Source organism: Primulina huaijiensis, chromosome 7 (assembly GCF_012295235.1).
Source record: "Primulina huaijiensis isolate GDHJ02 chromosome 7, ASM1229523v2, whole genome shotgun sequence".
NCBI classification, from domain to species: Eukaryota; Viridiplantae; Streptophyta; class Magnoliopsida; order Lamiales; family Gesneriaceae; genus Primulina; species Primulina huaijiensis.
The window spans coordinates 22042228-22108017 of NC_133312.1; the positions used below are offsets into that span (position 1 = coordinate 22042228).

Genomic DNA, 65790 nt, shown 5'->3' on the forward strand with positions numbered 1-65790 from the left:
ACTATCGAGAGTCGGAGTCATCCCCAGATGACTGGATATCGTTCCGTACCGTATCGAAAATCATATATCGTATATCATACTGAAAATTACAGTATAAAAAAATTCATATCGATATCGTACCGAAAATTTCAATACATATAACTAGCATATCGGTTATAACGAAATTGTATGGTATACCGAAATTTCGGTACGGTATCGGTATATACCGAAAAAAAACCTTATATTTTAAAATTTTTATAAATTTATTGTTTTAAAATATTATATATTTTAAAATTTTTGTATATTTTTTTGGTATTTTGATATTTCGGTATATACCGAATTTTTAAAATTGCATACCGTTACCGTATCGAAAATTTCGGTATTATTATCGTACCGTAATCTTCGGTATAACGAAAATTCGATAAATTCGAAATTTTTCGTCACGATAATTTTGATATACCGAAAATTCGATATTTTTTCTCACCCCTAACCGCAATTTAAACAAAACAACTTACCTTCCCAGCTTGTATTTCGTACATTAGGTCCGAGTGGATGGGGGGGAGTTGCTCAAGGGCCAACGCCTGGTACAGATAAACTTCATGGGGGCCAAATATCATTTTTTTAAAACAAAATAATTATTTTTTTGATAAATTTGTAAAAAATACATCTGTCAATATTTAAATTAAAATTCAATATATGATTACAATTTTTTAAGAATAAGTACCTAACAGTGCTACAATTGTAGTTTAACTCCCTTCAAACTGAAGTTTACATTTTTTCTTTTTATTATTTAAATAAATATATTATTTTATCCACAAAAATTGTACATGTCTTCTCCTTCTAAAATATAATTTTTGGAAAAATATTGTTTCTCAATTATCATGAAATAAGCGTAAATACTTATTTTGACATATAAAGTATCAATTATGAGGTTTCAAATATTTGATTTCGCTCTTTCAATACTCCAAATTTATTAAAAAAAAAATTCTATATTTTTAAGTAATCAACTCAAAGTCAATCATTGTGTCTTTTCATGAAAAATGTATTAGGATGACTTATTCATGTCATTTTATTTTTTAAAAAATAGTTCACACTCATCATGTAATAATCAAAATTGAGTTTTAAACTTAATTGAATTTTAGTATTTAGAGAGTAAATTCAAGTATTTATAGACTCGAATTAGATGCTTTTATATCAATTTAGGTATCACATTTTAACTTCAGAAATGACACATCAAAAGTTACTCAATATTACTTGAAACTATATTTTTTTATATCCCAAAATAATCAAAATTGAATCTTAAAAGGGTAAAATCAAGTATATGTTGGATCGAATTAGATACTATTTGTACTAATTTAGGTACCACATTTTTATTCACAAAGCTCATCATCAAATGTCACTCAATATTAACTTCAAATTATATATTTTGACATCCTCAAATAATCAAATTTGAGCATTTAAAGTGTAAAATCAAGTATTTGTGGAGTCGAATTATGTCTTATATGTAATAATTTAGGTATCACATTTTTACTTCACGAATGTCATCATCATTGCAACTCAATATTAACTTCAAACTATATTTTGACATCCCTAAATAATTGGATATGAGTATTTACAGAGTAAAATCATGTATTAGTATACTCTAGTTAGATAATATTTCTACCAATTTAAGTATCACATTTTATCTTCACAAATGACATTATCAAAAGTCGCTTGATATTACTTGAAACTCAAGTATTTTATTACACATTTGAAGTATTTAAATAGCCAAATCAAATATTTAAAACCTCAAAATATGTACTTTGTCGGTCAAAATAAGCATTTTTTTAATTCCATGATGAGCGAAAAAATGTGTTTTCTCAAAAATTAGATGACATGAATAAGTTGTCTTAACACATTTTAAATGAAAAGACCAACAATTACTGAATTTATAGCGATCGCTCAAAAATCCAGTATTTTCTTACCTATTTGAAGTATTCAAAGAGTCAAATCAAGTATTTGAAAATCCAAAATGGGTACTTTGTATGTCAAAATAAATACTGAATATTATTTCATGATGAGTGTCAACTATGTTTTTTTTTAATAAAATGATATTAAATAAGTCATCCTAATGCATTTTTCATGAAAAGACCTTACTGAATTTGTGGTGATTACTCAAAAATATAGTATTTTCTTATATATTTGGAGTATTGAAAGAGCGAAATCAAGTATCTGAAACCTCATAATCGGTACTTTGTATATCAAAATAAGTATTTACGCTTATTCCATGATAATTGAGAAAAAATATATTTTTAAAATTATATTTTAAACGGAAAAGACATGTGTATTATTTGTGGATAAAATAATATATTTATTTAAATAATAATAAAGCAAAATTGTAAATTTAGATTTGTTTAGAGTTAAAACTACAATTGTAGACTGTAGTATTGTCATGTATTATTTCTTAAAAAATTGTGATTATATACTGAATTTTAATTCAAATATTGACAAATGTATTTTTTTTAATTTACTGTTTTTTTAAAAAAAATAATTTGTTGCTTAAAAGCAGCAACCTCGACTATTTTTGGTACATGTCACTCGCTTTGCTATCATTTTTTTTTTTGCATGAAATAGATATGCTCTGTATAGTTTATCTCTTATTTAATTTATTTTCTTTATTGTATTGCTTTCACTGTTTTTTTTTGCGAGAGAACATTTCTTTCACTGTTTTGTACAGTGAAAAGTATGTACATAGCATTTGCAATCCCTAGAAAAAAGAGAATATTGGTCGAGTTTTGTTTGAATTAATTGATAGGCAACTACAAATATATTTTATTGACAAATATTATAAATTTGAGAGAAAATTTAAAGTACTTAGTTTATTTTGAATTTGATTTTTGTAACATGTTATATTACATCCAATATATTAATAATTTTTTTGGTTTATATCTTTTTTTTTCTGAAGCCACAAGATCTAACAAATATTAGATATTTGATATTGATGTTCTCAGTGACTAATGTGGAAAAACAAAGATCATGTTGCTCATGTTAAAATTCATATAAGAAAATATATAACGGAAAAATAAAGCAAAAATTCAAATAATATTTCAAAATATGAGGAAAAACTTGTTGTACCTCTTTTTTATTTGGGTCGTATAGATTTTAATATATGTAACATATGATTTATTTAGTCGCATGCGGAAAATATACCGAAACCAAAAAAAATCTTCAAATTATTGGATGAAAAACAAATTTTAACAATTCACAAAACTCAAAATAAAAAACATACTAACTTCTATTTATAAAGGAAATGGTAAATTTAATAATCTAAATTGACGTTTTTTGATTTATAATTGGTCAAAGTTGGGTTTTAGTCATGTAATTTTGTTTTTATTGGTTTTTAATCTTATTTCATTGGAGTGTTGATGATGCACAAAGAATTTTTCATTGTCACGTCAACGATCAAGTGAAATGAGACTCTCAACAAACGAATTGTTAAATTATATGATTAAAACTCAATTTTAAGAAGATAAATGACTAAAATAAAAAATAAAAACTTCCTTGAAGAACTTATATTTGAGGTTTTTTCTATNTATTTCATTGTAGTGTTGATGATGCACAAAGAATTTTTCAGTATCACGTCAACGATCAGGTGAAATGAGACTATCAACAAACGAAATGTTAAATTATATGATCAAAACTCAATTTTAATTTTAACAAGATAAATGACTAAAATAAAAAATAAAAACTTCCTTGAAGAACTTATATTTGAGGTTTTTTCTATTTATAATTATAATATAATTATTCAAAATAGTATATAATGAACAGTTGCACCTCTTGATTTCAACTTTAAAGTGACAAGAAATGTGTAGGTTGTTTCACAAAAAAAAAAAGTGTTTAGGTTGTTTTGTGGATGATTGTCTGCTTAATGGACTGATAACCTGTGAGACCCCGAAAATAAAATAGTTTTGATGGTATTTTGATAAATAAGTTGAAAAATATTCAATTTATTTTGATGGTATTTTCGTAAATAAGTTGAAAAATAATGAATTAATTTTAAGGATAAAATAGTAATTAGCGACATATATTGGTCATATGAAGTCCAAATGATTTGAAATTTGGATATACCGGAGAAAACTCAAAGATATAGAAGTTTCATGTTTTGAGTTTTGGAAAATGGGATCGTTTGACTGGTCCAAAAGAATATACCGATGTTAAAATGTTAAATAGTATATGTTATATTATATAAAATAATATAATATTAAAAAAAATTAAANTAAAATAGTAATTAGCGACATATCTTGGTCATATGAAGTCCAAATGATTTGAAATTTGGATATACCGGAGAAAACTCAAAGATATAGAAGTTTAATGTTTTGAGTTTTGGAAAATGTGATCGTTTGACTAGTCCAAAAGAATATACCGATGTTAAAATGTTAAATAATATATGTTATATTATATAAAATAATATAATATTAAAAAAAATTAAAAAAATGATAAATATGAAACGTACGTTTCATTCTTCAGAACGTCAGAAAAAATAACGGAGAGAGAGAAAAGAAGAATAGAAGATTTTGATTTTTTTTTCGATCGTGCGACTTATCGGTTTATCCAATCGACGAACAGACTTCAGTTCTGGGATCGTTGACACGAGGTCTTCGATTTGAGGTATAAAGTTTATATTTTTGATGATGTTTGAAATTCGTCGATTTTTAGAATAAATCCGATAAATTGTTAAATCATACAGAAATTGAAGATTGTTGAATAGTGTATGATTTTAACAAAAAAGATATGATTATAGTTATTTTATTTTGAATTATTCCTAATATATTATAATTAGGGAATTTTAATAGTTGGATTGAGATTGAAAAATTATTTCTCAGTTACTATTAATTCTGATAAATATATGCGGTAGAATAACCGACAAGAAAATAAGTTTTGAAGTCGGAATTGAATTATGCTATGATTTGAATTTGATATGAATTTTAAAGTTTCAAAAGATATTTGAAACTTTTATTGTTGATATTGAATGAAATTATGGATTGAAAAGAATGTGTTATTGATGTAGATAGAGTTTCTATACTGAAATCTTAAAGCTACATCGACTGGAACGAAGAATTGAGGTATGTTGCGACCGGGTAACATACGACAGGTATCTGTATTATATGATATATGTTTGATTGATTGGATTGAGATACATGTCTATATGCCTTATTTGTTGAGTTGATGTGGCATACATGACATGCACGTTGAGCTATGATCCTTGGATACCCTGATATGATTTGATTTGATTCTGGGGTTTGTGAACACAATGCTATGTTTGGTATTACATGACCCTTAAAGCATAGTCATTTGTGGCCCCGATGATTGATTGAGATTTGGGATTTGATGGCGCTTTGTCGACGCTATCATACGATTATCCCTGATTGAGGCCGGTGTGCCAGCTCGAGCATTGATTTGATAGCGATTCGATTGACTCTGACATGTGCTCAGTGGATGGGCATTTGACCTGATACCTCCACGACATACATGCATTGCATATCATATATCATTGTTTAGATATCTGTGGTATATATTGTGGTTGCTTCAGACTGAGCTTTGCTCACCCCATATGGGGTTGTTGTCGTCTTTGTACGTGGACAATGACAGGTACTCCAGGATATCAGGAGACCAGAGATGGTACTTCCAGCGGGAGTCACAGTTTGAGTTGAGGTTTCGTGGTCTTTCCCAGTATATATGTTATGTATCTATATACCGGGGTATGTCCCAAGGATATGATTTGTTGTTGTATGAGTTGTTTTGATTATGTGTGGGCATGTTTTATGATGTGAGATGAAATAATATTTTTAGTATTCAAATAGCATATTTTGGGCTCATTGTAAAGAAATTTTAAACTCGTTTTTCGCTGTAATTAATTAACCCTAATCAAATTGCATTGTAATAACGATTAGGAGCTAAGGACCCCACACAACACACAAGCGAAAAGCATGCAATATAAGTGTAATTTGCATTCATTTTATCTATCATTAATCTATTTGACATTATTTTTTATATTTGATAAGAGATGTAAATGTCAAATTTATAAAAATATGGGGAATTAAGTTGAATGTAAATAACTAGTTACAATAAACATTTGCATTAAGTTTATTTGAATATATAAACAGATTGCATATATTTTTTAGTTGCAGAATTTGAAAGTAGAGCAAAACTGAAGTAAATTTTTTCCTTTAAAAAAAAGGAGATTCATTGAAACAGTTGACACCCTCTTCATTTTCAAACGTAAAACATTTTTCTTAATTAATTATACTACTTTGTTTTAATTTTAATACAAATGAGTAAAGTCATGTATCATAAATGTTATCGCAGAATTCCTACAGTAGCTGACACAGTTGTGGGATCATAGGATTTAATCCCATGCCACGGCCTGGTACTCGGATGAAATCATATTGGCCAATGCTATTAAATGCATTTCATCTCCACGGAAAATTTCGTACAATAAATTCACTGTTTTCTCGATCACTGTGAAGATTTTATTACTATTTTATAGCAGTATATTTGAGAAAAAAATACAAAATTATTTATGCAAGTTGGTAGACCATAAGTTTAGTCATATAAGTCATCAAAATTTGATTTTTTTTTATTATCAAATAAGTCTTTTTTCACCGTGATGTTTTATATCAGATGTGACATCAGATAATATCTACGTTTAAAAGCCAAAAACATTCGACTAACTAGACAAAAATTGTAATTGTTTCATATATTTGACATTTGATATGGTATAAGAAGATTGGTTGTGACATGTTTCCAGAACTACATTTGGCTGCCGCTAATTGTTTCGAAGATTTAGTTGAATTTTTCTCTGATGATAAGTTCGTATTTATTTCTTTTAGAGTAATTAATGCATGGCAGATAGGAGGGTAGGGATGCATTTGAAGCTTTAATGGTATTTTTGATTTTCTATTTCATTTATAGAAATCAAATACTATATTTTTTTTATAAAATATATATATTTATAAACCCTATAGTACAAGTGTTTTAATATATCTATCCTCTTCATATATATATATATATATATGTGAAAAAGATAAATATATGAAAACACTTGTACTAGAGGATTTATATATATGAAAAAGATAGATATATTAAAACACTTGTACTATAGGGTTTATATATATATATATATATAAAATGAGAGTACCTTTGTGATCTTACAATAAAATAGAAATTAAAGTGATTTGACAGTATTTTTTATTTACGAACTAGAGTTATACAAAATATACCATAATTGATGGAATAGAAAATTGGATGTCTAACAAATTTAAAAAATTGAAACTTTATTTATAATATGAAATTTATATACTTTTGAATATTCGATTTCGAACTATATTCAACACAGGTTGGACATGTGATCTAACCAAAATAAAAAACCATCAGGAATCAAAATCAAACTTTTTCCATGGGATTTAATTCCGGCTCTCTTCACGAAAAAAAATAATTTTTGTATAAAATATATGAATATCAGAATATCTATTTAAGTATATTATTTTTATTTAATTATTTAAATCATATAAAATTTATCATATCATAATTTTTAAGTTCAGACATTTCAATAAAGAAACCATTTTTTGACAATTTTTTCGTTTTCCAACAAAATTTTTTTAAAATTATAAAACAGAAATTTATTCACTTTTTATTTAAAAATAAAAGATTTTCTTGAAAAAAAACAAAAACATGAAATAAAAATGAAAATCTTTAATATCATTAATCCTGAACCGACCCTTGGAAATGAGAACAGTAGATTATCAGGAAATATTTGATTTCTCAAATCTGAAGAATAATTCTATCAGCAAAAAGGTCATTGATTTTCAGAGTGACAATCAACATTCCACTAAAACATTCATTATATAAGGATAAATGATAATTTTCTATGTAAAACTTGTTTTTCCAATATTTTTTTAATATGTATAAAAACACAAAGTTAAGACATTTCCAATATTTTTTTTAATATATATGTGTTTCTTTGTAATATTAGTCATCTATGCTGTTCAATTTTAATTTTATTTTAAATATTTTCAATTTTTGACAATTTTAGTAACTTTTTCTCGAAAGTGTTGACGTAACACTGCACGCACCAACAATATTTCGGAGCCACATAGACGTCACATCAACGTCACGCCGGAAAAATGACTAGAATTGCAAATCTATCCAAGATACCGGAGCAAAACTGAAATTTGACAAAATATAAAAGACCAAAAATCGTAGAGTGATTATTTGACTAACAACTATTTATGAATATTTTTTTATAGCCATTTTGTGATTAGAACCACAATCACATCTACAACAATGTATAAAAACCGAAGCCCTTTCTACGCATTGTAGCCACTAGAAGTGCGTTCCAATGAAGAAAACGCACTTTTTGATGCTAGCAGAAAGGTAATGAGGTTCAACGATTGAAATGTCATCCAGGATCAAACCATGGTTGATATTCAAGGGCAATGCATGCTTGGCTTTTCAAATTAGCTTTTAGCTTGATTTATATCTGTTAGTTGAATGAGTAATGTAATTACGTACACAATCGCTCCCAGTTGGACGACAGAAACATTGAATTTTCTCAATTCTGGCAAGTAAAGTAAATGCCTGTGCCCCTGCTGGCTAATGTTGTAGTATTTAATGCACCAAAGAATCCAAAACCATTATGCAAATTAGTTTATAAGGCAAACGTATGATCGAACCCAGCGTACTTTCATTAAATATCGTGGGCCACCAAAAATTAGTGCTTATCTAATATATTTTTCATCAGGAGTATATAAATGTTTTATCAGTTTAAAATAATAATAAAAAGAATGCCCCGTTTGTCGTTTAACAATAGAAATAATTTTGGATGTGTTTGGGCAAAATGATTTCATCTAGAAGTAATGACTCGATTTGACAAGAGATTCGAACTTTGGATTCAAATGACAAATATTGGAGGATTTGAATAGGGACCCTCAAATCGTAATATCATTATTGTCATTTTAATTTATAATTGTGAAAACGTGTACAATTTTTTGTCTTTATAAAAAGATAATAAAATTCAATAGAAAAGTCAGAGTCTTGTTAAGCCAACATTTTCATTCTCGATCTTCATCATATTTGGAGTGTTGAAATCTTGTTAAGCCAATGTTAACTCATATTTTCGGATCGAAAATCACGCTGTTCAGATGAACAATATACCAAGTCTTAAATCCGTTATTCATTCACATTTTCGGGCCGAAGCCGCATTTGTTTAAAGGACTAGTAATCTGGTGGTACATAGATCGTTATCCAGTGCTCAAGTCATTCATTCAGTCAGTCTAGCCGAATGATAACCAGTCAAGAATCAATAAATTCATAAATCCAATATGCAGTACAATATGTGCAATAAAAATGATAAATGCATAATATAATGTAATATATGAATAAATCATTAGTTTACAAAATTTTACTGTAAATTCAAGATCAAATGTCAAAATTTATTATTTCATAAAATCAATAAAAATCCTCAAATTGGTATCTTACTATTTCACTCCATTGATGAGCTCAAGTCAAAATAATTTCTTATAAAATTTAAGTAATTTTAGAGTGGGTACGAACATAAGAAGATATTGTAAGATTTTAAATTCATTTTTTGCATAAAACTTTTTAAAGATAGTTTTGGTTAAAACTTGAAAAATTCACACTAAATTAAAGACATGCATGTCCGAAAATTACGAAATTTCACCAGATGACTTGAATTATGTCGAAAATAGATAGGAATATGTAAAATCAAGCTTCTGGCGAGCACGTGTAATGCAAGCAACAGTGCGGCAACACGTGTGGCTGCTCTGGAGGCCACACGCGACTGAGTTTTTCCAGACGGTTGTATTTTTGAACGATCTACAATTTTTATGTTTAACACTTTTCGAAATTCAGAATCGATTAATAGCAGATTTTGAAAATCTAGAATGAATGTCAACCTCATTTCACACAACCAAAAAAGCAGTATTTTCGATGATTGTGTGGATGATAGACCGATAAATGTGTGAACTACAAAATATTTTGAACAACATTTATTTTAAAATCAAAGTGAAATAGTTCAAGAATAAGAAGAAACATTAGATGGAAATAGCAACCTAAACACAAGTTTCTGGATTTTTTAGAAACTCTTTTTCGTGTTCTTTATTTGTTGGGCAAAATCGATTGATGATTTTGTTACATCGCCTATACACAATGGTTTCTGCGTACGAATGAGGAGTTGTGTAAAATTTGGGAATATTTGGACAAGTTTTTGTATTTTCCCTAAATTTTCTCTATTTTCCCTCATTTTTGTACCTCAACTCTTCTCTAAATTTTTTCTCCCTAAAACTCACGAATTTCCAGCAAGATGATTGGTTAAACTTAGACAGACACTTGTCTTGGTTTTATTTTATTAAGTTTTGACACTTATCTCAAATTTGACACATATCATGCTTTTTCTTTAATTTTAAATCAAATTTTTTTATTCAATATTTTATTTTATTTATTTATATTTTATTATATTTATTATTACACTTAACCTATATATATTTATTGTATTTTTATTGAAATACTTTTATTTCATATAAAATTATCTTAAATTCCATTATTTTATTAACTCTCACACACACACACACACTCACACACATATATATATTATTTAAGTTATATTATTTTAGAATAATATTTTATGTGTGTGTAGTGTACAATATAAATTTATTAAATTTTATCTGAAGGATAATAAAATTCGTTTAATCTAATAAGATTATTATTATTTAGAAGTATTTTTATTTATTTCATTTCAACCCTGTTAAACATTAAGTAGATTAATATGTAGAGAAAATTATATGTATATATCAAATCTTTTGCTAGACTAAATAGTTTATTAATAATATTATTATTATTTGTTAGAATATTTTAAATTTTGGTGATTGAACAATGATGAGATCCAAGTAATAGTTACATAGCCTAACAGAACTGAATTCAAGAAGGAAAACTGAATTTTCATGAGAAAAAGTTTTCTAGTAAACCTAACTGATTACAAAGTCAAACTGATAAAGTATAATAATGATACTGATATCCAAACCGATTCAAGGTTGACCGATGAAGCCCAACTGACAGTCTATCTGAGTTGATCAGTCAGTCCAAATCAATTCATTCCCTGAAGAATCAGTATAATCAATGATTAAGGATCAGACTTCAGCTGAATTAGCAAATAAGGCTTTCCGTATCAACAATAATTGAATTTTAACAGAATGTCAGGTTTCAGCACACTAACAGAACATGTCAGAAATGACGATGACATGGAAACAATGACATCTGAATTTGAAAACAGATATATTATTTTTTTAAATATTACAATTGCAAATTAAGCTATAAATAGATAAGTTTAATAAGCTTTGAAGGTTACACAATTACACCATCTATATTTGATTGTTGAAAACCAATTGATCATATCTGAAGAAGCTTTCTGTGAGCCAAACGAAAGTAGCCAGCAAATGTTGATAAATAATTATATGGTCATTTTCAGGATTAAATTTGTGCTTAGAGTTTCCTTGTGAAATCAGTATAATTGAGGATAAGAAGTCTTACTGCTCAAATCAGTTTATATTGAAGTTTACTAAGAGTTTCAGTTAGACATTGTTAAGTCATAATGAAGTGGATGATTTCAAACTGCTTGTAATTACCTAAGTATTTTAGCAAAAATATCCCGTGAAGAAGAATGTGTGACGTAGGAGTATTGAAATATCTGAACATCCAAAAACAACTTTGTGCTTATTTACTTTGCAGTCCAGCTACCTTTCTACTATTCAGAAAACCCCAACTGATTTTTTTGTTAAACCATTTGTTCAACCAGTTTAAGCAATCCTACTTTCATACAGTTCATAATGGTTGACTTACTGAGAACCCAACTGACTAGAATAAAATTTTAGTATTGCAAATCCAACAGAAATATTTTTAAGGTAAATTTATTCACCTCCTTTAAACTTATTTTTTTTATCCCAACAAGTGGTATCAGAGCGGTTTATTCTTGTCTTTGAACAAAATATTCTAATGGACTCATTCAGCAAATCAAAATGTTCTCTAAAGAAGATTTTGATTGCTGGAATGTCAGGATACAAGCTCATCTAACTGATCAAGACGGTGATAGTGGTACGTCATCACAAACGGACCAATGAGGATCATAAAAACAAAAACTGTCATTGCTATTTTTGATGGTGCTCCTCAGATGATTGAAAAACCGAGGATGGAATGTGCTAGTGAGGACAAGAAGAAGGTAAATATTGACAATGTTGTCAAGGAATTATTATACAAAACTTTGGACAAGAATACTGTAAGCAAGATCGAAATTTGTCTCACTATCAAAGATATTTGGGATATACTGATACAATTATGTGAATGTAATGATAAAACAAAGGATAATAAACTATATGTGACAATCCAAACATTTGATAGTATCAAGATGAAGGATGAAGAATCCATGTAAAACTTCGATGAAAGAGTGAACAATATTATTATTGAACTAGTTGCCCTTGGTAAGTAATATGTAAATAGATAAATAGTATTGAAAGTAAGGGTATTCCCAAGAGAATGGATGTCAAAACAAAGACTATGCGAGAATCAGAGGTCCTTAACGAGCTTGAACTTCATGAACTGTTTGCATATCTCAAAGCATATGAATTCGAATTGAAAACAAAAAATAATTGTGAATCTTCAATCAAGATGACAAAGGCTCTGGCTATGGAAACTACTGAACAAAGCGCCTTAAAAGAGAAGTCGGCTGAGCAATTGATCAGTGATGCAATGTCACTGTTTGTAAATAAATTCGACAAGTTCTTAAGAAAGAATCAGGGAAACTTTCATAGCCCAATCAAACATAATCACAACAAGAAATAGTCCATCAGTGATGACGTACAACAGATGTTTCAATTGTGGGAAAGTTGGGAATTTCATAGGCGACTATCCCAAGTCAAAGAAGGATAAGAGAAGGCTAACTGACAAAGAAGACCGATCTGATCACGACAAGAAGAAAAGTCTAAAGATGACAAGAGATCATTCAGAAAGAAAAAAAAAATCAGAAGGTGTTTGTTTGCTGAAGACAACAATGCTAAGTGGTCTGACTTTGAGATTGACTCATCCGAGTCAGTATTCCACCAGTGAAAATGATGAAGAGGTGGTACAATGTCTCATGGCTGATGTTGAGCTAGAGTCTACCTATGATGAGGTATTTGATTTTAGCTCAAATGATTTTACACGAAATGATCTCATCACTGCATTTAATGATATGGTAATAGAGTACAAAAAACTTTCTCAATCATTCGAAGAAGTGAAAGAAAAGCAAGTAAGTCAAACTGACAATGATGTTGAGCCTAACTGAGAACAATCATGTGAAGTATTAGGTCTTTAGGTATAAATTGCAAAGCTGAAAACTGATAATGAAATAGTACTGAATGAGCATCAACAACTTATTTCTGAGAATAAGAAACTAGCCGAACTGATTAGCATTTGAAATAAGTCGTCAGTAAGTCTTGAGAAAATGCAAAAGTTGTAGAAGCATTCAAGAGACAAAACTTGTCTTGGCTTCGCGGTAATGATATCAATCCTATTGACTGTAGTACTCACTCGAAACTGAACATGTTCAAAAGGAAATACATTCATTTTGTAAATTCCAGTACGATACATGAACATCAAAAGCCTACTAATCAAGTTGAAAAACCCATCGAACAAATGAACAAATGCAAAAAGTTTGGTGTTCAGTATATACCAGAGAGTACATTTGTCAAGCCCAACTGGTCTGATCACAAATTCAGCCAGTCAAGACATAAATCAAGAATGACTAAGCCCTATCGATACTACAATTGCAAACATGTTCAAAAGAGATACATGCAAATCAATGTTGACATAAAAACTAAACAACATTCCATTTCACACATATACCAAGCATTGCACACACATGTGACTGCACAACTCTTCCAGAACAGACAACGAGGTCATGCTGTCAAATTGATCTAAGTGTGGGTTCTCAAGGGACTAATCTCTTTTGGACCTAGATAGAATTGGGTGTACCAGTTGATTTAATTTGTGTATGCTGAACAATGAAAGAGAAGAATTGAAAAATTCACTTTGGTACCTGGACAGTGGATGTTCAAGGTACATGAATGGTCAAGTCAATCTGCTATATATTTTAATCAACTGTGAAAGACCCATGATCATTTTTGGAGACAATGCTAAGGGAAAGACCGTAGGTAAAGGTAAGATTACTCATGGAAATATGATAATTAATGATGTTTTAATTTTTAAAAATATGTGTTATAATTTGATTAGTATTAGTCAACTTTGTGATAATGACAATTTAGTTTAATTTCGTAAAAACAATTGCTTAATTAATATAATGACGCTAATAATCAAATATTGTTAACTGGAATTAGAAATGATAACACTTACAAAATTGATTGGAATAATAATTATTTAGTCTCACCAACATGTTTGATGCTATTAATAATGATAAACGGTGGCATGAGTCATCCACGAATTTTTTTATAAATTTTACACTCCAATTGTTCGTTTATAGGCCAAATTCCTAACGTTAACATCATATCAGAGACAAATTCACCATTATGTATTGAACTGTCTTATGGGCCACCCGCTAATGTGTTGTAAACTCCACGCTCTAATAGTTCAAATCGAATAAATTAAATATTTGAAAATTATATATATGGACTTAGACAATCCTCTCTCTTAAGTTAATTTTTGTAGTGGTGTTTAGCTCAAGTCCCAATGTTTAAAAAATGATAGTGTAATTTTTTTTAAAATGTCGATTCTTGATTTTCTTTTAAATATGTAATTTTAAAACAAGGTTTTACCATCAGTCTCATCGATCGTTTATTATTCTGAACAATGGGGACATCCGGTCATAAGGAAATTGAGAGAATTTATTTCTTTTACAGAACAATCAGGTGCTCATTCAGACATTTAATATATTTCAAGAATCTGTTATCGGCTAAGAAAATGTTCAATTCAAGTCTAAGAATATATATCTACGATCTATATCACATAACTTTTTGTCATTAGTAAATTGGGTTATGAAATCTTACCTACATTTATTGTAATAACAAGATTAGCGACGGATTTGGCATAAACCGTCGCTACAATTAGCGACAGTTATTTTAATGCGGTCGCTAATTAGCGACTGGATTTTTGAAACACCGTCGCAATGTAGCGACGGTCTTTTAAAATATCCCGTCGCTAAGTAGCGACGGAATTTTAGAAACGTCGCTAATATTAGCGACGAAATGTTAAAACAGTCGCTAATTAGCGACGGTTATGCTATGACTATCAACAGCGTGCGTAGGCGCGCCGCGAATAATAGTTTTAATAGCGTGCCTACGCACGCTGCGAATAATTGTATTAACGACAGCTTGCAACTTTGCAGCGTGCAATGTGCGCCGCGAAAATCGAATTTGCGCGCTGCGAAAAGCCATTTTGGTTGTAGTGTCATTATTCATTTTTTCTTGTTTTTTTACTAATATATAATCAGCCTATTAACTAAGACTACCAAACTCCATAATTTTGGTGGAATATAAGGCGTGGGATTTCGGGAAGAAATTAATATGATGACACCGTCTTGAAAGAGTGAATGCATTGAAAATTTAATATGTTATAATCAGAATCCCCAAGAGTAGTTGATGCTATTTATATCCCACTTACAAATTGGGGACTTTTAGGTTAAATCAATGATTAATTTTCTTACAATAAATGATGGGGCCTATGCCAATATGTGTGTGTACTCCAAATACATGTATTACCATTTCCAAATATGATTTCACTAAATTTCAAGTACTTTAATATATATCTCCTTTGTATTCACAAAATATATATACCTAAAAAAAATGATGCCCGGATGATGATCAATGGTTACATCTATACGATCAATATTTTCTACCAATTCGAAGGATACATACTCCGGCTTATGACTAGCTACCAACTCGAGTGTACGTAACATAACTAGTAACATAAATAATACTCGAACTCGACTTGTGCCCGAAACATCCCTCTAGTCTGCCGATTGAGGATGTCTTGGCTCAAAAGTTCGGAGTGCCTGATTTCTTGAGCTGATACCGAACGGCCATAGTCGCTTCGCCAGCCTGAGTTTGACTTTAGCTTGGCTCACCCCGTGTATTTCCGATACCCTAGCTAGGAAGAAAGTTAAAGCAATTGCTTATTAACATTAGGGTGAAGAAGGAGACTGCACTGAAAACATTCAAAATCTTATATAAAAGTTGCAATTCTACTGCCAAAATTAAAGCCTCTCCACGTATATGAATACCTGTGTATGGTGTAGGCAAACCGAAGTCAGTTCTTTCGTTCATATATTTCGGAAGTCCTTAACTTGGGTTTCAGAGAAAGTCATTGGCGTCTTCTCACCTATATGCTCGTGTTTTCAAGCCCTCGTGGTCGGAATGATCGTCGGAAAGAAAAATCATTGCACCCACAAATCGAAGTCCCGACAATAATCAATATTTAACGAAAATCGTCCCTTATTGCAATATTACATAGTCGATCCCTTCTTCTACAGCATCAAAAATATTTATCATGGTAGTCATTGTTTTACAAGTATGCTAAAAGTACATGTACCATGCATGTTTCAGATTTGGCTAGAAGATGTGAAATACAAATACATTTGGTAGTACTCATTCAGGAATTTTGAAGTGGCTATCTTAATTAGGTTCAAACACTAGGAACAAATTAAAATTATATTATCAGTCAAAACATAACTTTATTTTCTTATATTTGTGGAATCACATATCCCCATGCTAAACACATGTGGATATGAGGGCGTCACAAATACTTATGTGTTAATGGTTCAGGCTATTAGGCACATTAGTCCATGAAGGGTGTGTTTTACTGTCGATGATGTCTCATATCACCTTGTATATCAGTCTTGTCTTTTTCTTGCCGCTGCAAGCGTCCTCAACAAAGATAAATTTTACCTTATCTATTAAGATCTAATGTCCCTTTTTAATATCTCAACAATTCAACCAAATCTTAAATTGTAGCATTAACATTTTGACATACGAGAACTTCCCAAAAAGTCATTCATCTCAATATTTCTCATGTACGCTTAACTTAACATGCTATCTACAATATTACACGTCTAATAGTCGTGAATAGATTTTCTGTATAAACGTCGAATAAGACAGTTTCACAATTTCACTCCTATATTTTGATTTTTTTTAAATAATTTTTTTAAATTCCTTCCTCTACCTCAAGGGTAGAAATAAGGACAAACATGAATTACAAGAGGTTTAACTGAATGGTTAAAAAAAGAAGAAGAATAAGTTAGATGTAGAAGGAAGCAATTAATGTAGTTTGCAAGAATGGTGAGACAGATAACACTAGAGGGCCATTAGAATTTAGAGTACAACTAACATAACGTGAAATGCATTCAAGCCACCCCTTCTCCGTCTCCCGCCGCCTCAGCCACCGCCCCAAATGGAGTTTTTTCAAGGCAGCACGCGGCTAATTTATAAGTCGCTTGGATCGATCGGAGATGGAGATCAGAAAGGTAACTAATTCGACGATGTGATGATCTTTTCATAGCTAATAATTATTTAGTTTTAAATAGAACTAAAAACTATACGTAAAAAATCATCAGTCAGTTGCAGTAAGCTCTACTAGAGTTAAAATCAAACATTTAAAACTCTATTAAATTATCTGAGCATGCATGGGATGTGCCCATGTGGATGTGGGTCAATAATCACCAAATGAAATAAATGTAGCTAGAATTTATTTAAAATTAAATTAATTGTATATATAACTAACTTCCATCAAGCTAAGAAGCTTAATTTCTTCGATACACCTTTCAGGAAACACAAAATTTTAACATCTAAATACTTAGATTAATGGTATTTCGTTTTATTTTCTAATTGGAGATCAATGAGAATATTCCCGCTGCTCATTAAATTCAAATACTCTAATTTAGTGTTTTAATTTCAGTTATTGGAAAGTGATCTTGGCCTAGCTAGTCTCTTTCCATCATGCCGTTTTCGTTTAACTCTAAATAAATTCTCTTCCATTGTTAGAAGAAATTTCTATAAAGGGAATTTTCAATTTTGGTCATGTATATGTGTTTGGTTTATCGCAAATTCGGTTTCTATGTTGTCAAATTTTAGTTTCAGTCTTATATTTTTTATTTTTAGCAATTTTGATCATTTCTCTGCTTAAATGTTGATGTGACATTACACATCACGTTATATCCATGTCGCATCGACACAACGTCAGTGATACGTTAAAAAGACTAAAATATCAAAAAATAATAAATAAAATAATAAAGACAACAAACTAAAACTAAAATTCGACAACATAAAAAATTTAATAAGAAAATATATAAGAGCAAAAATGTAAATTTTTATTTCTATATATAACACTCTCTTTAAAAAAAAGTAATTGATAAATATATGAAGAATAGTACTGTAACCAAATCCCTCAAAAAATCGTAGTGGCCCATGACAATTTTTAATGCACAAAAGGACTAGCTTGTGGCCACAAATAGTTATGAATGAGCCATGCATGCACACTTGTGACCTCTACAAATCCTTCAAGCAAATTTCATCTGGAATTCTAATTTACTTGTTCGTTTCATTATATCAAAAAATGAAGTATCCTTTGAACCATGCACATATAGCTACAATTTATTCAAAATCAATCTCGAGTTTAATCTAGATAACCAGTGGCGCGGTATATATTTCCAAAAAATAAATACATAAATAATTTTTTGAGGAAGGCAAAATTAAATGTTATTTTTCAATATAATGTCAAATATAAGTTCTGACCTAATTTTAAACAACTCTTTAAATTCTTAGCGAATAATTCTGCGTTTGGATTTAAAATGAATGCATCATATATTAATAATACATGAATAAAATCATCTGGAGCGATCCAATGTGGGGATTCGACTTCAGTAACAAGTAACCCTAAAAATTAAGCCATAATCGATTACATAAGATTTGCGGAACAATATACATATAAGATGGTGAGATGCTCGCTAAATTCGTCCCGTAAGTTGAGCTATTCTAGTTTTGTTCTTTATATATATATCAAACTTATTTCATAATGCAGTTTGTCTTTTTTTTTTTGCCCCGTATTTTAGTCATATTTGAAGTGATCACGTGACATTAAATATTGATGATTTAACATTAGACATTGTTGTCGTGACGTATTATTGTGAAATATGATTAAAAGCAATAAAAAAAAGTAAATTATAGGATGAACATCAAATTCTGACTAATTAGAGAATCAAAACCGAATGTAGGTCAAGTTGTAATATGATTTTGATAATTTTCCCACTCGGACGAACACAGTCAAATAGAAACCTGATCTTGCACGTGTTGCCGTTGCCCTCGACTGCACCTCATTCATTCACAACAATAAAAGAGAAGCTTTTTCACAATATCACAAGTCTATTTATTCCCCCCCGACAGAATAATTCGAGGCAGTTCAAAGTTGCATTAACTCTTACTTCTTTCACGCACTCACACAAACTAGACAAGTGAAGCAGAGATTGAGTAATGATTCAATAACCCTATTTGTAGTATGTGCCAAGTGGGGTTTTGTCATAAAAGGATTAGGTAAATAATCAATCCCACATACCTCTCAGAGTACAGTAACTGAATTTATATCTTCATATATCTCTCTCTTTGTGTGTGTATATATATATATGTTCTTACATGCATTGCAAATCATATCTCAAGTGTATAACAGATTTTTACACCCTTTTTTTTTTGTGAAGTTGCAAACGCACGTTGTAATAGCACTAAAATGGGAAGAATATCGAATAATTCGAGTGAAAAGATTGAGGTGAAGAAAGGTCCTTGGACTCGAGATGAAGACCAGAAGTTGTGCGAGTACATTGAACAGTTTGGCCATGGGAGTTGGCGAGCTCTGCCTGAAAAAGCTGGTAAAAATATTTATTATTGAACATCGATTTACTTGCATGCATGCAATTTGTACTGGATTTGTAATAATATTATTACGCTGTATGCTTTTTCATCAAAGGGCGGATCCAAGAATCAACGTATACTTCACGGGGTTACGTACACATCAAAATTTAATTATCAAAATAAATAAAAATAGTAAGTTTTAATTTTGGTTCTTTAGTTCAAAAATTAGTTAAGAAAAAAGTAGAGGTATAAACGACTCGAAAAATTGACGGTTTGCGAAATGATTAAGCAAACTGAACAATGATTAGTGATGATTTAATTATGGTATGTGGCATATATGCAGGGCTTGAAAGGTGTGGGAAAAGTTGCAGACTGAGGTGGAAAAATTATCTAAGGCCTGATATCAAGAGAGGAAAATTCAGTGTGCAAGAAGAGAAGACCATTATTAGACTTCATGCTCTTTTAGGCAACAGGTAAGTGAGGTAACAATATTAATATTGTAACGAAGATTAATATTTGATATATCTATATGTAGGTGTATCCGAATATTATCTTTGAATCAAAAGTTATAGACAATATATATAGTAATCATATAAACTCAAAATTTTTAAATTATACGATCTATTTCGATTATTGAGGTGAGATGAGTCAGTTGTTAGTGGGATAGTCTTTATTTACTTTTTTTAAAATTTATATTCGTGTTTTTCATATGGTAAAATTTCTACGTAATGAATTGCTATAAAAAAACACAATGTCGAGTTAAACAAGTTGATGATAATATCAAGGAATACTAATTTCCTTGCATGATTTTCATACACAAAATACAATTTATGAATTCAATTTACATAATATATGTTAGGTGGTCCGTAATAGCAAGCCATTTACCAAAGAGAACCGATAACGAAGTCAAGAACTACTGGAACACCCGTCTCAAGAAACGGTTAGCTCGAATGGGCATCGACCCGTCGACCCACAAGCCGAAGAACGTTAGCCCCGACGGCTCAGCTCAATCCAGACTAGCCGCCAACCTCAACCACATGGCACAGTGGGAGACGGCTCGGCTGGAAGCCGAAGCCAGGCTTGTTCGTGAGTCAAAACGTTTATCTGACCTCCACCTCCAACTTCTTCGCAAAGCCACCGCCCCGCCACCTCCACCATGCTTAGACGTGCTAAGAGTCTGGCTAGCCACAACAGCCACAGCCAACGGCTCTTTCAGCTCAGTCACCGGAAGCCTCGAGCCTCCAACGTCTACATTCACCATCTCCAGCAACTCGAACATAATTCCACTTAATGATCTCATCAACGGAGGTTCAATGGTTTCTATTAACACCACCTACAATGGAGTCAAGGGTAAAATGGTGAATTCACAACAGTTTCAAGACGATAACTATAATTATAGCCACACGAGTGCAACAGATTTTGTGACTACGAATTACGACAATTTGGTTGGTGTCTTCTTCGAAGATAATGAAGATGACAAGAGTTACTGGAATGAGCTATTAAATTTGTTGAATTCTCCATTATGATCAATCATGTTATTTTAAGAGATCAAGCACCACGTTAGGACATAGAGGGTAACCAGATTAGTGTTTAATTAGGGTTAGTTAATTTGCTCATCAAGGAATTCGAATATTTCCTATGTAGAAATCTGCTAATAAAGAGAAGTCACGTGCATATGTTATCTTGCTTAATCTTAAATGATCATCAAACCTAGTATTTACTTGTATATTTTTTATGCTTGTAAATTTTAAAACATAAAAAAAAAAATTGTGAGATGATCTTATATATCTTTATCATATCTTTATCAGTGAGACGAGTCGATTCAACTCATACCTAACATGAAAAGTAATTTTTGTCATAAATAATAATATTTTTTCATTACTTGGATCAGATTGAAAATATGCATATGTTTCATAAAATTAATCCATAAAACTGTATCACAATAATTTTTGTATTAAAACTATCCATAGCGGACCTTTTATCTAAATTGCATATTGGGCTTGGACAATCTTATCTCTTTGAGCTAGTTTTTGGAGTTGATTTAGGTCTAAATCTCAATCTTAACATGGTATCAGAGCTCAGATTCCACCGTTATGTATTAGATTGTCATAGTTGGGCTACCCGTTCTGCCCATAGTTGGGTCATTTATAAACTTCATATTCTAAATATTCATTCTTGGGCATGAGGGTGTGTGTTAGTTGTCTCACATCGGTTGGATAAAATTCATGTGAGCTGTATATATGGTCTTTGATAATCCTCCCCCCTCGAGATAGCTTTTGGAGTTGAGTTAGGTCCAAGTCCCAATCTTAACAGCAGATTATGGCACTGTTCAATTTAATTATGAAAGCGTAATATGTTTCAAATATTCTTTTTCGACTTTTTCTTTGAAAACCGAAACTAAATAAAGTACTAATTACGGTTTCAATCCCAAGCCAAAATAATGAGTTCTTCTTAGGGCATCCGCATCCGTCCACATTAATCTATGTTATTAACTTTCCATCTCCTAAAAAATTATGGGGTCCACGAGCCACATATTCATTACATTAACACTTTCCCATTATTAACACACACTCACATTCATTTAATATCAAATTTCATTATTTATGGGTCCCACTGTCCACATACTCATTTTTTTTTTATTTTAATTAATTCAATATCTTTCTAATTTTGTTAAATTTTTACAACAAATATTATTTAAAAATAAATAGTATTGTGAGAAAGCGTCGCACATAGCGACGGTTTGTGAAAAACCGTCGCAAGTAGCGACGGGTTTTGAGACACCGTCGTAAGTAGCGACGTTTTTCAATTTACGACGGTTTATGAAAAACCGTCGCTATTTGCGAAATAATGCCGTTCATTCTGATGAATTTCTTGGATGAGATGGCAGCCAAGATTAATAATTCACGCACCCACATTGGTGCATGAATATTAATGGGTGTTAATAATCACCCATTAATGCACCAATGTGGGTGCCCTTAGAACATCCACAATTACACCCACCAACTCATCAAAAAGCCTGGGGTCCACTGCCACATACTCATTATAACAACATATCTCTTTTACCCACATTCCTTTTAACATTCAAACTCATTATTTGTGGGTCCCACAGTCCACGCAATCATCTTAAATTTTTTTCATATTAAATAAATATGTTTTAAATATATTTTACATTATTTAAATCATTATTCTAATTTTTAAAACCATCTTATTTTTAATAAAATAATTTTATTAATTTTAAAATATAATATTAATTTTTTTTAAAATATATTTATTAAATAAAATAGGTGTTCAAAAGAAATAATTATGAAATTGAAATGAAACAATAACTTAGGAATAAACCATACTTTGATGAAATTAAAACTAACATATTAAATAATAATTCATAACCGTTGAAAGGAAAGTCAAAAATTTAAAAGCAAAATTAAAATAATTCAAAACATGTGGAGCCGGCGCGTCAGCGACGGTTTGTCGAAAAATGTCGCAAATTAGCGACGGTATTTAAAAAATAGTCGCTAATTTTCGAATTTTTTTTAAAAAAATAAACTGACAGAGGGGCGTTGCCCTTAGAACATCCACAATAACACCCACCAACTCATCAAAAAGCCTGAGGTCCACTGCCACATACTCATTATAACAACATATCTCTTTTACCCACATTCCTTTTAACATTCAAACTCATTATTTGTGGGTCCCACAGTCCACTCAATCATCTTAAATTTTTTTCATATTAAATAAATATGTTTTAAATATATTTTACATTATTTAAATCATTATTCTAATTTTTAAAACCATCTTATTTTTAATAAAATAATTTTATTAATTTTAAAATATAATATTAATTTTTTTTAAAATATATTTATTAAATAAAATAGGTGTTCAAAAGAAATAATTATGAAATTGAAATGAAACAATAACTTAGAAATAAACCATACTTTGATGAAATTAAAACTAACATATGAAATAATAATTCATAACCGTTGAAAGGAAAGTCAAAAATTTAAAAGCAAAATTAAAATAATTCAAAACATGTGGAGCCGGCGCGTCAGCGACGGTTTGTCGAAAAATGTCGCAAATTAGCGACGGTATTTAAAAAATAGTCGCTAATTGTCGAATTTTTTTTAAAAAATAAACTGACAGAGGGGCGTTCAATCAATTTAACGCCCCTTACTCTATCACCTGTGAGTAGGCGTTATAACGCCCACTCATGGAGAGGGGTGTTAAATGGGTGTTATAACACCTATTTAACACCCCATTGTGGGTGTCCTTAATTAAATTCTTAATTATATATATCGTAATTATTTATTAAATAATTAAATTTAATCGGTTAGATGATATATTGATTATCTTATGAGATTAATTGGTATATATATGTTTTCTTTTATTTATATCTTTAAAATTTTGATTCGGGCTTGGGCATATCATAATTAAATTTAATCAGTTAGATGATATATTGATTATCTTATGAGATTAAGTGGTATATATATATTTTCTTTTCTTTATATATCTTTAAAATTTTGATTCGGGCTTGGGCATATCTTCTATATCGGGCCTCCATCCAGAGAATGGAATCTGTCCCAGCTTAATATCAGCCCATATTTTAATTAGTATTTTCAATTGTGGTGGTGGTTTCTAGTGGTTTTCAAGTCTAAATGTGCATAATGTTTTCACTAGTTTTTGTGCTTTGGCTATTGAAATTGTATGTGATATTTTTTTGTGTAATTTTTTTTATAAGCTTATGTGTTTTATAAGTTGTTGAGATTGAAAGAGCATTTTTGGGTGTAAATGATGGTTAAAGTTGTGTTTCGTTTATAATTTTGTTGACGATCTCGATATCGATATAGTATATTTAATTTAGCCCCGAGATTTAAAAATCTGGTTTCGCCTCTGTATTTTCTTGTCACTCTTGACTCGATCATAACCAGAAACTTCACTCAATTAATTTTGAAAAAATTAAAGAAAAGGTGTGCTATAGGAGATCAAAGTCAATTGAACATGAATTAATTAATTATTAAATTGGTTTTACGAAATTTTCTCAGTGATAATCAATGCAAAAGTGACAAGTGTCAAGGTAAATACGAGAGATAACATTAATAAATCAAAATACATTACATCACCAAGTGCATATGCCTGATTAACACATGTAAAAATATTTAGCATCAAATAAAATAATTAGTTATCTTTCAAATAGATAATTATAAAATATATTATTTTTTCTGAAATAATAATAAATATGAAAAAACCAATTAACCTAAAACGTGTTAGCAGTCGAAAGAAGAATTTTGGTCTTCAAGGCAAACTCTCATTTTCTGCACGACATTTACATATGAATGGAATATATTTTTTTTAAGAAAACACTACAAAAACTCGAGAAATCTTCCGACATATTAAGGATTTTTGTTTGTTTTTTTTTTTTGCAGTATAAAATTGAGGTATAACAATATTTTTTGTCATACACATTTTTTAAAATTTTAGTCATGTTATCTATCAATTCATAGTCTTAGTCCATCATATTGCACTTTTTTCAAATTTTGGTCATTTTTCACCAAAACGCTGATCTGACACAAACAAATGATGATTTGACCTTGGACATTACATATCCTATGCCATTGTCATTGTTCGGGTGAAAATGATTAAATTTGAATAAATATATGTAGTCCGTGTGTGCCTATCAGCCTTTGTGATTGGGTGTGTGTTTGTTAAATTTGCATGTGTGCGTGTTCCTTCATCAAACATGGGATTACTGCCCGTTACCTTGTGGTGCTTTTGCGTGATCATTGAATAAACGCTCTGATTCTTTATTTTTATAAGTTCCTTGTATACACATTCATGCAGGTAACACTTGTCATCGTCTGTATCATCTTATCACGAATTATGATTTTTCATTTACAGTTTTCTCCATATTCCTTCCTCGTCTAGCTGTTGGATCATGATATCTGATTTCAGCTCTGCTCGGATTCTTGGCCTTGCAGTCAAACTTCTATATACCCCTTCACTCTAGAGGGAACAACTAGCTTACTCAAAAATTATTTTATGTTTCGTCATAACTTTAATTCATAACGACTGATTACGGTGCAATATAATCATTCCCTGAATGTGCTCAGTAGCTCCTTCACATTTCAACTTTGATTATCGTATGTCAAAACCGAGACTTTCCGGTTCTTACATTATGTTTCTAGCCTAGGTAATTGCAAGCCCTGCTGATCTCATCAAAGTGAGGATGCAAGCAGATGCTCGAATGGTGAGCCAAGGTATACAACCTAGGTACTCGGGGCTGTTCGATACCCTAATCAAGTTCATTCACTCTGAAGGATACGCAGGACTTTGGAAAGGTGTTTCCCCCTGATGTCCAAAGAGCATTCTTAGTTAACATGGGTGAATTAGATTGCTATGACCATGCCAAAAGATTCATTATCGAAAATCAGATTTGTAATGATGACATCTATGCCCACACTATGTCTTCCATTATGTCTGGTCTTTCAGCTACTGTATTGAGCTGTCCAGCAGACGTAGTTAAGACTAGAATGATGAACCAAACTACTGGGGTGGATGGAAGCAAGTTTAAATATAGAAACTCCTATGATTGTCTAGTGAAGACTGTGAGAAATGAGGGATTTCGGGCACTGTGGAAGGGATTCCTACCTACGTGGGCTAGGCTCGGCCCTTGACAATTTGTATGCTGGGTCTCATATGAAAAATTCCGACATATTACCGGCTTAACATCCTTCTGATGAGTCAATAACATTCTGGATTCCAGAAAATTTTCTAAGTGTTTTCTCTTATTTTGCAGGGGTTTACATGGTAGAAGTCTGAATTTGAGTTTTGTTTTTTTTAATCATAAATGCTGCTCTGTGAAAGCAATTTTTCGTTTTAAATGTTAAACAAATCAAGCCAACAATTTGAATTCAAGTCACATCATTTTTTACAAATAATTAACACATGTTTTGTAATTAGTCAAAAATGGTTGGTTTGATTATGTAAGCAATGAGGTTTTAATTTTTGTTTTTTTCCTACATTTCACCTATAAATACCCATTCATTCTTCATTCCAAAATCACACCAAAACACAAAATCCTCTCATCTACAATCATAAGTGTAGAATTGAGATAAAGGATTTAGTGTGAGATTTATTAAGGAGTGTTTATCCTTGGAAGGAATAGGATTAGTGGAGAGAAAGTGAGTGTTAAAATCAGAGTGTCCTGAGTGAAATATTTTGTATTCTCAATTCTCTTGTCTTCTTTGTTCTTAATAAAGAAGTGATCTCCTTGAGAGGTTTAGAGTGGACGTAGCCCAATCTTGAGGTGAACCACTATAAATATTGGTGTTCATCTTATTCATCGTTGATATTCCGCTGCGATGTTACCTCGTTTATTTTCCTGATATCCCAACAACTGGTATCAGAGCGAGGTTCTCAAATACTATAGGATGTCCTCGTATGCTCTGTGGTTGCAGCTTAGTCTGAACTTCCACATCAGAAAAGGCTTTCTAGACAGTATTAGGGAAGTGGTTCTTTTGTGTTCAGGCTTTGACGATTAATTCGTTGGTAGCAATCACAAAAGATGGAGGTACACACAAGCAAGATGATTAGTCTTAATGGCTCTAATTATCAACTTTGGAAAAGTAAGATGAAAGATCTTCTATTCGTCACCAAGATGCACCTACCGGTGTTCAGCGAGTCTAAACCAGATGATAAATCGGATGCCGAATGGAACTTCGAGCACGAGCAAGTCGACGGGTACATCCAACAATTTGTCGATGACAACGTGTATAATCACATATCTAACAAGACACATGCTCGTACGCTTTGGACGAAGTTGGAGACACTATATGCATCCAAAAGTGGCAACAACAAATTGTTCTATTTGAGCAAGCTTGTCCAAGTTCGATACAAATAAGGAACTCTGGTCGCAGATCATCTGAATGAGATTCAAGGATTCGTGGAGCAGTTATCAAGTATGAGCATAAAACTTGATGACAAGGTGATAGCTTTGATTGTGCTAGCTTCATTGCCAGAGTCTTGGGAGACTCTGAAGGTATCACTCACGAACACAGCACCAGGAGGAGTCGTGAGTATGGATTTCATCAAGAGTGGAATCTTGAATGAAGAGATGAGGCGGAGATCTCAAGGATCCTCTACCTCACAGTCAGATGTTTTGGCTGCTGAGTCAAGGAGGAGAAACAAGATCAAGAAAAACACAAATCAAAAGCCAAGAAGAAGCAAGTCCTCGGGGAGATATGCCAACATAAAGTGTTATCGCTGTGGAGAAAACGGACATATTAAAAAATACTGCCGAAAACCGAAAGATAAACATGAAACCGATGATGAGCAAACAAACGCCATTGACGAATTAAATGTTGTTCACGAGCTAGAGCAAGAGTCCGTAAATTTGGCAACTCAAGTAACTAGTTGGGTGATCGATAGTGGAGCAACAGTCCACGTCACATCTCGAAGAGAATGCTTTACATCCTACACACAAGGGGACTTTGGTGTGGTGAGGATGGGGAATAACGACTTATCCAGAGTCGTGGGAAAGGGAGATGTGAGCTTGACTACCGTGGATGGCTCTACACTGATCCTGAAAGACGTCAGGCATGTGCCAGATATGCGTCTGAGTCTGATATCTGTCGAAAGACTTGATGAAGAAGGTTTCTGCACAACCTTACGAAATGGGATATGTAAGATTTCAAAAGGCTCACTTGTGGTGGCAAAAGGATTAAAGATGTCAAAGCTGTATGTAGTTCAGGAAAATCATTATGAAGGTGTGAACTACACAGGGGAAGAAAACTCAACAGAGTTGTGGCACCGACGTCTGTGTCACACAAGTGAAAGAATCTTACACGCCTTGTGAGCAAGCAAGTTCTGCTCAGTATAAAGCAGGTTCATATGAAACAATGCACAAAATGCTTAGCCGGAAAACAAAACAAGATATCATTCAAAAGTTCACCTCCTAGCAGAGCCGATAAAATACTAGATCTGGTGCACTTAGATCTATGTGGTCCGATGCCATTGTCGCTCGGAGGAGCGAGATACTAGGTAACTTTTATCGATGATCATTCTCGAAAAATTTGGGTGTGGACACTCAAAACCAAAGACCAAGTTGCGGAAACATTCAACAATTTTCTAAACTTGGTTGAACGGCAAACATCCATTAAACTGAAATATATTCGAACGGATAATGGAGGAGAATACATTGGAACCTTTGATGAGATATGCAAAAGGAACGGAATCAGACATCAAACACAACCACCAAAGACACCACAACTCAACGGATTTGCTGAGAGGATGAATAGAACTTTGGCAGAAAGAGTCAGAAGCATGCTTTCACATGCAAGGCTGACTAAGGAATTTTGGGGTGAGGCTGTGGTTGCTGCAGCATATATATTGAATCGTTCACCTTGTGTTCCTCTCAATCATGATGTCCCGGAGCAGGTGTGGCAAGGCAAAGAAGTTTCCTATAATCATTTGCGGGTATTTGGCTGTGTTGCTTATGTTCATATACCAAATGATGAAAGAATGAAGTTGGATGTCAAAACAAGAAAGTGCATATTTATAGGCTATGGCGAGGATCAACTTGGTTACAAGTTCTACAATACAGATCTCAAAAAGCCTATAAGAAGTCGTGATGTCGTATTTCAGGAGAATGAATTCTTGGAGACTGAGGAAAAGGAGAATTCTGGATCTGAACAAGATCTGGAATGGTGGCCTTCAACGGTAAATCCACAACCGGTTGAAGATGAAGAATTGCAGAATGATCATGAGGATGATGATGAGATCCGTGTTCACAGTGAATCACCAGCAGAAAGTTCTCATGGTACAATGACCACACGTTCTGGAAGAGAAGTGCGACCCTCAACCAGATATTCCTCAAATGAATATATCCTGCTAACTGACGGGGGAGAACCAGAGAACTTCGATGAAGCTATTACCAGTGAACACAAAGATAAGTGGATGGAGGCTATGAAAGAAGAAATGCAATCATTGCATGAAAATGAGACATTTGAGCTGGTGAAGTTGCCGAAAGGCAAGAAAGCTTTGAAGAATAAATGCGTGTTCAGATTGAAGCACGAAGAACACAGTAGTTAACCAAGATTCAAAGCTAGGATTGTCGTCAAAGGTTTCGGACAGAAACATGGGGTCGACTTTGACGAAATATTTTCACCTGTGGGGAAGATGACATCCATCCGGATTGTGCTAGGGTTAGCAGCTGAGCTTGATCTGGAGGTGGAACAAATGGATGTCAAGACCGCATTCCTTCATGGGGATTTGGAGGAAGAAATCTACATGGAGCAACCAGAAGGGTTTGCAGAGAAGGGGAAAGAGGACCTCATGTGTAGACTAAAGAATAGTTTGTACGGTCTCAAGCAAGCACCAAGACAGTGGTACAAGAAGTTTGAATCAGTGATAACTTAACAGGGATTCAAGAAAACCACTGCAGACCATTGTGTGTTTGTCAAAGATACCTCTGATGATGATTTGATGGTGCTTCTGCTCTATGTAGATGACATGTTAATTGTTGGCAAAGATGCTTCTGAAATCAAAGGCCTAAAGAAGCAACTAAGCAAGAATTTTTCTATGAAAGACTTGGGGACAGCAAAAAGAATTATTGGTATGGAAATCCATCGAGACAGGTATGCCAAGAAGACCTGGTTGTCGCAGGAGAAGTATATTGAGAAGGTACTTCAAAGGTACAACATGGACCAGGCCAAAGCGGTTGGATGTCCTCTTGTCAACCACTTCAAGTTGAACTCAAAGCAGAGTCCTATTACAGATGATGAGGAAGAAGAAATGAAAAGTGTTCCATATGCTTCAGCTGTTGGAAGTCTGATGTATGCCATGGTATGTACTCGGCCGGATTTAGCTCATTCAGTAGGTGTAGTGAGTAGATTTCTTTCAAAACCAGGAAAGGAACATTGGGCTGCAGTAAAATTGATATTCAGATATATACGGGGAACCTCTAAACATAGATTGAGTTTTGGAGGATCCAGACTTGAGCTTGTAGGCTACACAGATGCAGATATGGCAGGAGATATTGACTCTCGAAAATCCACATCAGGTTACCTGATTACATTTGCAGGGGGAGCTGTGTCATGGCAGTCAAAGTTGCAAAAATGTGTAGCATTGTAAATCACTAAAGCGGAGTTCATTGCAGCAACTGAGGCATGCAAGGAGCTGTTATGGATGAAAGGGTTTTTGGAGGAATTAAGTTTTATGCAAGATCAATACAAGTTGTTCTGTGACAGTCAGAGTGCAATTCATATTGGAAAGAATCTTATAATGCATTCAAGATCAAAACATATTGATGTACGCTATCATTGGATACGAGATGTATTGGAGAAGAAGTTGTTGAAACTTGAGAAGATTCACACGGATGAAAATGGATCTGATATGATGACCAAGACATTGCCGAAATGGAAGTTGGAGTTCTATAAAGCTGTTGCAGGTATGATTGAATTCACAAAATGTGCTTGAGGGGGAGAATTGTTAAACAAATCAAGCCAACAATTTGAATTCAAGGCACATCATTTTTGACAAATAATTAACACATGTTTTGTGATTAGTCAAAAATGGTTGGTTTGATTATGTAAGCAATGAGGTTTTAATTTTTGTTTTTTTTCCTAAACTTCACCTATAAATACACATTCATTCTTCATTCCAAAATCACACCAAAACACAAAATCCTCTCATCTACAATCATAAGTGTAGAATTGAGATAAAGGATTTAGTGTGAGATTTCTTAAGGAGTGTTTATCCTCGGAAGGAATAAGATTAGTGGAGAGAAAGTGAGTGTTAAAATCAGAGTGTTCTGAGTGAAATACTTTGTATTCTCAATTCTCTTGTCTTCTTTGTTATTTGTTATTAATAAAGAAGTGATCTCCTTGAGAGGTTTAGAGTGGACGTAGCCCAATCTTGGGGTGAACCACTATAAATATTGGTGTTCATCTTATTCATTGTTGATATTCCGCTGCGATGTTACCTTGTTTATTTTCCTGATATCCCAACACTAAACAAATAAATTGTTCTTGTTTGTAGATCGGGTAAATTATGTAACTCTTGTTACCTCTGATGTTTGTCGTTTATGACACCTAAAAATTCAGAATATTCAATTTAATCTACCTGTTATTTCTGAACTCTAAGTTAGCAGACAGAAACCACTGGATTCTTCATGGCCAACTTTAAACTATGCAGGTGGGGTATTGATCAGGAGTTTTAGCTAACACTATCTGTGCTTTTAAGTACTGATGTTGGTACTTCCAGTTTTGCGTCGATGACGAATTTGGATTTTTTAAAATGTTTTTATTTAAAAAATTAGAAACAGTTTTTTAACGTTCGAATAAATGTTGAAAAATGCTTTTCTTATTTATTTATTTTAAATAGAAGTAGTAGTAGATATGTATAAGCCATAAATTTTAGGGCAAAAATTTGTGTGAAACGGTCTTAAGGGTCGTATTTTGTGAGACGAATATCTTATTTGGGTCATCCATGAAAAAAATATTACTTTTTATGCTAAAATTATTACAATTTGTGTGACGAAAAGCACGATGTGCTACCACCAAAAACATTTACTTGTAGTTGTTTACATTTATCATCTTTTTAAATGTATTTATAATTTCCTTATTTGTGTCGTGACAAAGAATGTGGAATCAACCCAAACAAATTGGCATTGAAATATCCTTCAAAATCATTTAATAAATCTGAAACTGAATTGAAATTGGAACCAGCTCTTCCACAGTTAAAAACATTTACTAATAGTTCCCACTTTTAGATTGCTATATCAAATCAAATTAAAATCTTCTTTTATCTATCATTCCATGCTTTTATCCACAATTGTTATATACTCTGAAAAATTCTGCAAGTTTAATAATTATAATTTGTATAACATTCAAATAAAAACTTTCAAATTAAATAAAGTTGTATGGAGTCATAAACGTGATTATTCATTTGGTATGGAGTCGTAAAACGATTATCAAACATCACAGATAATATCAAACAGGTAACTCAAATTTTTTAAATCATTTGATAAAACTAGTGTCATGTCTTGGCCACTCTTCCAACATGAGAATATAATATTCTCAATAGTATTTTCGTTAATAATTGCATTATGTTGGGTTAAGTGTGCAAGAGTGAGGGAAGTACTGATATGAGTGATCTCCCGAGAAATTACCTTGTATGTCATGTTGCTGACATTACGTTGTTTGATCTGGTAGGCTAGGTGGACCATAAAAAAAGGACGTTATATCTTAGTGGGTAAGGCTATCTCTGTTGAGAACAACACTAGCGGCACAATAAGGGTAACACTGATATCGAGTGACTGATACAACATCAACAGCGAGGCGTGACCCCAAAGACCGTATTGGATTCAAGGGCCTAACATCCCAACTTATTGGCACCCACATCGGTGCATTCCCTCATGTACATGTGTCGCTTAGTTTGGGGCTCTATGTTGCCACAAGTGTAAGAAAATAAAGTTGTGTCTTGGGTAATAGTTATAGCTTTTGACCTAGTGTTAAGCGCTTCATTCTAACACATTATTTGCAGCTTATTAGATTTGAATACATAATAGGGAAAATATTTTTTGGTACGTTAATTTGTCTTTCTTATTTGTTTTGGTACATTAACTTTTCAATTTTTGATCTTGGTATTATAACTTTTGAATTTTGAGTATTTTGGTTCATCTACTACCGCAATATTCAATGTTCTCCAAAACGCTGATTAGATGAGAGCTAAAACACGTTTTCGTGACACAATAATTGAATAGTTCTGGTGAAATGCATAGAACTTGTAAAGTTTAATTAATTTGTTTGATTTTTTTAACGTTAAATTGATTAATTTCAAATAATTTTTTTCCATCAAAATCAAGAAATCCACAAATTTTTGCAACCATTAGCTTTAGCCATCATTTAATCAGTGTTTTTTTTTTGGGGGGGAATGAACATTATGTTGATAGATGGACCAAAATAGCTAAATTTTATAAGTCATTGTATCAACACCGAAAATTGAAATGTTAGTGGACCTAAAAAAAAAGAGACATGTTACTGGACCAAAAAGTTATTTTCTTATATAATATCAGCTCTGATACAAATTACAAGATCAAATATTTGTCTTTTTATAAAGAAAAAATTATAGTTTGTGATTATTGTACAACTCAAAATTTTCAAACTATATAACAATCCAAACGTCATATTTTTTCTAATCTCTCGGCATGAATAATTATTTTTCCAATCATAAATATAATATAGCAGTAATCACTCTGTTTGACTTGAAATTTAAAAAAAAATTAATGTTCAATATATTTTCCAAAAAAAAATGTCGATAAAAGTAACTATTTTCAGTATATATTTGTTGTCACTGATTACTTAATTATAACCTGAAACTTCACTCACATAATTTTGGAAAGAAAAAGAAGTGTTCTGTAGCCAATTTCAATTTTGCGATCAAAGTCAGAATTAAATTTTATTTTAAAATTTTAAAAAATTAAACTTTAAATATACACAGTTAATTTAATTTATTTTACATAATTAGCTTAGCAATATATTAATGCAGAAATGACAAGTGTCCAGGTAAATTAAATATGAGATAACATTAATGAATGCATAGCCAAGTGCATATGCCTAACTAAAAAATGTAGAAAGATTTATTATCAAATAAAATAATTTTTTTTGAAAAAGGTATTTCTTCCCCAAAAAAAATGAAAACTCTACAAAAAAAAAAAAAGAGAAACCTTCCAACAAATTAAGGATTTGTGTTTCTTCAGTATAAAAAATAGTTTATATATATTTATCAATAAATTATAAGGTTTTTTTTAATCTAGTTTTATTTTTTTAAAAAAAATTAATTAAAATATTTTAATATAATTTTTTAAAGTAAAAGAAATTTTATGGAATTTTTTTTTGCTATTTTCCCTTCAAATAGATGTGTAGTAAAATTCCTGGAAGAAAAATTACATGATAAATACCGAGATCAAATACCATACATATTTTCTCCTTCTTCGTCAAGTACTTCAATAAATTCAGTCCTTCTCAATGTTCTATTTTTAATTTACTCAAATTAAATAATTTTAATTGGCAGATTCAAAAAAAATTAAGATTTTGCTTTTAAACATTTTCAAGAGTAGTAGTGGATTTGACTCGAGGCGCGACTAACCAATTAATCGACTAACAGAGAATTATATATATAGTTTCTTGGGTTGTTACAGCCTACGGATTCAAATATTGAAAGTTTCTTTAAATATAGACGAAAAGAAATTTAGTGCAGCTTATTATGATCAGGGATTATCCGACTGGAACGAGTATGTATATATATATATATATATATATAGCTCTCCACATTCTCAAATTGGAAAAAAAGAGAGAAAAAATGTAAATTCCAATTCTTTTTCTAAAAATTGAGTTATATATGTACACACTTCTTCAAAATATATTGTATAATTGCTTAATAAAAGTTTCTCATGAATCGTGCATGGAAGGAGACAGTATTTTTTAAGTTATAAATAAAAAGTACGTACAAAAAATCATCCTCTTATTTATAGTGCTCTATGGTGGCCTTAAATTTGTACACACCTAATTTGAATTTAAAAGAGAATGGGGAGGCCTCCATGCTGCAACAAAGTCGGGTTGAAGAGAGGGCCATGGACACTAGAAGAAGATCAAAAGCTATTAGCTTATGTTCAAGAGCATGGCCATGGAAGCTGGCATTCCCTTCCGGCCAAAGCCGGTATGTGATATTCATATATCTCACATCGAATATCGGATATAGAAGGGGGGTTTTGTATGGCTCTGTTTAACTGGATTTTTGCATGAAAACTGCTGATAAAATGCTTGTTGGTACGATGTCTGAGCTGGAAATACGTAAGTTTAGATCGTGTTGGTTTGATTTTGAGTAAATGATTCCGCGGATATATATATATGTTTCACATGTACATTAATATATGCGAGACATCAACTTATTACATATTGTGGATTTCTCTTACTTGGTACCATAATACATCAAGTACGTATGGGGTGTAGGGCTGAAAAGATGTGGGAAAAGCTGTAGATTAAGATGGACAAATTATTTGAGGTCTGATATTGAAAGGGGAAAGTTCAGCTCACAAGGAGAACAAACCATCATTCAACTTCATGCTTTTCTTGGAAACAGGTGAAAAATTAATTAAATGGTATAAAAAATAGGAATTTACCTCTTTTTTTGTCCAACCTTTACGTCATTTTCAATTTATCGTTATTATATTATAGATGAAAGTCCAATCTCACTAGCCAAATGGTGTCTTAAGTACTAATTATCTAAGTACATTTTTTCATATGTCAACACATGATAGTACTGTTCTATTTTGAATTAATCGGTTGATCATTTAATAAGTGAATACTATTACTGATTTCTTTGTATTTTCTTCTCTCAGATGGGCTGCAATTGCGAGTCACTTGCCAAAACGAACAGACAACCAAATAAAGAATCATTGGAACACTCATATCAAGAAAAGATTGATCAAAATGGGAATTGATCCGATGACTCACAAGCCGAAAACGCATGCCTATGGTTGCAGCCAATATAAGGACTTGGCCAACCTAAACCACATGGCTCAATGGGAAAATGCTCGGCTCCAAGCTGAAGCTCGACTTGTCCGTGAGTCCTGCCATCTATTTCAGCCAAACGAAACCACAGCTCCTCCACCGATACCTCCTCCTCCTATACTCGTGCCTCCGTGTTTAAACGTGCTAAAACAATGGCAAGAAACATGGACAAAACCTAAAAAGAACATTTCCACAGCTCCGATAAAGAGCTTCTTTGAGGGCTATAGTCCAAGCCTTGAATCCCCAATATATACACTAAACCCACTCGTTGGAAAAACCCCAACAACAATAGATGCTAATAACGCAAAAATTACTGGTGGATGCGCAGTTGGAAACCCTAGCAACAACAACCATTTCCCAGATGAGCTCAAGGCCATTGTGGGGAACTCGATGGAGCTTCAAGATAATACAAACCCAAGTGAAATTCCTGCTTTTAACGCTGATTCATCGAGGTTTCCAGTTTTTTTGGATGAGTTTACAGACTTCCCACATGGCATTGATTGTGGAAATGCTCCCGATCCTCGTAATGCAGATGGTTTGGAGGGATTTCTTGAAGAGAATGGGGCTAATTACTGGCTAAACATCGTAACATTCCCGATGAATCCGCACACGTTCTACTAGGGTTCTTGTTATTGAACTATGTTAAAATAATAAGTCTAATGGTAAGTTTCTTTTTTTCTTCTCTAATTAATCACCACGACAAGTTAGTGGTTGATTAATATTTAGAGGAAATCTTCCGTGTAGAAATTTTTTATTTCACGTGCATTGTATATATGGAATAATTTTTATGTTTTGGTTTTTATATTATTTATTATATTTTATTTCTCAAAAATAAAGATATTATGGAGAGGATTACTTTCGAGAAAGAATTTAATATGTTTGGGAAATCAAAAGATAACTACTCAAAGGATGTTGTACTGATAAGACAAACAGATACATTATTTGTTATATTTTCTGAATTTAACTTGGAACTAACGATTTGAATAGGAAATCATGCATGACTATTTTTGGCCGATCAATTTTGTCTTGATCAAATAGACAAAGTGGTTGATATTAAATTATATCAGTTCAAGAATCAGCTTTACCATATTCTAACTGACAAATAAATTTTTTTCGACAATATCATTAATTCGTTTTCTATATAATATCATTGCTATATAATGACTAGTACTCCATGTACCAGACTTATTTTAGGACTAAAAAATGGCCACTATATATCTCAAATATTTTTTTCTATAACGCATGCTGCGAGGTTGGAACAGACGAGCCGATCAATATATGTTTAGTGGGGTTATTTCACTATCACCGGATATCAAACCAAGACATGATATCCTAACACGAATGACGACTACCACCTGAGATCGAACCAAGACAAGATCTGCCCCTACTGAGAAGGGACTATGTCATTGCATAACGAGTGGCGAGGCATGTGCTTTTTCTAGATATTTATGATCCTCCAGTCTTAATTAGATTCTTTCAGACCAGGACACTCTCAACTTCGTTCCCATTCAATTTCCTCTGACTAGCATCACATGATGTGTACTGGGATACAATTTTAATTACACGATGTCCAAATTCACCTGAGAACTGAACGTACAGAATAAGCAGGCCCCCATGTCCTTTTGTTGAGTGCTCAAAAATTTAACTTTCGAACTACTCAGCTCATAATTTGCATTCAAGAATGTGATGTTTGGTCTGTTTTGTTTGGGAAATATGAGTACAGTTGGGATATACTCCACTGGTCTGCAGCTTAATTTGGAGAAGTAGAAGTGAAATTTAAGCGCAGAATTAGCTTGATTTGTGAATCATAATCGGTTCAAAGCAAGTCTATTTCTCGAAACCCATCAGAGATATATATATACTAGTGCATTGCTCGTTGCATACATTCTACCGTAATTTTTTTATATTATTAATTGGATTTATATTCAGAGGCGGACCTCAGGTGGTCAATATGAGGTCACCGCACAGAACCCCAGCTGGACAGGACCTCAACTAAAATGAGGTTAGGGGTATTTCGGTTTATTGTTTCTGTTTCTTCTACTCGCTTTAGGTTGACCAAAAAACATCACTGGGTCGATCAAGCGTTAACCGCAACGCTTGGTCAACCAAAATGTTATTTAATGTTATTTCGGCCAAGCAAAATGTTGGGTCTACCCACATTTTGGGTAGACCAAATTTTGATGTATCCAACATTTTGCTTGTGTAGACCAAAATAACCGACCAAGCTTGGGTCGACCCAATGCTTGTTTTTGTTAAAACTTGTGGGCGCTGGTTTTTGCTAAAACTCGTGGCAGGGGTCAATAAGTACATTATATTTGACTTGCAGTGAAGTCACGATCCTAACTACAAAGCTCTGAATGAGGACATAGAATCTATACTTATCAACGCTGCTCGTCTGCTATCCCTTGTTTGGAACAATCCACACCCTGAGAGGCCATGGAAATTCACACTTTAATATAAGTAGATAAAAAAAATTCAGTATTTCGATATATACCGAAATACCGAAATTTTTTAAAATCTATACCGATACCGATACCGAAAAGTTCGGTAGGGTATCATACCATACCGAAATAGTAGGTATACCATTAAATTCGATATGTGCGTTATTTTGCGGTACGGTAAATGCGGTATACTGAAACTATTGTTATTTTTTTCCATCCCTAATTAGTTTATGTAATTAAATAATGAAATTATCTTTATATCATTGATTTTAGTATTAGTTTTATATAAATACAAAGGCCTTTTTTTTGCACCGGACCCTTCAAAGTCTAAGACCGGCACTGTTAATATTGATAATATCATAATTTTAAAAATTTATAAAATCTAACTATAATTTGAAATTATTACATGCATGTTGTAATTTGAATTGATTATATTTAAACGGAATCATATCATAAATATGAAAAATAACGAGGGAATAAATTTTGAAATGAAGACCAAAAAAAAGACTATAACACCAAGATTTTGTTGGTACTATTTTTTGTTTTATATATTGATAGAGGTTACCATTATTAGTCTAACCTCTATCAATATATAAAACAAAAAAATAAGTACTTGAAAAAATGAGGAGATAGGTTAACTCTCCTAAAAAAAAATCTATAACTCATGATAGAGATATTGTTCATTTTATTTTAAACATGTAATATTTATTTGTTTTGAAAAATTGTAATTTTACTCATGTAAGTTAGCTTTTTTTTGTTTTAGTCTTGTAATTTGTCATTATTTGGTTTTCATCCAATAACTTGGATTTATTTATTTTTTTTGCTCGAAACCACTAAATCCACAAATTTTTATTTATTTGACATTGATCTCTCCTACGTGCCTCATGTGACAAAAATAAAACTTATATTAATCATACACATTAAAATATACACAAACAAAAATAAATGAAAACAACAAATTTTTTCTCCCAATTTGAATTATTGAGGTTCATTTTGTTTTATTTTTCTCTTTCTTTTTTATCAGATGAATTTTAATGTGAGTAACATGGATTTTATTCTCATCACATGCCGCTGTGAATGAGAGAATCAGTGCCAAATAAACCATATTCAATGCATTAATTGGTGGTTTCAGGCCAAAAAAAACCAAAACCGTTGGGTTGCAAAAATACTAGCAATCTTTATTTTGATAAAATAAAACTTGTTATTATGTTTCTAATATATTTATTTAAGTGTGATGAAGTTGGAAGCTGAAACTCGAATTTATCAAACAGCTAGACTCTGACGAGTTGAAGTATTTCAATGATATCTCATAACTCAATGATCGAAATGACCAACGGGCAAAACAAATGAATAGAAAATGCAATTTTCTACATTCATATTTCAAGCCAATTAGACTAGTTTGGATGTTATTAAGTCAAAATAGTGATTGCAAAATCAAGCTAGAAGTAATTGATACAACAAACAGCTTGACTTGACCAGCTCTGTTATTTTGCTCATATCTCACAAATTATTGATTCAAATGACCAACGAGCAAATCGGTTGGAAAGCCGACTCAATTTTCTACAAGTATATTTAGGATGGTCAGGTTAGTTCAGATGTTAACTATGCTGAACGGATGTCGCAAAATCCTGTAGGAAGTGACGGATATACCAAACGGCTAGACTTGAGAAATTTTGGTATTTTGGTCATATATCTCAGCTATATTATCATAATAGAACGATTCAGGATGAGTTAAAAAGCTTCAACAATGATCTACAAATAATCTTCCAAAGTCAAATTCTGAATCAGAACTTAAAAAGCTGATAAATCGTGATAAATTTGTCAGTTTTGTACACAAAAGCAGTTGTCGGCTATATTTGAAAAGTCTTGATATTTTGAATCGCAACTTCAAATCATCAATTGTGATCATTTTGTATTATACTACACGAGCTCCCACTACTCATGCTCAGCTGAGAGCCAGGCTCCTTCCGAGCACTGCTTGGTTTGTTCAATTTTCCTAGCTTCCTAACTATCTAAAACCTGGACTAAAGATGACCCGGGTTCCTCTTTGATGACCCGGATATCTCCGGGAGTATCATCACTCCCCCCCTTAGATAGTCGAGATAGAGTCTTACTCGCTATCTCGGGCAACCCGAATGTGCCTGGGCAGAAAATTCACGTGATGTGGGGCTGACGTTAGCATGATGTAAGCCCTGGCAGTCGAAAGGTCTGATGTCGCTTCGAAACCGTCTTTTCATATACCCCACACAATTTCCAAGATGCATTGTGTCTGTTTATTTGTTTAGAGATCAACAGTCCAGATCAAAATCTTCCGCCAATATAAAGTGATCGATTTTCCCCATTTTTCACGTTGTCATCTTTGCGCTTTTGTTCACAAGCTCTCCGTATTCAGACGCCCTATGTTCCCCTCTTTGGTGATTTTCACGTTCTCCATCCAGTCTTTTTTCCCAATCATTGGTAAGTTTTCTTCATTTTCTGCTAAAATATGTCTAATTCCATTTCTTCCACCTCTGGAGCGAACTCACACGACTCATCTAGTTATGAGTCTGCGGCGGTGCGCTCCGATTCTTTCCTCAGCTCTAAAAGACCAATCCTTCTCCCTTCCCCTAAAAAAATTCAAGAAACAGAACATGAATCTGTCAGGACTTCTCGTGCTCTGAAAAAGGGTAAAGCCAAGGTCCACGCCCCCATTTCCTTCCATCTTAATATCTCGGGTACCCTCTGGTTCTCTACCATGGGGAGTACCCTGCGCCGGGAGCTGACGAGGACCTCAGGGTCCATCACTTTCTCTTATACCATTCTGATCTGGGGCCCCTCGGACAAAGCTGACCAACCCCCGGGGGGTTTCTACACCTTTTTTCCGAGATCAAGTCCACAGTGGTATCTGATTTCCCGTTCCCCCTTTCTATATCGAGGTGGCTCGTTTCTTCGACAATAACGCATTTTCCCTGTCTGCTCGTTTGAATAGTTGATTCGTTAATGATATCTCTTTTTCTCTGAAGGGATGAAAATGACGTTACTTCTTCATCCAACTCCTCACTCCTCATTTGTTTTGTCCTCAGGAGGAGATTCTCCCGGGGACCTTTCCTCATGGGGTGTCTGGCTGCTACAGGGAGATAACTTCTCTATCATGGCCTTCTGGACATCCGCTGCTATCCACTAAGTCAATTGTTCAGGATTGATTATGAAAGTTTGTTGGGTGGATTTTCTTGGAGAACCTCTTAGCTTGAGGACTCCCTTTTGGAATTGTTCGTCCGAGCTAATTTTCGAGTGGGAACTATATCTTTGTCTCAGATCTAGTTTCCCACAGACGGCACCAATGATGATGATCGGGTGAATTGGGTATGAGTTTGGTGGGCAATTACACCGAATCGGGTTGGTTTATGTCTTGGTATGTCAGAACTCAAGTGAAAAGTACATGGGCATGAAGTATCCGCACACTTAAAAAAGTAGAGAACGTTAGTAGGGCGCCGGAACATTCCTCGGCGTAACCATTTCGAAGCTCAAGTCAGTCAAATATTTTATATCAGGAGAATGTATAGAGAATATGCGAATTGCAAGAATATTTGAATGAATTAATGTCAAGAGAACCTGTTATAAGATAAAAGTCGATTGTTGGGTGGATTTTCTTGGAGAACCTCTTAGCTTGAGGACTCCCTTTTGGAATTGTTCGTCCGAGCTAATTTTCGAGTGGGAACTATATCTTTGTCTCAGATCTAGTTTCCCACAGACGGTACCAATGATGATGATCGGGTGAATTGGGTATGAGTTTGGTGGGCAATTACACCGAATCGGGTTGGTTTATGTCTTGGTATGTCAGAACTCAAGTGAAAAGTACCTGGGCTTGAAGTATCCGCACACTTAAAAAAGTAGAGAACGTTAGTAGGGCGCCGGAACATTCCTCGGCGTAACCATTTCGAAGCTCAAGTCAGTCAAATATTTTATATCAGGAGAATGTATAGAGAATATGCGAATTGCAAGAATATTTGAATGAATTAATGTCAAGAGAACCTGTTATAAGATAAAAGTCGATTGTTGGGTGGATTTTCTTGGAGAACCTCTTAGCTTGAGGACTCCCTTTTGGAATTGTTCGTCCGAGCTAATTTTCGAGTGGGAACTATATCTTTGTCTCAGATCTAGTTTCCCACAGACGGTACCAATGATGATGATCGGGTGAATTGGGTATGAGTTTGGTGGGCAATTACACCGAATCGGGTTGGTTTATGTCTTGGTATGTCAGAACTCAAGTGAAAAGTACCTGGGCTTGAAGTATCCGCACACTTAAAAAAGTAGAGAACGTTAGTAGGGCGCCGGAACATTCCTCGGCGTAACCATTTCGAAGCTCAAGTCAGTCAAATATTTTATATCAGGAGAATGTATAGAGAATATGCGAATTGCAAGAATATTTGAATGAATTAATGTCAAGAGAACCTGTTATAAGATAAAAGTCGATGATGATTTTGTTTCCAGTGCCCAACTGCTACTCATGGCGAGATGGGCGTTCATGCCCTGCTCTCTGACACTGCCAAATCTAACAGCTCATACTACTTCAAGCATAGTCACATCACTCCTATGTGCGCTGAAAGTAGGGATGTAAACAATCCAAACCAAACCAAACAGTATCAAGCTTGAGCTTGGTTTGTTTAAGACTGTTTGAGGCTCGAGCTCGGTTTGTATTGAAATTACTGAGCTCGAGAAAAGCTCGAGCTCGGCTCGTTAAAAGCTCGTTTAGCATGTTAATCAAGCCAGGCTCGAGCTTGATTCATGAATAGCTTGTTTAGCATGTTTAACAAGCCTGGCTTGATCTCGTCTCGTTTTCGAGCTCGATAAGCATATAATTGAGCTCGAGTTTGAGTTTGAATCGAGCTTGTTAAAAATTAAATGTATCTATAAACTAATTTTAAATCAGACATAAAAATGTAAATTCATTCATAAATAACCAAAACGACACAGATAAGAGCTAAAAAAAACATAAATCAGTATATTATTGAACATTCCAAAATCATACATCTAGAATATTCATTATATACTGATATCACCAAAATCATCTAGAATATTTATTAAATATAGTAGATGGAAGACAGCACATCATTATGAAATGAATTCGACATAATTAACTTAAATTATTGATTAATGTCAAATGACATATCAATTTAGCATGTAAAATTTTTAATTAACCTTCACAGACTAATAGTAAAGTTACTCAATTTGTATATGACTTGGTTATGTAAATTTTTAGGGAAAAAGAATAAGTTGATGTATTTCTGTTAATTCATTTTATTTATTGTATTTTAAAGAACATTTTAGTATAATGATATGCAAATAAGATTAAAAATGTAATTGTGACTAAATGGTGTGAATTCATCATTTTTTTAAACATGTCTTATATTCAATTTCTTACATTGACATTAGTACTAATATTTTTATTTGTCAACTCAACAAATGAGCCAAGCTCAGGCTTACGAGCCACCTAAACGACTCGAGCTCGAGCTCGAGCTTACGAGCCACCTAAACGACTCGAGCTTGCGAGCCTATTATCGAACATGTTTGCGAGCTCACGAGCCGAATATCCTGAGGCTTGAGCTTGGTTTGATTAAATTTTCGAGCTCAAAATCGAGCTTGGGCTTGGTTTGATATGATTAACAAACAAACTCAAACAAGCTTTTTATCGAGCCGAGCTTCGAATAGCTCGCTAACGGTTTGGTTCATTTACATCCCTAGCTGAAAGAACTGCCAACGATTATCGAGACATGACGCCTCATACCTGTGAACTTGGAGATGACACCTGTATAGGGGTGCTTGGGTGGATAACCGTGATGTGAAGCACTGCCTACTAGTTATACTACCCGTGCTCAGCTGAGAGCCCGGCTCCTTCTGGGCACTGGTTGGTTTGCTCAACTTTCCTGGCTTCCTGCTACCCAAAACTCGGACTAAAGATGATCTGAATACCTCTTTGATGACCCGGATATCTCCAAAGTATCGTCGATAATTATTTATATTTTATTGTATTAATAAAAGGTTTAAAATCATCCTAGTTTTAGTATAGTAGTAGTACCCGCGGATAGACATTAGTTTGAAGTTTGAACTCAAATAATAGCGTAAAAATCCTATCTCATGCATTAAAAAAATTGTTTGAATGGGAAAAAAAGTTTATCTTCATAATTTTAAAAGAACGAATGACGCTATTATTTTTCTTTAATTGACACATTTTATATCATTTCCAAAATAGAAAATAAAGTTTCCAATTTCTTTCTACATTGAAAATCTAAATAAGCAATCAAAGAAAATTATATTTTACTAATTCATATATTATTTACATAATTAGGTACTTAATACGCCACCGTTCTACTCGTGCTGCACTTCGCTTAAATTTCTCAAGACTCTACAGCCCACATAGCAGCGGCGCGTAGCCATCACTTACGTGTAAATCCAATGGCTTTGCTAAAAACTGATGGATTTAAAGCGGGGTATGCTCTAGTAAGTATCCGCCGGTGGGTGCACACAGTGGCTAGACCACCACCATTGGGAACCGCCATCACCCACTTGATCAGCCCCACGCCGCCGGAAAGCACAGACGACAATGTCAAGAGGGGAGCTGAAGAGTTACCTAATTTACCTTTCTTTGCTGGGTCTATCGAGCTCATGGCCGTCCCCAAAAAGAAGGTCAATTTATTGATTATTTTTACTTACAGATTTAACGATCGAGTACTTTCGAATTGTTTACCTCAATTGATAGTTAGCCAAGTTCATTTCTCGTGTATGCTCTGTCTTTACATTAGGGTTTAGGGTTTATTGGAGAAAATCGTTTATGATATTCACTATGGTAAATCCATCACTACAAGACTACTGTTGTGAAATCTAACTGGAGGAATTTTTTTTTGGAGAATAAGAGAAAACCATTTCGAGCAACAAGAATATTAATCTTGTGCGTTACCGAACTTTTTCCTGTGCGTTACCGAACTTTGGAGAATAAGAGAAAACCGTTTCTGTCTTTGTTATTCCACTGCCGACTTTTCCTTTTGCTTTTTTTTTATCAGTGTAGTGACGAATATGTGATAAATTTGAGACCTTGCATTCATCAATCTTGTGCGTTATTGAACTTTTTCTTGTGCTAATGCGACTAAAATACTACATCTTGAAGGGTTTGAGTTATTTTTCTAAATAAAGGTGACTCCTCGATTGTTTCTTGTCTGTTTCAGTATAGTCAATTTTGATGTAAACCGGTTTCTATTCTGAAATGGTATGATGGTTTCTATTCTGAAATGGTATGAAAGTGGGGCACCTAAGTTTAAGTTGCGGATTCTGTTGCATGCCAGCATTTTTTTTCTGGGTTTCTGATCCTTCACTAGAAATACTTTCAGAGCCCTTAAATTGAAAATTGTCATCTATATCGAAAATCATCAATTGTGATCATTTTGGATTATTTGTTTATCATTAGTGAAAAGCATCTTGCAGGTTTCTCGACATAAGAAAGGCATAAGAAATGGACCGAAGGCTTTGAAACCTGTTCCAGTTATAGTTCGTTGCAAGTAAGTTGTTTTATCTTTGTTGAAACTGTTGGTTGTAAGAACTCGAGCTCATGGGAGATGGCACAATCAATTACTCTATGTTTAATACAGTTCAATTTCTAATCTGGAAGTTTGAGAAATTGTTTGGCTAATGCAGCTATGCTTCAAACTTTCCCATTATCTTCGCATCTCTCATTTCTAATTCCATGATTTGAGAAGGAGATTCTCGCACTAGACCTGGATTCAGTTTCCATTAAGAGGCCACTAATTAACTTTTACCTTGCTATCAATCGTCACAGTATTTTCACAAGTTCTTTGTGAAATTTCTATATTTTGGCAGGGTTTGTGGTCGGGTCAAGCTACCTCACTTCTTTTGTTGCAGCGGGATGAAGCCAAGTCCTGGTGACCAATGTGACTGAGCCTGTTTTCGTGTCCTGTCATCTTTTTTTTTCCTGATCAGAGTGATATCCGGCATGCGGGCTTTAGTAATGCAGGAAACTATATGGAGCAGGTTCTCGATTGAATTGTAACTCTTTGGGACCTTGTGGTGGCTAAGTTCCCCTCTATTTTTGCTTAGAGTTAAGTTTCTTAGGAATTTATTCAATTATACGTTTGATTATCAACTTTCTAAGGTCTCATAATTACTTGTTATTGTGATTGGATATTTTGTTCAATTGCTCCGATATGGAGTTCGGGCTCATCGAGGACAAGCTGTACAGTTGCTCTAATCTAAGGTGGGATAATGAGATACTAGCACTAAAAGAAAACATCTTATCAATATACGGTCGATTAATTTTATAATGAATCTTATATGGATAGATATTCATATTCACCTTAGATGAACATGACTTTTGTTTACTTTTATTTTTAGATTGCTTTGCCAAAATTAGTGTGTATAACACAAAGTGGAATAACATTTGCAGTAGATGAATTGATCGCATTTATGGCACAAGAAATTACATAGCCTCATACTTCAATAAAAGATTAAAACAATGAACTTCCGGATCCATGTTCGGATTGGAAAGGCAGACCGTCGCTTTATTCCTTTTAACAGTTGGGTCGTTCTTGGTATAGCTCATTACATCCAAGCAGCAAAATGTAAACTTGTTAGTACAGTCGTTCCTACTGCAGTTGGATCGCTATACGTCTTTATCATCGTCTTCGTCGTAATTGAAAGGTAATGGAACTGATTTGAATGCACGAAATTTTCCAACGTTGTTAAGATGTTCATTCTCCAACCTGCAAATCCAAGAAAATAACAAACACATCAGATGTCTATAATGGTCTTAAGGGGAAAGTCGATTTCGAACCAGAATGAAAACAAACGGTTAATAGAACCGATCTCTAGTTCATAAAGTACAAACAAAGCGAGAATCCAATCATTGATGGATACAAAAGTCGCAACAAAACCTACCTGAAAAAGTTCCATATGCCGCGTCGAATGATCTCTAAAATCGCCACAAACGCAATCATCATCTGCGTATGCAAGGAAAAGATTTTGAAGTTCAGCACAGTTTGCATCCAAGCCAATCTCAACAACACATTCAACACCTGCAATAAGAGAAAAAACGCATCTTGAAGACATTCAATTTTTTAACCAAATATGGAATCCAGAGAAGGACACAGTAAAGATCAGTTAATCTTGAATCTTACCACTGCTACATAGTATACACTTTTGTGTGGAACAAGTAGCTTGTCTCTCAAGAACCGATTCTTAGAGTTTCGTTGGAAAAGTCCCCAGTCAAAAACGATGTCCCAATAAGTGCTAACAATCGTTGCACCAATCGAAGTAATCCAGGCTATAATCTTCCAACTGTTTGCATGACTGAGGGTGTATGCTGTTCTGGTAGAGACCGCAACAATGATTGAGAAATATTTCAACCCGTTGTAGCCTTGCATGATGTCTCCCTCATCATATAGGCGACGTAGACACTAAGAAATCAAGAAACTCATGTTAGTTTTATATATGGCATATATAGCATATAATCTGAGGGTTTATTCTATAATCATATATGGTTGAATTATACACCTGAAGGAATCGCCACCAAAACGGCAGAGCGGCTATAATGTACGAGAACGTGTTGAAAACATGGCTATCGTTGCAACTGTTTAGCCTGTGTTTGTAGTCTCCCCATCCGTAGTAACAAATATAAAACTCGAAACTTCTCAGTGCTTGAATCTGTATGAAAATTTTACATGCTTATTTCGAGGACTATAAACCAAGAGAAGAAAACAAACATGCATCAAATAGAGCTTTAAATACCTGACTACTAAGCTGGTCTGCTAATAAGAAGTCTGGTAGTGTAACCTGTACACAATTTTAACGGAAGTAGGATTAATATAATATATTAGTTTTGACTTTCAAGAATATATTAGCAAGAATATGATACTTCGCTTACCTTATACAGAGGAGCAAATAGACAATGAAACAGGGAGACGAGCAGGAAGAAACGACTTGGACGGTATATAATGTTAAAAGGGCATAGCATAATGGCCATTAAAAGCTGCAAGAAAAAGGGCGACATCAGATTGAGCAAAAAAGGTTGAACAAGTAAGACTCTTGTCGATTTGGATGAGAGGTTTTTTTACCCCTACGAGCCCGAGAGGAAGAAGCTCGGTTATCGCTTTATATTCTTTTGTGACCGGATCCATTTCCATGTCCAAATTAGCAAGCACACAAGCGAGAGCTAGCACACTTATACAGAAACCGACGAGTAAAATCTCTTTGTATCCTAGTTCGGTTCCTTGCTTGAATCCGAATATGAACGGATAATTGACTCGGTACAGCCTCCAGAAGTATATGCATGCAGCATACAACACCATGTGGAGTACAATGAAGCCAAACAAACTGCAAAGAACTTTTTTACTTTAGATTAAACCGATGGAAAGTTGCAAGGAAAGTGTATAATTAATTCTTTAGTTTGGTGCAGATTTTGAAATCAAGAAATGGATAGGAGGATTCAAGGGTTCACCTGTAAAGAGGAAACATGGTTTCCATGTAGAGAACCTTGCCTTCTTTGTCGAGGATTTTACGTGCGCGAATGATTAATATTAAGGCTATTATAAGAGCAAGTGTGCATCCTACAAGAAATCCTGCAATTTTATGGAACAAAAGGAATGTAAGTGATAATCCAAAATCCCCAGAAAATTTTCATTTCCAAAGTATTAAGTTCATTCAACAACATACCCATTGAGAATGTCACTCTATGCTTTTCTCTTTTCGCCCTTGGTCTTAGAATATTCATCCCTTTGCTGCGATTCGAGTTCGAGAAATGCTTGATGAAAATAACTTCAACTCGTTCCATCAGTTTGCTGACCTATAGTTTTCAAAGAATTTTTACACTTCTTATATTTTTAGAGAATCGATGAGTACTGTAATGAAAAAAGATGAATGAAGCTTACCTCATCTGAGCTTCCGAGGTAGGAATTGTCGACCATTTTCATATACGATTTGGATGCATGTCTTGAAGCAATCTAACATAAAACAAGCTCAGATTCATCAGTATTTATGTTCGATGACTCCTTTAGTTGCCATGCATAAAACTTAAAAAGAATTAAATTCTTGACACACACACACACACACACACACACACACACACACATACCTTATCGTATTTCTTCATGATCTTTGAAAAGGCCAGAATATTGAGAAAACTGTTACATATATGAAGTGGATAAGTTAATATGTCATTTGAAAATCAATAGTACTAATTAACGGTAAACTAAATTTGGAATATATATTGCATCTGATCTACCTGTAGTTTTTTAGAAGCCTTAGCTTGTTGTAGAATTCGACGAAAGCCTTCTTAAGCTGTGCCTCTGCTTTCTTCAAATTATACTTACTAAACTTCAAGTCAGACTGATTAGGAATGTTGAGAAATCCTTTAATAGTCGAACGAGGGGTTCCTTGTGGGGTGTTGAACTTTACATATTGCAGTATCTCTAAAGGTGCTGGCCTGTTGCTCCGAGCACCATTTTGTTCATCTTCTTGAATTACCTGTGAGTTTGTCGTTATCGTTTTCATCTCCTTGTCTTCTTTATAGTCTCTATGACTCGATTCATCGGAGAGCCCTCCGTTTCTTGAACTTTCTTCATCTATCACATCCATTGGAACCCTTTCTGCATAAAAAAAATGCAAGCATTCTTAAATATGTAAGTACTACTAATCTATAAGTCACCACTTGACTCGTACACTGAGACAACAAGTGATTCATAACACGGGAACGATAAATTTAAAGAAAATCATCAAAATCTAGCTCTTGTTTCATGAAAAATCTGAACTTACTGCTAGCTCTAACTGCAGATGGAGCTGTAGCAAACAATTCAGCTCGGGAAACAGCAACATCCGAAGCGAGCTTCTTAGTCTCCTCCACGCTATTCATCCATCCTTCCGGATGCTCCACCTTAACTCGGAAAGCAACCAAAGCCTCCATTTGCTTATTCAAAGCCCCGGCCTCATCCACCACTTCCTTCACTTTTTCCTTATAAAACTTCAACACCTTATTGAATTCCTCATCCAACCTCTTGAAATACACCAACTCGTATTCTCCTCCTTCATCATGAACATTGAGAAACGTCGTCTCCGCAGATTCATCCGACCCATCTCGTTCCACGGTGTTTACCAGAATGACCTGGTTTTCGATATCCGAGGGACTGTGGTTTCGAGGGGAATGATGCAGATGCACCATATGTGTTAGGCCACTGAAGGCTCGATAGAGGGTGGCGTTCCGTTTCAAGCCATGCGGCCTCTGCGGGGCGGGGCGGTTCCTTTGCTTGAAGATAATGATCTCTTTCAGTAAAGATTTCAAGAACCCGTAGTTCATGTATGCTTCTTGCCATTCCGGTACCATCTGCGATGCTAATTCTTTACAGAACTTCATTTTCTCGTCGGAATAATGGCTAATATCTTCGTTAGATCGATACTATATTATCAAGAAATGAAATTATGTAGGAAATAAGAGGTATAGTGTACCAATCTTGTACTTATATCACCAAAAGATTGATTATTACGCGAAGAATAGATTTTTCAAATTTCCAGAAAACATTCTTAAACAGTGACAAATGAGCCGAATCCTGATCGTCTGTCACAGTGGGTGTTCATGGATATCTCTATCGATATATATTTATATAAGAACATCTGAAGCAGTCTCCTCGTTTGACCACCTTCCATTATAAAGAAGACCAACAGAATATCACATTTATTTTATTTTATTTTATTTTATTTTATTTGTATTAGCATAATTGAATGTGTTTAATTTCTTTCAGATCGAAATTGTGTGATCAAATATTATTTGATCTAAAAAATTTTATATTAGAATATCATATATTAATATTATATATTTAATTTTTTTATATCAATGTTCATTAAAAAAAACATATCATTAATAGTAAATTTTGTTATAAATATTTGTGTGCTCAAAAATCATATATTAACAGCACATATGAACTATTTGTACTTAAATATAATATATTAATGTCAGATTTTTAATGTTTTATACCAAATTTTCATCCGAAAATGACATATCATTAATATCAAAATTTGATGTATATGTTTGGTTACTAAAAAAATCATATATTAATTTCAGATCTAAAATATTTAAATCCGAAAAATCATATATTTGTTTATACCAAATTTTATCAAAAAAAACATATGTCATATAGGAAATTCAAAACTATTTTTTTGATTAGTAAAAATTTGAAGAAAAAAAAATCGATCTGATAAAAACTGAACATAGGTCTAATTATTGATTACATATTCAATGTTATTTGCTAAGAGTTGTATGACAATTCAAAAGTTTCCATTTATTTTAAAATATGTAAATAGTACTGTTTTAGTTGTTTTTTGACTGTCCTTTGGTTCTTTGTACGGGTTTTCCAGTCTTTTCAACGTCACATGTTCACACCTTTCAACGTACGCGATTTAACACGATGGTGGACAGGTCACCCTTCCTTTTATTTTAAAAATAGTTTTTTTCTGTATTGAATTATACGATAGATGCTATTATTTAGAAATATATATATATATATATATTAGACTTTTTTGAAAATATAAAAAATTAGTTATAATTAGATGTCGTATACTAGATTACTATTTAAATTTTTTTCATTTTCCTTCTTAATATTTGTTTTTGTACCTTTTAAAATTTTAAAATTTGTTTTGCTCTCTCAATATCTATTTTCTTACTTCGATTACCACCGAAAGTTCGTATATTTTTGGAGAAAGCATCCAGAGAATTTATTCCGACTGAGGTTAATTTGATTTCTCATCATATTCCAACTCATGGGACATGCTCGCTTTGCAATTTTCATTATGCATCTACTAGTCATTGTTTTCTTTTCTGTTTGGCTATTAAGGATGTTTGGAAAAATATTTCATTTTGGTACTGTCTGAAAACACATCGTGATGCTTCCTTTCTTTATTGTGTTTTATCATCTGTAATCCGAGTATTGTCCTTACAGCAGAAATATTGGCTATTCGTTGTGGTATGGATCTGTGTATTCAGGTAGGAGTATCTTCTGTTTATATATTCTCAAACTCGAAGGAGGCGGTTCGTGCAGTTCTCGACCCAGACATGGAAGTTTGTTCTTTGGGTGTATTGGCTCTTGAAGCTAATTCTATTTCCTACTGATTCATTTTGTGTCGATCATGCATATGCATCGATCGGTCAATACTGTGGCACTCTTTCTTGTTCTTAGAACATTCAATAACTACTCCAGTTTACATTGGCTAGATGAAAATATTTTGTCTTGTATTGTATATCAAGATTTATCGACTTGATGTTATGAATGTTTAATTTTCAAAAAAAAAAATAACATAGTCATTATTCGCACATGGATGATAGATTAAAATTTAAGAATTTTGGTTTGATATATGTTTTTTTTTTTAATGTTGAAAATACATAAATGTAAGAAAAAAATTGTTTTTGGTAATGTATGTTGTTGGTTCATTTTGAATTATTCTCATAATATTTATATATTCAAATATTATTTTATATTTGAAAAAGCTACTTTTTGTAGCTTTAATCTTTATCTTTGTCATTTCATCAATTTTTATATCGCTATTTTCAAAGAAAAATAAAAAAAAATACAAAAAAATATTTAAAAAAATTACTAATAAACACGCAACAACGAAATTAGCTAACATATATTTCTAAAGGGTAAAATTGTAAAAATAAATTTTGTGTCATTACCAAATTTCGTTAGTATAAAGAGTTCGAGTTAAATAATATATTATATCATAGACATCATAATAAAATGCAGAACATTTTTTATTAGTTGCAGCCCAATTTTTTTTTTTTAAAAAAAATAAGATTAATTTTATATCAGTCTTGGTGACTCAATTTTAAAAACATTTAGAAATCAAAAATTTAAAATCTTAACCTAGAATTGATTTAGTTGTAAAAATGTGCTAAAATACTTTGTAATTTTGTCTTGGAATCATTGTCTTAATAATCAATCAACATTGGTTAGCATGTATCCGGAGTCCCGGACTATTATTATTATTATTATTTTAATTAAAAAAATTTCAGTAATTTAAATAATTAATTCTAGAATCCGACATTAATTCCTGTATTAAATAGTATTAGCCACCCAACTTGTGATACAGTGGAGAAAGATAGGTTTGGGTTTTGATTTCAAATAATAGTGAAAATATGTCGCCTAATTATATAATATGAGTAGGTACATGTGCGAAAATCTTTTCGAGAACCGAATTTTTTAATTCAGATGTGTAAAATTATATATGAGTAGGTACATGTGTAAAATTTGGTTACAACCGGAAAAAAACGTAAATTCAAATCAGAAAAAACCAATCACCGAACCGAAAATCGAATTTTTTAATTCAGATGTGAATGTTAAAAACAAAGTTTATATAGTTTAATTTCGAATTATATATTTCAAAACCGATCTGACAAAAAAACCGAAATTTAATAGATTAATTATTTCATATATAATTTTATTTGGATTATATATTTTTTGACGGTCGTCATTCTTCTACGCTATATATCAAGATTTTTCTGCATTAAAAAATATACATTCCAGAGTTCCGTAAATTCTACACGTAACATTTGTCTTTTGAATTTTTCTTACTAGCTTTTGGAAAATACTAATTCAAATAAAGGTCAAGTAAAGGACTAATTTAAAATACATAACTTTTGACGATGTGTTGATTTGTTAAACAAATTATGTACATAGGTAAGTTCCGATGGTTTCCAAGCATTCTTATTTTTATTATTCAAAATTTTCGAATAAAAAATCTACCGATCATACCATTTACTCTACCAATGATTTTCCGCAAACTGTCCCGATTTTGATATATGCCAATAGATTATTTACACTGCAGACAATTTGCAAAGTTTTTAATTTTCCGTCGCTAATTTTAACAACGGTTACTTGTTTAAAAAAATTGTGCATTGCCGCGGACACCGAATACAAAATCTACCTGCAATACTCAGTCTTATTAAGCTGCAGGGTTTCAGTTGAAAAATCTCCAGGGAGCTGTTGCTATGTGTGTTCGAATTCAGTCATATTCAGTCCCGGTGGCGGGATGATAAGTATAGGTCTAATTAAATTAATTAAATATTATTAGATATGTTCATATTTTCAGAAGTTTCCTATAATTGGTCAAGTTTTTTTCTGTTCAACTAACTCTATTATATTCAATAAATAAAAACAAAGAAAAAAAGAGAATCTGTGTCAAATCTTGAAAGGTTTGAATTTTGCCTCCAATTAGTTATCAGTCTAATTACATTTGATTTTTTATTAGGTAATTCCATCCATAATTGATCCAATGATTTAGATCAAATTTCAATCAATAATATATATTTGGCCACTTACTTATACATAGGAAGGTCATACGGTGCTGCAGTTCAGATTAGGTGTGTCATAAAATAAATAAAATGGCGACAACTTGAGGTTCAAAAAGGTTGTAGAGTTGGTTTCATGTCATATGACACATATTTAATATATACAGGGACGGAGTCAAGTTGAATCGAGCGGTGGCAACCGTACCCCCTCGACTCTCCTCTGCCCCTCCTAATTTCTGCCCCGCCCCCTTTCGATTCCCTCTCATCCTATCATAGAAGCGCGCAAAAGTTTCTATGGTGGGATGTTCGAGTTGCTGGAGCATGTGAGTGTTTGACCAATGATTAGGAGTTCGATTTCTCTTATCAACACTTTTTCAGATGTAAAAATATAATAACATTTATTTTGTGTGTACATATAAATTATTATATATATTTATATTTTTAATTAAATATTTTCTTAAAAAATAATTTAATTTCCGCAAATGCAAGGAAAGCCCCAAAAGTAAGAACAAGGCTGATTTGAGACTTAACTTTAATGAGTGGATGAGGACTCATCTATCAAAAGAGATGCGAAAAGACAATACGACATACTGGGAAATTATGACTAGAGGCTGTATTACGAACTGCGGCGAAGTTAAAAGAGATTATAGAAAAACAAGTTGGGAATGAACTTCTCTATTTGATGTTCTCATCCCGTAAATTTCAAAAAATATTATTTGTTAATATATATATTGGTGGTACCTCTCGAGGAGTCCGGGCCATGAATGATCCGAGATATTAAATGGATAGCTCTAATCAGTGTAAGTTTGTATGAAGAATTCATCAGAGGTCGGTCAGGTGAATGCCAAGGACATCTTCTCATCGGGTTATCAGAAGCTTGGGCTTCCAAACAAGCTCCCGGGTGATTTCTACTCGAGCCACCTCGAAAGTAGCACCTCACTCGAGTGCACCAGTATGTGCTACCTTATGCTTGATAATCATTACTGTCAGAACCACAGGAGTTGACGTGTCAGAACAAGTTGTCAGAAGTAGGGTATGGACAGAGCCATCTTACCCTAATTAGTAGATGGACACTGAAAACAAGATAATCATGGGATTTCCTCCTATAAATAGTATGTATGTTTTACATTTGAAGGCTTCACATTCTGATTATATAGCTCTTGGCATTCACGTATATCCTCACATATACATACTTTAGCCTTCATCTTCACCTGTTAACTTAAGCATCGGAGTGGTCACGTCGGACATCCTTCCGACGCCCATTCACGAGTTCATTTTCTTGTTTGCAAGTTACAGCTGAAGCCATATTACAGAGATATATCTTATTCACAAAATATATCTCCTTGCTAATTTTTCCCTTAACAAAACTCTTATCGGATCAGGTGGATTGCTCCGACCCAGCTTACCCAATCCATCCTGATCATAGTGGATAACAATTTTTCCCTATATATATATGAATGATGCAAAAGGGACGAAAGTACTCGAGAATGAATAGTTAAATATTTTTTATTGATAATAGTGGATAGCAATTGTTAATATACGATTACAACAATTATTCAAAACTTTTACATTTAAAAAAAAAAATTTGCCTTACATATATATGAATTATAATCCCCATCATTTTAGTGTCTACTTCAAAAAATAAAAATAAAAAGGAAAATGAAAAATTCATGTGTGAATTGAAAAGTGAACACTTGGGATTCTTTCTTGTCAGCATATGAAGTCTGAACGACAGCAATTTATGGTCTACAATAGGGATCATAGACTATGAATAATCCGCAAGAGGGTTGGTTTGAAAAATAATCGTGTCTTGCTTTACAACACATAATTTAGCTTTTAAATTTGTTTCTTTTTTTTTTTAATAAGATTTTGTGTAAAAGATTTTCTTTTTTATAATATTGAGTTTTTAAAAATCTAGAATTCCAATAACATTATGTCTTTTTACTCAGTTCTTCACAAACTTTCTATACGTAATTGGACTCCTTCGACAAATTCTACAGTGATGACCAGCCCACATGCATTAGTTCTGTTCTCCATTGGTACTCACTGTACCTTTAATTTTGGAAAATTGGAATTCAAAATAGTCCTCCAATTTGTCGAGGGAGGTTTCAAATCTTCCAAACTTTTTTTTTTCTCACTATTTATGGGATCCTTGAGTTTCAATGATTCATAAGAGACATTGATGAAGAGCTGCCTGATGTAATTGATCTGCTGAAAATGCACATGCCCTGTTCAAGGGTAATCAGAAGATAAATCATCCCTGGTTTGAGTCATGTGTTGCCCTAGATGTTAGTGTCATGGCCTCATCATCTGACTTCATAGTGATCACTCCAGCACATCTTGAGGCCTAGATTGATTTTGCCTTCAAACAAATTGTCCAAGCCAAAGAGTTAGTCGCTCATTATAAAGCCCAAGTGATAGAATATCGCATCTTTTTTGTTGTCCATTCTAGAAAAAATGGAGAAATATGAGTGGTGCACAAACTTCGGAAGCAGGATCATCAGGAACTAAAGAAGGTGATAACACTGAAAACGAAGTTGAAGAAACTGCTGACACTGATAGTGATCAGTGATTTTATTTTTCATTTTATCTGCTTCGAGTATGTTCAATTTTAAGCTCTTTTCATGTTTCTTAAGTTCTTGTTATTTCATTAGGTGTTTTTAATATTATGCTTTGATTTAGCATTTTTTCTCCCGTTTTGTCAACACTTCTAACAATACTCGACGTGGACTTGTATGTGCTCATTTTTTTTCTAGAAATGCAAAAATGAGAAGATTAAAAAGAAACGTGCATTGCTTTACAATACACAATTTATCTCCTGAATTTTTTTTTATTTTTCATAAGTTTTCGCATAAGAGTTCTGTTTTTCTAAAATATTGGGTTTCTTAAACTCTAAATTAGATCTTAAACATTTAAAATAAATTGTTTCCTAATGAAAGACAATTTTCTTTATCTTGTAGGAATATATTCGAAGAATCCTATTAAGATCAACACAAGTCTATATATATATTGAAGAATAATTGCTACATCGGGGAAAAAAGCAAGACGAGTGAGACACGAGAGAATAAAGAAAAAATTTTCTGAAGAACTTGCAAGATGAATCATCGTTGTTTCACCGTGTTGCCGTGACGTGTTGGAGACATTTGAAGACAACGTCCGTACAAAGTGTTGATTGAAAAATTGTTTTTTTGCTGCGAATTTCGGCTACAAATATTTGCATTCTCGTGTTTTTATTATTTTTGTTATTAATATTTTAAGATTCTATTTACTTATTTGACTCGTTAAGGAAGATAGTTTATCGTTTCTTCACTAATATTGATTTTGTAAACTCGATTTATTTTATAATGATTATTTTGTAATGAGACATCGCACAAGTGCTCACTTGTGCATAATTATCTATTTGTTATTTTTAATTAAGTTAATTATTTGTGTGTTATATTATTCCGCTGCATGTTATCACAAAGTGTTACAACATACGATACAACATTTATATCTGATACACAGAATTCTTATCATTATGTTAAACAAAATTATTCCACGGTTCAAAGATAAGTCTTTTATAATTTTCAAAGAAACTAAAAATCAACATACCTCGGGTAATTTTATATTATTGTTATGGAAGTTATATTTTTGGTCTTGTAATTGCTTTTTTTCAATTTTTTTACAGTTGTCAATTAAGTTATTATCTTAATTGTATTTTTTCATTAAAGTATTGACGTGAAACTGAAAAATGATGATGCATAATCGGAAATTGATGATGTCAAATTGATATTCAGCATTTTAGTGAAAAAAAAATAAAGTGAAAAATTTTACAAGTTAAAATACTAAAAACGTGAATTGATCAACAAGATGAAAAAATTAATTATATAACTAAAAATATACTTTTCACTCATTGTTAGAGGTGAAGATAAGTATTACGTGAGCACTGGGTACAATGAAAGCAATCGAAAAAAATTAACAAAATAATTTAGATTAAACAAAAAATTTGAAGTTTGAATCTTTTTACTATCTTTTATTCAAGAACACGTCGGTGTGTAGATAAGTTATGCAACACAAATATTGTGTTTACCTAATCTATTAAATTTCTAGAAATAATTTGTATTTTAAAAACAAATTGAATAGAGAAATTAAAATATATATACATTAGATAATATGTGGGATGAAATTTAAATAATTAATAAAGTCGGGGCGGTAATAATAACATAGAAATGCTGAAATGGATTGTGATATATTTTAAGAAAAATGAATATATTTAGATATAATCCACCTTTATAAATATTTTAATTGTACGTACTATTTCATTTTATTAATTTTTTTTAAAAAAAAGGAAAGGAAAGAAATTTGTTTCGTGAACCTTGAATTAATTTAATTTGTTTGGATACACTAAATTTGAGTGAACTTTAAATTCACTCTATATCAAGTTAAATATTTTCAATAATAATTGTAATGAATTTTAAATAATTAATCGTCTATGTCATTTGAGATTCATGTGTAATACCATTTCTCAAACAAATCAAATTCATCAATTCAAATACAAATTGAGAAAAAATTTAGATGAATGTGTTTGGGTTGGAGAAGATTTAAAACCATAGTATTTGAAATGGATAATTACATTTTTAGTGATGTAACTTACGCTTTTTCTAATTTGTCATATTAAAAATAAATTTGCATTTTTTAGTCTCCTAACTTGCATTTTTTTTTCATTTTTGATTGTGTTAATGGTTCATTTGCATTTCAATCCATTAACTTGCATGATTTTTTTCATTTTGATCTTGTTAAAGCTAAATTAGCATTTTTAATGCTCTAATTTTCATTTTTTTTCTATTTTTTATACGTGTTTCCTTCCAAATAATATTTTAAAAAAATCACGATACATATGCAAGCTTCTTTACAAAAATTTGTCAGGATCCACGACATACTCCAGTAAAAAAAAGGACGAAAAAGAAAAGCATTTAAGTTAGAGGCCTAAAAATATAAATTTATCGTAACATGACAAAAAATGAAAAAACATGTAAGTTAAATAACTAAAAATTCAACCACACCGTTAACAGGACCAAGAAAAAAAACATGGAAGTTACGAGATTAAAAATATAAATATATTTTTAACATGATCAAAAATAGAAAAATTGCAAATCAGAACAACAAAAATTTAATTTTTCCGTTGAAATTAATGGATTTAAATAACTAGGTCGGGAACTTGGTCAGTAAAAAGGATTTCAAATTATGTATTCTAATTATAAATTATAAACTAAATAAATACAATAGCTTTGATCTATGGATCCGAAATCAAATAACCTCGGGTAGTCCACTAAATCCAAATACGCCAGAAATATGATTCGGCCTATAGCATCATTTCGTCTTTAAAAATAAAATAAGGAAATTGGTTATATGACTGGATCGCGAATTAAAGAGAGAATGGACACTTCTTTCTTACACACATTTATATATATTTTTTAATTATGATAAGATGAGATATTAAAATATAAGAGATGTCAAAATTTAGCCCAATATAGACATGTCAATTTCTTAGCCCAAATTAAAAATATGGGTTGAAATTTGAAACCGATCTCTGGTGTTTTAGGGAGTGTGCGAATATTATAGGCTCAAGCTCTGCTCGAGCTTTTATTATTAGCTTGAGTCTGATTTGTTTGAAAATTACAAAACTCGCGATAGCTTCAACTAAGTTCGTTAATAGGTTCTATATAAATTATAAAGTTTACTAGAACTCGGCTTGTTAAACAAGCTCATTTTCTAGCTTTTTGTACATTTCTAGCCAAAATGTCAAATAATATATGAAAATTTGAATGGTGAGTTTCTCATTTTATAGAATTCACATGACATCTTTCAATAAAACTACAATATATGACAACAAATGAACAATTGACACGACATAATAAACCAGCTCAACAAACTAGTCGAGCTCAAATTCAGGGTCACATAAACGAGCTCGAGCTCGGTAAGTTTAACGAACGATCTCGAACGAGCTTTTGTCAAACTGTGCTCCGAGCAGCTCGCGAGCGACTTTGTTCGTTTACATCCCTACTGGGATAAATATGTGGGAATAGTTGATTTAATCCATATTTAAAAGGAAAGTAATACTTTGGTTTAAAAAATAATATTTTTTCACGAATCTGTTCGGATTAAATATCTGTCTCACAAAAATTGATCCGTGAAAATGTCTCACAAAAATTGATCTGTGAGATCATCAAATATAAGTTTTTTTTAATGATCTTTTATCGAATTTATGGAATAAATATTACACTAGACATTTAAAATTTTACAAACGTGTATAAATGATATATTCTACATTTGATATTATTAATCTACAAGTGTATATAAGAAAAGTACATTTTTTTATTTATAAATTTGATTTTTTTATGATTTTGGTTATTTATAATGTTCAATTTTAATATTAGTTTTTGTCTTATCTTTGCTTTTATTGTAATTTTAATCATTTTTCCTACATAGCGCTAATGTGTCACAAACAGAGTTGATGTGGTGTTGTTGAGTATTACATAAGTATTTTTTATTAAAAAGGACTAAAATTATCAATAATCGAAGGATATATGATTAAAAAATACTAAAATTATCAAGAATCGAAAAATATATTATTAAAATTGAAATTTCACAAAGGTAATAAAAATAACAAGGAGATATTTGGAGAAAAACTAATGATTTTTAATATATTTATATATATCTATTATCTATTATATATATAAATATGTGACTTTATATGTGAATTTCCATTTATCTCCTTATTAATTACTTATTTTATTAATTACTTGTTTTTAATGTTATATATCTTATTAATTGTTTAATTTTAATGTTGTCTACACACATTATCAATTTAGATTTATTTATTTATTTATTGTTATGTAGATTAGTATTTGATCTCTTTTATGTCTACTCACATTATAATATGTTATTTTTAATCAAATGATTTAGATTTTTTATTTATTTTTTCTTACGTCAATTAAATTAATTAAAATTTAAAAATAGTTCATTGTTGAATTATGAATTTTCTTTGGTGTCTTATTAATTTTTTTTTCATGTCCTCATTATTTATTTTGGCGACTTTGGCTATAACTTATTAGTTTTAAAAAAATATTTTTTGCAAAAGAAAATTTCTTTAATAAAATATGGTTAAAAACTTTATTGTGATATACCATTTTTATAAAAAAATTCTAATTTTTAAATCTCTTTAATTGTTACAGTTTGCTAGAATTTATGTGTTTAAATAAAAAAAATTTGAACCAACATTTTTTGTGGTTTATATTTATAAATTATTTGAATAAAACACGGTAAAAAATCTTTGTAATTAGACCCGTCAATTTGGGTTGGGTTCTTCTATTTGGTCCACATCGCCAAATAATTTAAGTGTGTTGGGTTGAAATTTTGTCAACCTATTTAAAGGTGGGACTAAATGAGCCCGGACGAGTTTGTATTAAATATCAATATCTCTACTATTATCGCTTTTCAATCATGAATTCCTCATATAAAGGGGAGATTATCATCTTGATTTTAAAATTATGATGTTACTATTAATTGCTTGCTTTTATTGTTGTCTACCCACATTATAATATATTAATTTTAATCCAATGATTTAGTTTTTTTTTTATTTTTCTTTTCATTATGCCAATTCAATTAATTAAAGTTTAGAAATAGTTCATTGTTGAATTGTGAATTTTTTTTATGCCTTATTAATTTTTTTTGCATCTCCTCGTTATTTTATTTTATTTTTTTTTGTGACGTTGGCTATAACTTATGAGTTAAAAAAATATTTTTTTGCAAAAGTTTATATTTAAAATTACTTTAATAAAATATGGTTAAAAAATTTATTATAATATACCATTTTTATAAAAAAAAATTCTAATTTTTAAATCTCTTGACTTATAACCGCTGGTTAGAATTTATGTGTTTAAATAAAAAAAAAAATTCAATCAAAATTTTTTGGCAGTTTATATTTATAAATTATTTGAATAAAACAAGGTAAAAAATCTTTGTAATTAGACCCGTCAATTTGGGTTGGGTTCTTCTATTTGGTCCACATCGCCAAATAATTTAAGTGTGTTGGGTTGAAATTTTGTCAACCTATTTAAAGGTGGGACTAAATGAGCCCGGACGAGTTTGTATTAAATATCAATATCTCTACTATTATCGCTTTTCAATCATGAATTCCTCATATAAAGGGGAGATTATCATCTTGATTTTAAAATTATGATGTTACTATTAATTGCTTGCTTTTATTGTTGTCTACCCACATTATAATATATTAATTTTAATCCAATGATTTAGTTTTTTTTTTATTTTTCTTTTCATTATGCCAATTCAATTAATTAAAGTTTAGAAATAGTTCATTGTTGAATTGTGAATTTTTTTTATGCCTTATTAATTTTTTTTGCATCTCCTCGTTATTTTATTTTATTTTTTTTTGTGACGTTGGCTATAACTTATGAGTTAAAAAAATATTTTTTTGCAAAAGTTTATATTTAAAATTACTTTAATAAAATATGGTTAAAAAATTTATTATAATATACCATTTTTATAAAAAAAAATTCTAATTTTTAAATCTCTTGACTTATAACCGCTGGTTAGAATTTATGTGTTTAAATAAAAAAAAAAATTCAATCAAAATTTTTTGGCAGTTTATATTTATAAATTATTTGAATAAAACAAGGTAAATGATCGTTGTGATTAGACCCATCAATTTGAGTTGGGTCCGTCGATTGGCCAACACCACCAAACAATTTAAATGGGTTGGGTTGAAATTTTGTCAACCCATTTAAAGGTGGGCCTTAATGAGCTCACACGAGTTTATATTAAATATCTATATATCTAATATTGTCGATTTTCAATTACGAATTCTTCTGTAAAAGGGAGAAATCATCTTGATTTTAAAATTAAGATGTTAGTATCTTGTCCATAAATTGTGGGTTGTTCAGATATTTTAGTAGTCACTGAAAATTAAGTGTCAAAGTTGACATTTGAAATGTGTTTTTGGATTCCTGACAATATGTTCGTCAACATATTATTTTTAAGTTATTTTTATCATTATTGTGAATAATAAACATTTTATTGAAATAAATAAGTATTATCATATCTTTAAATTAATATCTACTTTCATGTTTGACATGTTCTGACTCTTAGAAAAATGTGGAACAGTAGATTCAAGCAAACAAATACACAAAGTATGGGGAGAAACCAAAATTATGTGGTAACAAGAATTAAAATATAAACAAATAAATTTTTAATGAATTTATCGATGTTAAGATGCATAACAAATCTTATATCATAATATATAAAATTTTAACCTTATAAATGAAATAAATCATACATATATGAAATATACAAAATTTTATTGCATATACAATCAAGTAATTTATTTTAATTGTATTTTATTCTACAAAAATTATTGTCAAACTCAGTGATTGTGGATTTAATATCTATTAAATCAGCAAATTAAAGAGCGTGTCAATTAAACTAATTGAGTAATCACATATTCTTGAATTTCTTAATTAATTTTTTATCTTGATAATTTGTTTCATTTAATATTTTAAATTATAAGACACCGTTACTATAACTAAAGACATATTTTTTTTTATTGTTCATAAGGACTCAATCACTAACTCATGTGGAAAAACATTTATCGACATACTATATTGAAAATATTTTAATTAATTCGGCGCATTTGCTGAAAATTTTCTAATTAATTAAGAAAAATTCATATCGTAATTTTTTTATTTGTATGTTAATCTTTAAATCTAAATTATGATGTCTATTATTTTTCTAAAAGTTCTTAAATAATGATTTAATACATTTATTCGACACTTCAATATTAACATTTTAAAACATATTAATTTTATATTGTTTGCGTGCAACACTTCGAATCATGAGTATATAAATTCAATAAAAATTCTAAAAATGAATTAGGTAGAATATAAAAAATTACACAATTAATCAAAAGACAGAAAATAAAAACTAAATAATTATCTATTACCTATAAACTACTAATAACGACTTCTAAAGATTGAAGTCGATGAAAGTGGAGGCCACTATGTACTAAAAAAATAAAAAGTTAATACTTGAATGAGTCACACTGCAAAGTTAGTTAAATAAAAACGAAGGACAAAGTGGGTTAATAAAATTATTACAATGGGACTAAGTTGAATGAGACTCATATATATAAGTATCTCACTTGGTCTCACCTTATGTTTTGTCACTGTACAAAGCGAAAGTTTATGCACTGTAGTGTTCTACATTTTCTTAATTTTTCTCTTGATTTCAAATTTAATTTCATCACTAAAGATATATTAGAATTTTTTCTAAACATTTAATCTTAAATGTGATCAATTAACCAAATAATTATTATACTTTGTATACAATAATAAATAGATTAATATATTTGAAGATACAAAAAGTAATATATTGAGAAGAATAAAAAAAGAATGTTAGAATTAATACTATAATTATCTAATGTCAATATTAAATTTAACATCCTACATTCGAAAATATGTTTATTGAGATAAAGACTATGATGATAAACTAAAAATAATAATTTATTTATC

General features: G+C 32.0%; 4 protein-coding genes and 1 pseudogene across 4 annotated transcripts; 4 read left to right on the forward strand and 1 right to left on the reverse strand.

Moving 5' to 3' along the window:
• Window positions 1-19723: 19723 nt before the first annotated feature.
• On the forward strand, window positions 19724-21563 carry LOC140981530 (transcription factor MYB106-like). Its single transcript, XM_073447954.1, has 3 exons — window positions 19724-19927; window positions 20254-20383; window positions 20770-21563. Exons 1-3 carry the CDS (start codon window positions 19789-19791, stop codon window positions 21434-21436), a joined length of 936 nt encoding a protein of 311 aa, XP_073304055.1. The 5' UTR covers window positions 19724-19788; the 3' UTR covers window positions 21437-21563.
• Window positions 21564-26001: 4438 nt separating this feature from the next.
• On the forward strand, window positions 26002-26638 carry LOC140981697 (mitochondrial uncoupling protein 3-like; annotated as a pseudogene).
• Window positions 26639-35485: 8847 nt separating this feature from the next.
• On the forward strand, window positions 35486-37093 carry LOC140981698 (transcription factor MYB106-like). The gene is made up of 3 exons (XM_073448112.1): window positions 35486-35618; window positions 35912-36041; window positions 36301-37093. Exons 1-3 carry the CDS (start codon window positions 35486-35488, stop codon window positions 37091-37093), a joined length of 1056 nt encoding a protein of 351 aa, XP_073304213.1.
• An 8157-nt stretch (window positions 37094-45250) lies between these two features.
• On the forward strand, window positions 45251-47121 carry LOC140981035 (uncharacterized). The gene is made up of 3 exons (XM_073447251.1): window positions 45251-45576; window positions 46369-46442; window positions 46762-47121. Exons 1-3 carry the CDS (start codon window positions 45346-45348, stop codon window positions 46838-46840), a joined length of 384 nt encoding a protein of 127 aa, XP_073303352.1. The 5' UTR covers window positions 45251-45345; the 3' UTR covers window positions 46841-47121.
• Window positions 47122-47293: 172 nt separating this feature from the next.
• Window positions 47294-51523, reverse strand: LOC140981739 (phosphate transporter PHO1 homolog 3-like). The gene is made up of 13 exons (XM_073448159.1): window positions 50707-51523; window positions 50177-50540; window positions 50027-50075; window positions 49824-49895; window positions 49609-49738; window positions 49394-49514; window positions 49011-49269; window positions 48821-48925; window positions 48685-48729; window positions 48451-48600; window positions 48075-48353; window positions 47836-47972; window positions 47294-47660 (listed from the first exon to the last, which is right to left on the reverse strand). The coding sequence occupies exons 1-13, from the start codon at window positions 51299-51301 to the stop codon at window positions 47561-47563; spliced, it is 2406 nt and encodes an 801-aa protein (XP_073304260.1). The 5' UTR covers window positions 51302-51523; the 3' UTR covers window positions 47294-47560.
• Between the last annotated feature and the right edge of the window lie 14267 nt (window positions 51524-65790).

Bases quoted from the DNA above. Each gene is read 5' to 3' on its own strand.
- LOC140981530 (XM_073447954.1), top strand. From the start codon at position 19,789: ATGGGAAGAATATCGAATAATTCGAGTGAAAAGATTGAGGTGAAGAAA. The intron at 19,928-20,253 runs GTAAAAATATTT...GCATATATGCAG, and splicing joins AGCTCTGCCTGAAAAAGCTG to GGCTTGAAAGGTGTGGGAAA. The intron at 20,384-20,769 runs GTAAGTGAGGTA...AATATATGTTAG, and splicing joins CATGCTCTTTTAGGCAACAG to GTGGTCCGTAATAGCAAGCC.
- LOC140981698 (XM_073448112.1), top strand. From the start codon at position 35,486: ATGGGGAGGCCTCCATGCTGCAACAAAGTCGGGTTGAAGAGAGGGCCA. The intron at 35,619-35,911 runs GTATGTGATATT...TATGGGGTGTAG, and splicing joins TTCCCTTCCGGCCAAAGCCG to GGCTGAAAAGATGTGGGAAA. The intron at 36,042-36,300 runs GTGAAAAATTAA...TTCTTCTCTCAG, and splicing joins CATGCTTTTCTTGGAAACAG to ATGGGCTGCAATTGCGAGTC.
- LOC140981035 (XM_073447251.1), top strand. From the start codon at position 45,346: ATGGCTTTGCTAAAAACTGATGGATTTAAAGCGGGGTATGCTCTAGTA. The intron at 45,577-46,368 runs GTCAATTTATTG...AGCATCTTGCAG, and splicing joins TGGCCGTCCCCAAAAAGAAG to GTTTCTCGACATAAGAAAGG. The intron at 46,443-46,761 runs GTAAGTTGTTTT...ATATTTTGGCAG, and splicing joins CCAGTTATAGTTCGTTGCAA to GGTTTGTGGTCGGGTCAAGC.
- LOC140981739 (XM_073448159.1), bottom strand. From the start codon at position 51,301: ATGAAGTTCTGTAAAGAATTAGCATCGCAGATGGTACCGGAATGGCAA. The intron at 48,926-49,010 runs GTAAAAAAACCT...TTTTTCTTGCAG, and splicing joins TTCCTCTCGGGCTCGTAGGG to CTTTTAATGGCCATTATGCT. The intron at 48,601-48,684 runs GTATTTAAAGCT...ATTTTCATACAG, and splicing joins CAGACCAGCTTAGTAGTCAG to ATTCAAGCACTGAGAAGTTT.